At 43.2% G+C, this 72,089-nt stretch overlaps 1 protein-coding gene across 1 annotated transcript; it reads left to right on the forward strand.

Moving 5' to 3' along the window:
- Positions 1-13,195: 13,195 nt before the first annotated feature.
- Positions 13,196-41,369, forward strand: LOC309793377 (RAD52 motif-containing protein 1-like; the record flags this gene model as incomplete). Its single annotated transcript, XM_082603847.1, has 6 exons — positions 13,196-13,201; positions 36,167-36,289; positions 36,666-36,834; positions 37,785-37,883; positions 39,534-39,619; positions 41,081-41,369. The coding sequence occupies 6 exons, from the start codon at positions 13,196-13,198 to the stop codon at positions 41,180-41,182; spliced, it is 585 nt and encodes a 194-aa protein (XP_082459973.1). The 3' UTR covers positions 41,183-41,369.
- Between the last annotated feature and the right edge of the window lie 30,720 nt (positions 41,370-72,089).

A 72,089-nucleotide genomic window follows, 5' to 3' on the forward strand; every position in this document is an offset into this window, starting at 1 on the left:
TCCCCGGGCTCCCTCTTTGTGGGAGCTCCGTGAGGGGAGTGGCATCCGTGTGGGGAGGGAAACAGCGTGGAGAGGGAGACCAAGTGCCTGAGAAGCTGTCCTGATGGCCAAGCCAGCCTGAGGCACCTCAGTCATAGGATGGAACTTTGAACTTACAGCTGAGCGTGGTGAGGTCTGTTGATTCCACGGGAACTACCACAGTGGATGCTCCTGTCATTAACCTGACATTAACCCGACAGATGCTTCCAGAGAGTTCCCCAGCTCTTTACTACCAGTGTGACGCTAACAGCAGAACCCGAGAAACATTTTACCAAGAGAGCAGATGCACTTTCCTTCTACCGTAAGAGCCCTTGAGACCTCGGGGTGAGGCTACGATGCGACCCTCAACTCCCTCTCCTGGCAGCCGCCACTGTCATTCGGTTTCATGTCTGGCCTGAACGGTGAAGCCAGTTTAATCTGAGAATGGCTGGCTCTCGAGATCACCATAAAGAAGCCCAGGCATTGTTTTCCTTCCAGGTCTCGCTCCCCTGCCGCAATCCCAGAGTGGAATAAACATCCACCAGCAGGTTGGCCCGAAGGAGTTAGGGAGAGGAGGAAGCACAAGGCCTGGGGTCAGTTTCCACCAGCATGGGTGGCTGAAACATTTCCCAGGAGCTCTCTCTGCCAAACACGGGGGTTGGTGGGGAGCCACTGCGGGGAGGCAGGAGCCTAGATTCCTCTCTTGAAACCCAGTGAGCGGCTGGCCGGCACAGCTGCCACAGACTCAGGGCGGAGTGAGGGCAGAGATGGCATCTTCCCCAACTAGTGACCAAAACAAATCCTGCCTGTAACCTTTGCCACAGAAGCATCCCCGCTTTTGTGGAACAGGGATTAATCTAGTCTCACAAATATTTATTTTTCCTGGAAAATTTCAGCATATTAAATACAGGCTCTTGCCAGTTAGGAACGGAAGCCTCAGCGAGGGCCCCCCGGATGTGCACGCGCCAAGCAAGCTTGGGGTTGGGTGTGGGTGAACATGAACTTTCACACGAAGTCTGGATAACCTAAATGAGTTTCAAAATAAACAAACCGGACAGACAGACGTACATTTGGCAAAAAGACATGAGAAACAAATGGACAGACAGAAGCCAGGTAAAGAGTAGGAAGGCAGGAAGTGAAGTGTACCCTGGACCTCAGCCACTCTGGCCCAGGCCTGGCTGGGTCAACGCTAAGTGGGAAGGGACCGGAGAGCCCCTGGGAAGGCTGTGGGAGGCGTCTCTGGGGATTACGGCTTCCTCCACCACAAGCCTGCATGGGGCCAGAGGGGTGAGGACCTGGGTCTTTTGCAAGCTGATGGAGAGTGGCAACCACAGGAGTTTGTGTCCCTCCAGCACCTGTAACCACGTCGCCAAGAGAGTAAAGCACTGGACCCATGACGGGACGTGGCTGTCCTGAAGCTTAAGTATGTCCAGGGCATGTTTAAGAGATTACAAACCACGCAACCTGAAGGCAGTCTCTGCTGTGAACCCAGGAGGGGCAATTTCGACCTAGTCCACCGGGCAAGATGTGGCTTTAGAGCCATGGTTGTTGAAGCCCTTGGTGAGCACGGAGCAGAGAGACATCAGTGCGCAGAGTGTGACTGACAGGTGGGCTCCTCCTGAGAACTCATCCCGGATTCAGTTTAGTGTCATGAGAAGGAATAAGGGGCACGTTGATGGCCCTGATTGAATTTATAGACTTAGGGCTCCAGGGAGAAGAGTCACCCTCGACCCCTGATCGTTCCTTTGGGATCCAAATCTAGGGAGCACAAGGCAACTGGTGGTAGCCCAGGGCTCACTGGGTCACAGAGCTAGTCTATAAAATGCAGGCTTTGAAATTCCTCTCTGATCCTAACTAAACACTCTCCTCTGAGGGGCTACAGGTTCCCTTTTCAAGGGCTCAGGCTCTCTTTCCAAGACCTTATCACAGAGGCCGCGTCTGCCTTAAACTGCCTGTTGATGGAAACAAGACCAGGCCCCCTGCCATGGGATCTGCAAGATCATGATGGAGGGGGCACGGTCAGGCCAAATCGGAAGGCTTTGGAGGTATTTTTGCGCCTTTCTCCATGCCCAAATAGATTCATTTAGAGCAGAGTCGCAGAGCTCTCTCGCTGCACCCGGGCAGTGAGGACACCAGCGGCCTGGCCTTGCCCTCACCAAATAGGGTTTAGATGGAAGGTTTTCCAAGGTTTGGCTGCTTTATATTTTAGAACTCCAAACTCAACCTCAGGGATGAGGGATTTGCTTTTCCCTGTCATAATGTTAAAGAAACACTTATGACAGCAGGACTGGGAGTGAGATACCTGCTTCTCCCCCAGCTCAGCCGCTAGACCGCCCTCTCATTGCAAGGGAGCGAGTCTCACTTCCTCTCAAGCTGGGGCCTATTTTGTCTGCCGCTTAGGTATTAAAGTGCTGCTCCCTAGTCCATCCGGGAGGACTCGGCTGACGGGGAAGGACCTGCAGTTGTTCCCACCCACCATCATGTACCTTCTGTGGAGGAAATTGTGGAGGAGAGAGGCGTCCCCGTGCAGGACGACTGGTCAATAGCTCCTTTCGGTGACAAGGTCAGGTTCTCACTTTCTGGGGTGATGCCACATTCCTGGGTGGGAAAGAAGTAAGCGCCAGTCAAATATGTTAGAGGGGAGGAGTCAGGGCAGGGCACCCGTGCGAGGAGGAGGAAAGGGGATCTGGGAAGGGCGGCAGGAGGCGACATGCAGAGGGAGGGCTGGTCTCTCCTCTCATCACTTCTGTGCACCCCTGACCCGGAGTGGCTGTCTCCCGGGGGGTGATGCAAGCACATCCTGCCCGAGGCCCAGCAGCTGCTGGAGCCACACAAAGACCGCAGCTCAGGTGACACTGGTCACCCAGTAGCTGTGACACGGGAACACCCCAGGTTTCCCCAGGATTACTAACAGCTCTCCTTTTTTTTTTTTTTTTTTTTTTCTTGTGGTACGCGGACAAATAGCTCTTCTTCTGAAGGGAGAGAACACAGAACCAGCGGAGGCCCCGGTACCTGCTGGGTTTCTCCTCTTGGATGGAGGGTTAGTTCCAGCTTGATGGATCTAATACAAACACCGCCTGTCCTTCAGCCCACGCCCGGCACCCCCATCAGTCACCTGGGCTCGCAACCTCGGTGCACCCCAGGGCAGATGCAAAAGCCTACTGATTCTCTTTCTACAGCCACAACTAAAAGTTCACATGCCACAACTAAGGAGCCAGTGAGCCATAACTAAGGAGCCTGCTGGCAGAAACTAAGACCCAGTGCAACCAAATAAATAAATAAAGATTAAAAAAGTAAAATAAAGAAATGAATCCAGACTCTACATTATATATAGGAACTTGCTTTTTTTTTTGGTAAACGATGTGGTCCTAGATATATTTGCACCTCAGTGGATACAGCTCTACTTTAGTTTTGCCTGAATACCAGTTCATAGTATAGATACATTATAATTTATTTAACAATTCCTGCCTGATGTGCGGAAAACCCACACACATCTAGTGTCAAAAGTGAATCAGGAGGGACTTCCCTGGTGGCCCAGTGGTTAAAAATCTGCCTGCCAATGCAGGGGACATGGGTTCCTGCCCCGGTCCGGGAAGATCCCACATACCGCAGAGTGGCTGGGCCCGTGAGCCATGGCCGCTGAGCCTGCACGTACAGAGCCTGTGCTCCGTGACGGGAGAGGCCACAACAGTGAGAGGCCCGCGTACCACAAAAAATAAATAAATAAATAAATAAAAATAAAATAAATAAAAAACTGCCTGCCACTGTAGGGGACACAGGTTTGAGTCCGGGTCTGGGAGGATCCCACATGCCATGGAGCAACTAAGCCAGTGCACCACAACTACTGTGCTCGCGTGCCTCAATTACTGAGGCCTGCGCACCTAGAGCCCATGCTCCACAGCAAGAGAAGCCACTGCAAGGAGAAGTCTGTGCACCACAATGAAGAGTAACCCCTGCTCACCACAACTAGAGAAAGCCGGCGCATAGCTAACGAAGACCCAACGCAGCCAAAAATAAAATAAATAAAAATTAATTAATTAATTAATTAATTTTAAAAATGTGAATCAGCATTGTAGGAGAATACTGAGAGCAGAGGAAACACACAGGCGTATGTTTTTCCTTTACATGGACACTCAGAGAAGTGAAATAGCTGGGCCACAGCTGAAAATTTACTAAATATTGCCAAACTGAATGCCCAAAACAAAAACAGTTGTACTACAGTTATAAAGGAAGGAAGAAGGAAAGAAGATAGCAGACAAAAGGCAAAAAATCCAGTCTAATACACACACACACACACACACACACTCGGTAAAGAGGCCCATTCCTTCCATGGACTTTACATTGTGCTATGGACTCATGTCCCCCTCCCCCATTCATACCTTGAAGCCCAACTTCCAATGTGACTATATTTGGAGATGGGGCTTTTGAGAGGTAATTAGGGTTAGAAAAGGTCATAAGGGTGGGCCCCTCCAGATGGAATTAGTGGCTTTATAAGAACAGAGAGAGAGATATCAGTCTCTCTCTCTTTTGTTTCTTTTTGGCCACACCGTGAGGCTTGCAGGATCTCAGTTCCCCAACCAGGGACTGAACCCGGGCCACGGTAGTAAAATCCGGGAATCCTAACCACTAGGCAACCAGGGAACTCCCAGTCTCTTTCTGTCATGTGAGGACACAGTAAGAAGGCAGTCATTGCAAGCCAGGAAGAGGGCCTTCACCAGCAACCCAGTCTGCCGGCACCTTGATCTTGGAGTTCTCAGCCTCCAGAACTGTGAGAAGTGAGTATGTGTTGTTTAAGCCACCCAGCCTGTGGTATTTTGTTACGGCAGCCTGGGCAGATGAATACAGGCTCCAAGGCAGTAGATACTGGGGTACTTGTGACCAACCGGTCTGGTTACACTGGGGCCTGGGCACAAACCAACCTGCAGACAAAACCCGTGCAGAGGATCCCATTTAAGTGGTAGCTGCCCCCAGGGACTGCTCCTCCGTGTCCTCTGCCTTAACTTCTCCCCTTCCCTCAACTCACACTGCCCACAACTTTTGAATCTGCACCATCCTTATTTTTTAATGCTGCTATCCTAGTTCAGGTAGTTTTCATTCTTAACTAAAACTATGACCTCTTAACTGGTCTCCTTAATCTCCTCCCTTTCTGATTCACTCTACACTGTGAGTTGATTTAAAGAGCTAACTTTCTAAAATGGAAATCAAATTACAATAGTTGTCATTATTTGAATTCTGAAAATATTCCAGCAAGATGGATATTTTTTTTACTTTTTTTAAAATTTTTAATTATTTGGCCGCACCGTGTGGCTTGTGGGATCTTAGTTCCCTGACCAGGGATTGAACCCAGGCCTGCAGCAGTGGGAGCATGGAGTCCTAACCACTGGAGCACCGGGAAATTCCCAAGATGGTTTTTTGTTTTTTTCCGGTACGAGGGCCTCTCACTGTTGTGGCCTCTCCTGTTGTGGAGCACAGGCTCTGGACGCGCAGGCTCAGCGGCCATGGCTCACGGGCCTACCGATCTGCGGCATGTGGGATCTTCCTGGACCGGGGCATGAACCTGCGTCCCCTGCATCGTCAGGCAGACTCTCAACCACTGCGCCACCAGGGAAGCCCTAATTGGGAGTTGTTATTGCAAGATCTGTAATCAATCTTCCCTTCTTTTGGTATTTTTTTAAAAATTGAGGTCACAGTAAAATAAATTAGATATCCTGCCTAAAAGTGGAAAATACTAATCTTCACCTATTTACTTTTGGACCAATGGAGTTATATCCTTGATTATTGTAGAAAATGGAATTGTACTTAAAAATAACTTCATACAAAATTAAAATATGGGAAAAAATTAAAAAGAAATAAAAAGAAAAGGAAATAAAAAGAAAAATTAAAATATGGAAAAACTGGCTATGGAAATCCTATTACATTTTCATATATTTGAAAAATCTTCATCTACATGGCATTTCAATAACATACTTTAAGCTTAAGGTCACAAAAATAAAAGGAAAGTAACAAAATTGTATTTAAGCACCTCTAACTGTTCAAGTCAATTCTAATGCTACAGTGCTGCTTTTGTTATTCATGTTTTTACCTATTTAAAAAAATTATACGGACTTCCCTGGTGGCGCAATGGTTAAGAATCCACCTGCCAATGCAGGGGACACGTGTTCGAGCTCTTGACCGGGAAGATCCCGCATGCCGCGGAGCAACTAGGCCCATGCGCCACAACTACTGAGCCCACGTGCCACAACGACTGAAGCCTATGTGCCTAGAGTCCGTGCTCCGCAACAAGAGAAGCCACCTCAATGAGAAGTTCACGCACCGCAACGAAGAGTAGCTCCCGCTTGCTGCAACTAGAGAAAGCCCGCGCCCAGCAGCGAAGACACAACAGAGCAAAAAATAAATTAAATAAATAAACAAAATTTAAAAATTATATAAGTAATACATGTCTTTGACAAAAAAAAATACAAAGAAGTACGTAATTTAAAAAGTGATAATCTGGGCTTCCCTGGTGGCGCAGTGGTTGAGAGTCTGCCTGCCAATGTAGCCAATGTAGGGGACACGGGTTCGTGCCCAGGTCTGGGAAGATCCCACGTGCCACGGAGCGGCTGCGCCCGTGAGCCATGGCCGCTGAGCCTGCGCATCTGGAGCCTGTGCTCCGCAACGGGAGAGGCCACAACAGTGAGAGGCCCGCGTACCATGAGAAAAAAAAAAAGTGATAATCCAACACTATGAAAGGTAACTCCATTATTAACAATCAGTTTGCAGCCTTCCAGATTTTCCTATACATATATAAACACATTCAGGTTTTCTGTTTTGCTTTATTTTGATATTTAACCTAATTGGGATATTACTCATATTGATCTGCATGTTGTTTTTTTTCCTAATGTACTGTACTCATCTTTCCATGTCTGTACTTACGGATTGACCTCATTGCCTCGTTGTTTTTTTTTTGGCCCGCTGCGAGCAGCTTGCGGGATCTTAGTTCCCCAAACAGGGGATGAACCCGGGCCTCAGCAGTGAAAGCGCCACAGTTCTAACGACTGGACCGCCAGGGAATTCCCAAACTCATTGTTCTTAATGACTACATAATAACCACCTCTTGGGCTTCCCTGATGGCGCAGTGGTTGAACGTCCGCCTGCCGATGCAGGGGGCAGGGGTTCGTGCCCCGGTCCGGGAAGATCCCACATGCAGCGGAGCAGCTGGGCCCGTGAGTCATGGCCGCTGAGCCTGCGCGTCCGGAGCCTGTGTTCCACAATGGGAGAGGCCCCAACAGTGAGAGGCCCGCATACCGCAAAAAAAAAAAAAAAAAAGAAAGAAAGAAATAATTTTCAAATATGTAGATATTTTCTTAGTTTTTTTCTTGTTTTCTACCTTAATTGCATCACTGTCTGAGAATGTACTCTGTATGATTTAGAGCATTTGAATTTGTTGAGACTTGTTATATGGCCCAGCATTTTCATAAACATTCCATGTAGACTGGAGAAGAATTTGTGATCTGCAGTTGTGGGTGCAGTATTCTCTATACATCTATTAGGTAAGGTCTGCTTATCCAGTTGTTCAGATCTCTTTCTTACTAGCTCTCCATCTGCTCATTTTAAGAGTTACTGATATATGCATCTTCCACTATATTTGTAGATTTGTCTCTACCTTCTTGCAATTCTGTCCATGGGTTTGCTTTCTATATTTTGAGGCTATGTGTATTAGGCACACACAAATTCAGAACTGTTATGTCTTCTTGGTGAATGAAGCATTCCATCATTATGAAGCATCCCTCTTTACTTCCAGTCATGCTTTTTTGCCATAATGCCTACCTTCTTTTGGTAGTTTTTGCATGGTTTGTCTTTTTAAATTTTTGTTCTTCTTTCAAAAATTGTGGTACAATGCACAATTTACTGTCTTAACCATTAAACTTTTTAAAAATTGTGGTAAAAACTCTGTTAACATGAAGTTTACCATTTTAGTCATTTTAAAGTGTACAGTAAAGTACATTTACATTGTTCTGCAATTAATCTCCAGAGGTCTTTTCATCTTACCACACTGAAGACGCTATATGTGTATCCAGTTAACAATTCCCCATCCTTCCTTCCTACCCCCTGCTTGGCAATCACCCTTCCTACTCTCGAAGAATTTGTCTACTCTAGATGCCCTCATACAAATACAATCAGACAGTGATTTGTTTCTTGCTGCTGGTTTATTCCACATAGCACAATGTTGTCAAGGTTCATCCATGTTGTAGCATGTGTAGCATTTCCTCCCTTTTGAAGGCTGAGTAATATTCCATGGTGTGTATATACCACAATAAAAAAAAACTATTCATCTGTTGATGGACGCTTGGGTTCCTCCCACCTTTTTGTGATTGTGAATAATGCTGCTATGAACATGAGTGTTTAATATCTGTTTGAGTCCTTGCTTTCAATTCTTTTGGTTATATACCCAGAAGTGGAAGTGCTGGGTTATATGGTCATTGTTTAATTTTTTGAGAAACTGCCATAATGTTTTCCATAGTGGTCACACCATTTTACATTCCTACCAGCAATGGACAAGTATTTTAATTTCACTACATCTTTGCCAACGCTTGTTATTTTCTGTTTTTTGTTTTGGTTTTGATAACAGTTGTCTAAATGTGTGCGAGGTGATACTTACTCTGGACTTAAGTTGCTGTCAAAAGCAAAGGACCTTAGGGCACAAGGACCCCAAATCTTAGAATCACCTCCCTGTTCTGTCTACCCCTGATAGTTTTCACTCTTATTAACCTACCAGATGTTTCCAAGCAGATGTTTTGAGGAATACATTGTCTATTTTGTTTTAGTAGTCCTTAGTGGGGGGGGGGTTAGTCTGAATTATCTGGACCACCATCACTTCTTTTCTGTATTTCAAGAAGAAATGAAGTGGGCCTTAAAGGTAGAAGGAGAGTAGGAGTCCATGGATTTAATATTTCTTTATTTTTTAACCCATGTTATTTCCCACGTCTATATTTTAAGTAACCTGGAGTAGATATCCTGGCTGAGTACTCGCAGTAGCTCACATTAACAGGCAGTGAATTTTTTTTTTAGATTAAGTGGGAATAAAAAGAGAAGAAAATCCATGGAAGAAAAAGGAGTGGAAGAAGAAAGGGAGAGAGAAGGAGGACCTAGAGGGATAGAGATGGAGAAGGCAGAAAAGCGGGAAAAAGAAAAGAGAAAGATGAAGCGGGGAGAACAGAATTAAAGGAAGCTCCATTTAGTTTTACCAAGACCTGTAGCCAGCGCTTCTGTAGAAATCCAGAGTTACTACCTGCTTAACAAGCAAACAAACAAAAAATTCCTTTCACATTGTCCTTTCCTTGCCAACCATTCACTTATTTTCATGACTGGTCGTGGAAAAAGGAAACTAATTCATTCACTCAACAAACATTTATTAGGTACCCACTATATGCCAAGCTCTGTTCTGGGCACTGAGGAGAAACAAATGAACAAAACCTACACAAGCCCTTGCCCTCACTGAACTTCTGTTCTAGTGGGCCACTGTACCCAAGGTACAGTGATTGAGGTGCTAAATGCTGTAACAAACAGATCACAACTTCTCAGCAGGTTAACATAATAAAGGTCTGTTGTCTGCTCAGCTGAGAGTCCTTGCATGTATTTTTGGTCATGCAGATCTGCCCTGCTCATTCAGAGTGACACTTCTGCTTCACGTCTATTGGCAAGAACTAGTCACATGGCCCCAAAGGCAAGGGCATGGCTGGGAAATGTAGTTCCCAGTAACAAACACAAGTCTTTGGTGATCAGCAAACTGATTCTTCACATGGAAAGATACAGACAAGAAACTGAATAACAAATTATTTATTACTTTCGGAGGTGATAAATGCTATGGGAAAAATGCAGGAAAGAAATAGAGTGTCTGGGAGGGGGGGGAGTATTGAAAATTTAAATAGACTGGTGAGAGACGGACTCACTGGGCTGAGCAAAGCTTGAAGGAAGCAGAGGCGTGAGCCATGTGAATATAGGGGAGACGGTGTGACTGGAAGAGGAAACACTCAAAAAGGAGCCCATTATGGCTGAAACAGAGCCAGCGGAGAGAGGCAGGAGATGAGCTCAAACAAATCAGAGGCAAATCGTGTGGGACTCTAGATTTATCCTCTGAATGAGACGAGAAGAATCAGATGGGTGTGAGCAGAGGAGAGCTAGGATTTGATCTGCACTTTATCGAGACCAGTGTGGTGGCTACGTTGGGAATACACTGAATGGGGGCAAAGGGAAGGAGATAAAAGTGCATGGGACCAGAGTGGCAACAATGGAGGTGATGAGAGATGTAGATTGCTAGATACAATTTGAAGGCAAAGCAGGATTTGTAGATGGATTGAAGATGGAGTTTGAGAGAAAGACAGGAGTGACTGTGGCCTGAGCAATTAAGAGATGGAGCTAGGGAAGACCATGGTGGAGCACGTTTGTGGGGGGAACTCAAGAACTCACCTCTAGACATGTTGAGCTTGCGACGTCCATGAGAGTTTCATGTGGAGACGCTAAGAAGCTGCTGGACTAGGGTCTGAAGCTCAGGAGAAAGCCCTGGGCTTGAGCTACAGGTTTAGAGTCCTTTCTCAGGGTAAAGACGCTACTCAAAGCCTTGAGACCGAAAGAGAAGGGCAGGCAGTGTAGTTGAAAAAGAGAGACCCAAGGACTGAGCCTTAGGTCTGGACAGAATAAGATGTGGCCATTGCTGGGGATGGGGAGAAAAAAAGTGAGGGAAGGAAGCGGGCGTGAGTGGGGAATTATTTGGGGCTGTGGTTCATCAGATCAGAATCAGAATGGAGCACCATTAATGGTGACCAAGGGGTCTGTTTCCCCCCAACTCCACTCCTACCTGCCTGCCTCTAGCTGTGTACAATCCCAGTGGTCTGATGATGGGCAGGGCCGTCAGCTGCTCATTCCATGCTTCTGCACTCTTTCACCACCACCCCTCGCTCTCATAAAGGTTTGGTCATTCATTCAACAAATCTTTGCTGAATGCCTATATATGTGCCAGGCCCTGAGTGAACAAGCTAGACAAGGCCTGTGCCCTTCTGGAGCTTATACTCCATAAGGGGGCTGGGGCAGATAATAAACAAGCAACAAATAGACAAACAAGAACATTCCTAATCCAGGGTAAAAGAATAGAGAATGCCCTGCTTTGGTGCAGGGGATCATGAAAATTCTCTTCCAGGAGGGGACATCCGAGCTGAGACCTGAGCGCTAAAAGGATGATGGCCATCAGATCTGGGGGTCAAGGATCTGGCTGGAGGGAGGCTTGCAGTGCTGCAGGGGAATGTTGAAGGCCAGTGTGCTGATCATGGTGAGGAGCCCCCTCACATGGGACCTTGGAGGCTATGGTTAGGAATTCGGTTTTATTCTAAGTGTGACGAGGACACCTCCCGTGGGTTTAAGCAGAGGACTCACGTGACAACATTTCACAGACCTCACTGGGTTGGTCAGATGGAGAGCAGACAGTAGGGGCCAGAGTGGAGGCAGCGAAAGGAGTTAGGAGGGTTTTCGAGCTGAGGCCACAGGTGGCATCTTGCACTAGGATGGGCCAGGATGCACGTTGTCTTGAACGAACGGGTGGGTCAGGCAGTCATACATATATCAAGCTCTTCTCTGGGTCCAGGCCTATGCAAGGCCAAGAAAAGCACCTCCTAAAGAAACATGAGCGAGGTACAGTCCTTGCCCTAAGCTTACTGAATGCTGAATTACAGGAAACTCAGACCACACATATTAAGGTGCCGGGTAAACACAAAGCAACCAGTAAGTCAGTGCATAGGAGAGGCTGACTAGGTGCAGAAGGGGGACTGGAAACAGTAACTGGCTACCGCGTAAAGGGGAGACTTTGGAGCCTTCTCCAGACGGGCGGGGCGGCTCATTTTCCAGCGGGCAGTGGCAGAGGGTCGCGAGCAGCGCTGCCTCCCCGCCCCCAGCCCACGGCCCCGCGTGGCGGCGGGGCCTGGATTGTCCAAGAACTTGGCTCCGGGCTCCAGTTTCCCAACTCACTCGGAGCTCAGAGAAGCGGTGACAAAGGCGAGGGCCCTCCCGACACGCCGCGTTCTCAGCCGGCCTGCAGTGACTCACCACCTCGCTCCCTCCCTCACCGCTGACCCCGGGCCAATCCCTTAAGGAGTCTACACCCCACTCTTCTCACTTGGCCGGGACAATTGCCTGGTGGAGTTTTTAGCTCCCCGGGGGCAGGGCTTTTGTCAGCAACCGTCCAGGTTCCTCGAGAGAGGCTTCTCCTAGGGGCTGGTGGAGCGTAAAACCTTTGGGTGGACCCGAAGGCCCCAGGCCCTCCCCGTGCACCGAAGGAGGGCTTTAATGCCTGTGCATTCTTCTAATTTCAGAGCCTTTCAACAGCATTTTATACCGAATACAATTTCGCAAGTCTTGGTGTCCTGGAGGAATTTTCCCTTGGACACCTCTTGGTCAAAATTTGCTAGGGGAAAACAAAAAAGCAACCAGAGTAGGCCCCCAAAGTCTGCAAAGCAGAGACCAGTGGCAATGGGAGGTGAGAGTGCGGCGGACTGACCAACGGGCCCCGGGGCAAGGGGACCACCGCGCGAGGGCGCGGGCCGAAGCTCTACTCGCCCGCGCAACCGAAAGCGGGCGGCGAGTATCGCGAGAGCGCTCAGCTCCCCTGCAGCGAGCCCTCGGGCAGGAGCAGAGGCCCAGGCGGCGGGCGTGGGCTGCGGGGACGCTCGCCTGGTTCTCCGGCTGGCATCTCGGCGCCCCTACTTCCAGCGCGCCCCGTCGCAGCCAGGCGACCTGAGCGTCCCCCAACCAGCCTTGGGCCGGAGTGCTGCCCGCAGTCCTCCGCTCGCCCGGCCGCCGGCGCTCGCCGCCCGGCTGGGACCCGGCAGGTGGACTGCGGCGGGCGCACCCTCCTTCCGGCCCCGGCCCCTCCCTCGAGCCCTGGCGCGCCTCTGCTCCCCGGCCAGAGCTCGCCATCTGCGCCCCCGAGTTACCTGCCTCGGGAAGTCCCAGTTCACAAGCAGCCGGGACTGTAAAAGGGTGGATTCGGCAGAGCCCAAAACCACATTTCTAGGGGAGGGGTGGGGTCCCCATCTAGAGGGTCGCAGATCGCATTACCGGCCGAGGGGAGGAGACAGCGGAAGGGAGAGTCAACAGAGGTAAAAGTTGCTTTTCGCTTACTACTCCCCCTCCCCCTCCCTTACGCGCTGCGATGCCGGTAGGCTCGGGGACACAGTGTCCGCCCCGGAACGGTTTGGCAGGACAGAGGTATCTTTCCATACGCGGATGCTGCAGTCAGAGCGCCGCTTGGCCTGCAGGGCTGCCGGGCTCCGGGGCCCCGAGGGCGACCCCCGTCTGCCCGGGGGCGGGAAGCAGAAGCCCGCCTCCGGGCACCGAAGATCTAGAGCAATAACAGACGCATAAATAAACCAGTGAGCGGCTCTTTGCTGCCAGCAGCAGGGAAACCTCGGGCTGATTAAATGCAGACGCGGGGTGTCTTCCAGGACAGGAGGGCGGCGGGGTAGAGGGAACCGGCGTGGAGGCGAAGGGTGGGGGGAAGGGAGGCCGGGGCAGGAGCGACGGGAAAGACCCAAAGCCACGTTTTTGTTTTTGTTTTTTTTTTGCTGTACGCGGGCCTCTCACTGCTGTGGCCTCTCCCGTTGCGGAGCACAGGCTCCGGACGCACAGGCCCAGCGGCCATGGCTCACGGGCCCAGCCGCTCCGCGGCACATGGGATCCTCCCAGACCGGGGCACGAACCCGTATCCCCTGCATCGGCAGGCGGACTCTCAACCACTGCGCCACCAGGGAGGCCCCAAAGCCACGTTTTTAAACATGGCGTGGGGGGGGGGCGGTTTTAAAGGCAACCAGTACGGGGGAGGAGGGGACCGGTCTGCGGGCCTCTGGACCTTTTTTAATACATATTACTTTGAATACATATTACCATGTGAAGTGTTAGTATTCACTTCAAAGTGAAGTTGGTGGTTGGCCACCGAACAGGTTGTCACACGAAGCATTCTAAAATGGGAAATGCCATAGTACTGAAGTTTGTGGTGAAGCGAGGGTCTGTGTCTTTGAACACATCGCTTTTTTAGTCTGCCCTTTTGGCTGGGAAGCTGGGACAATATTTTTAGGTAAGGCGGGAGTTTTGGGGAGTCAGTAAGTGCCTCTCTATCAGCTGGTGTGCTTGATTTTTGCAGTTGTTAGCAAGAAGTTTCATTTCTAATACCATAAGTATTCAATCTACATTGTTTTAAAGTCTGTATACATTTATGGACAGTCCAGTGTTTTACTGGAGCAGGGAGTGATGCCAAAATAACAGGGGAAATCATTTCTACTTGCAAAGGACCTTGTGTAGTTTAAAACTATAGAGCATATTCATGAAAGGCTAAGAATATTGCAGAGGGACCTACAACTAAGTAGACCAGATCTTACACATGCACTTTTGTCCTCTGTTTAAGAAGTAGGCATGGTATTGATATTAAATGCAAATTAGTCTATAATTATCTGTCAGACTCTATTTAAGATTCTAAATACAGGCCCAGCACAAGAAGTAAGGTCCTTTGCCTGTTGTTTTAAATGCTTAACAGTTTGAAATGCCTAGTAGACTTGGGGCCAAGTTTATCAACTTGTCGATAAACAAGAGATGGGGAGGAGCTACTTAAAAATTATAAACAAAGTGTTATGGCTGTTTATTTCCATAAACTTAGATAAGTATACATGCAAATATAATTTGATTTCTAAATAATAGTTTGAATTGTTTTCTAGGAGAGAAGTATGATATGTGTGGAGAGTGTGGCCGCAGCAGCTTGTAGTTCATTTAAATTGCTGGGTGTAGTCAGGATGACTTCGGTAGCACTGGCTAGGAGCCACATAAAACTTAGTGGTCTGTCACTTCACCGGTGGCTGAGATTATACTTTTGAGCTATCCTGAATTTAATAAGGTTAATATTCCTCTTTCAAAAATAAATAGTAGATATAACATGAAGATTTTTAATTTATATGTATATATATGTGTGTACATATATATTTATATATGTATCTATCTTTATTTTAAAAGCTACCAATTGTCTAAAGCAAATTGAACGTTTTTCAGCATACTACTAAAGAGTCATACCAACTTGTTTACTGGTGTAAATTGTACTGGGTCAGTTTCTCCAAGGGCAGGAAGTTGTCTGGTAAAGCCAGAATTTGTTTTTTTTGTTTTGTTTTTTTTGCGGTAGGCAGGCCTCTCACTGCTGTGGCCTCTCCCGTTGTGGAGCACAGGCTCCGGACGCGCAGGCTCAGCGGCCATGGCTCACGGGCCCAGCCGCTCCGCGGCATGTGGGATCTTCCCGGACCGGGGTACGAACCCGTGTCCCCTGCATCAGCAGGCGGACTCTCAACCACTGCGCCACCAGAGAAGCCCCTAAAGCCAGAATTTGTGTGTTCAACTTGTTTTGACCCCCAGAAACCCTGATTCATCATTAGGTTCTTCAAAGAATGCAGGCACATTTTTTTGAGTAAACCATTGTGACGTGTGAATGTTTGTGATTTTTGTTATTTCTGTGCCATATTTTAGGTGTTCTCGGAACATCTGAATTTGCCTTTTTGCTTTCTTCTGTCGATATTCTCCTAGTGGTGAAAATAATCCTGTGAGGCGAGCTTCCTTTCAGTAGGCAATATGTGTAACTAATATAGTTTAAAAACTTATTTATTTTTATGTAAAACTGATGCATGCTATGGTCAACAAATCCAAGCAGTGCTAAGTGTATATAGGAAAAAAGATAAAAAGCCTCTGCTCTCCTTCCTCCATCGTTAGCCATGTCCCCCTAATCTGACCGTAGAAAGCAGTTGGTGTTACTTGGTGTTTGGAAGACCTCTCTTGACTCGGTGCGCGGGCAGTAGTGAAAGCAGAGGGAGAAGTCATGGAAGGCATGGCCACGGAACCCGTTTAGATGTTAGGCAGGTATTCCACCCTTATTTCCTGTGATGTTAATTAATATTGATCATCTTAAACTTCCATTAGTTTAAGATAACTGTAATTGAATTGTTAGTGAAACACTCAAACAGTTAATTGCATTGTCAGGTTGGTAAAGTTTTGATTTGTTGATCTTGTAAGGAAATAAATATTTGGAAATTGAATTCACGTAACCTTAGGGCTGGGAGTAATGTTGGTAATTATCATCTGTGGAATTTTATGATGAGATGCACAGTATACTTACTCTAGGCTTTTTATAACTCATTATGTTTCCTTTAGTTTTCAGAACAACTCCAAGATAGCTGTTATTTCTGCTTTGCAGAGGAGATTTAGGTTAAATGTGAATTAACGAACATAACGTCGCAAGACCAGTAAGTGGTGGTGCTGGCGCTGTGCCTTGGAAAGGGCGTTCTCTTTCCACTGCAGTATGCTCTGCTGCTTCTATCTAGTCTGTCTTATTTTCCAGATGAGGAAATTGAGGCCTGGAGAAGTCAAGTGACTTTCCCAAGGTCATACAGCTGATTAGTAGTAACATTAAACCAAACTTTTATCTCAGGACTCTTGGTCCTGGCTGGTTATGCTACATTTTACTGAAGTACTGTGGACCAAAGGACCATATGCTGTGACCACTGGATACAAATGCTTCAGAACTGATACATCAGCAGTGGTGTTTTCTAGTATGTATTCAAAGGTTCCTTCTCTCTCTTTCAGAAATTATAAAGAGCTCTGATGGGCTCTTTGGGTGATACCCAGTGCAGTGAACTGCAGGTGAGTAAGGTCTGGGAGAGCCTTATTTACAAAGCAAGGACTTGGTAATGCCTGAGGAAAAGACCAAAGGGACTTAATCTAGAGGAGGGTGTCTGGTCAGCAAGATGAGCTGGGACAAGGTGGAGGAAGTAGGGCCCTGGTGCAGCAGCGGTGACCTGACTCAATTGGCTACTTCTGGGGCCGACTGGATGATGGTGAACCTACTCCAAACAGACTGCCTGATGCTTTGTCAGTTTGTTTGAAGAGAAGTGAGGGTAGGTTAATCTTCCACTTCTGTTTTGCATGAGTAACTGCACAGGGATTCAACCTATCTGCATATGATTGGCTCTTCAGAGGTCCTTCAGTTTTTGTGTCAACATTCTTGAGTGTTGACCGCCCAGTGCTCTGATGAACAGGTTAAGTGTTACATTGTCTGTTTTTCCTGTTATCTACTATGTGTGTATTGTCATGAATGACTATATATCTGCATTTCTGAGGATCTGGATACCAGGAACATACCAATGGAAACAGAAGGTTAAACTTTTTCCCTAATGGTTGTATTAGTCCTTCAAATTATTTGTTTATTGCTGAAATGCCCTAAGAATGACATTTTAGTCTTGAGTATTTATTATTTCACAGTAATTAATCTTCTTGGTCCATTATAGTATCTTGGCCATTCAGTATTAAACTAAGAAAATGGTAATACTACAGAAAAACAATTAGAAGACTGTTCTAATATTGTCCTTGTGGGGCATCAGTGCTAAAATTATTTTTTGATGTATTTTTAATGCTAGTCCCAGAGACTTTAATGAGACAATGCTATATACTTTTAGGGTTTATAATTAAACTTAGGCTTGGCTACTTATTGATTGCTAAAGTAAAACATTGTTGTAGGGGTTCTTTGTTTCTTGAGTTAGGGTAGTTTGCACGATTCATCCCCCACAGGTTCATGGGGATGATCAGAAGGCTAGCTGAGCTGGTTTCTTGGTCCTTGGAAAGCTGGGGTCTGGGTTGTCATAGGTCATTGTGATCAGAAGTACATGAGCGTTCTCAGTTAAGGCCAAAGTGAGCAATAAAAGAGAGGTGTGGACCTCTTCCTGAGACTATATCGAGTTTGCATCCTGGGACCCCTAAGTTTGCTCAGTATGGTAGAACTTCCTCTCTTAAATTATAAAATAATTTAAGAATTGTTATTAAGTAAATTGTTAAATATTTGGGTTACTACCCCTAAAACAGTTGATTTTATTTTTGGCATTCTGTTAAAAATATATATAGAGAGATATATATCTCTCTATATCTATCTATATATACATACACACACACATAGATTATTGTACTCCTTTTTAATTATAATGTATATAATTTGAATTTTTCCTACTTATTAGATTATGAAACATTTCCATGTTATAGTTGTCACAATTTTAATTGACATGATTACACTTTGAGAGGCTGCAAAATATTTCATCAAGTCATGCCGTCAATAATTTACTTAACTCTTTTTATGTTAGTTATTTATGTTGCTGGCTCGTTTTCAGTTAATACTTTAATGTACATTATTGTAGATATTATTGTACTTTTCTTCGGGCTCATTAGATCTCTAGGATAAATTTTTGAATGCATTATTGTGTTAAATGGTATGAATGTTTTTATGGTTTTTGATATATATATCGCCATCCTGTTTTTCAAGAATGTTATACCAGTTTGTACTACTAAGAGATATACAGATGTACCTGTTTCGCCATAACTGGATATAAATACATTTTTTCCTTAAAAGTTTTTGCTTATTTAATAGTGTAAATTGGCCTTTGTACTTCTTTGTTCTATAATGTTGAATTTTTCTCTTTGAGTCTCTTCATGGTGAATTGTTTGTTCATATCCTTTGCTATTTTAATCAGTAAACTATCGATGTGGGCTTTGGATGGTAAGGCAAGTATAACCAGCTAATAAACAGGTGATTATTAAAAAGATGATCAGAACCTGTTCGGGGAGAATGTTCAGAGAGAGTCTAGTCTGGATGGTAAGTTTTCTTGAGAACATAGTGGTTGAAGGGGAACGGGTGAGTTATTCCAAGGTTCAGCTCAGCACATGTTTAGTGCGCATCCATTGTGTACCACGTGTTGCATCCTCTTAGTGCTTCTCAAGTCATCGTGGCGTATACTTGGCTGAAGGAGGAGGCTGCTTGAGGCTGCTTGAGGCTTGACTTGTGGGACTTTGGCTGCTGAAGTCTCTTTGTGGAGGGCTGAGGGGATGACTGACTAGAACCTCTTTAGCTCATTCAGGGCATACCACAGTGCCACGGCACAGTCTTTGAGAAGCTCTGTTCTGAAGGATACAAAGACGAATAAAGCATCATTTCCTCTGACAAGGAGCGAATCATCTAGTAGAGAGAGTAGGGGCACCAAAACAAGAAAGGACTAATAGGAATTTGAAGGGTGCTGTAAGAGGGGTTCAGACAAGGTGCTTAGGGGTTCAGTGGAGGGAGTGATACTGCCCCCTTGCGGATGTAAGGGAACACTTCAACTGAGGAGGTGGCATTTAAATTGCACCATTAAATTGCACCACTTGCCCCAGGGCAAGAAAAGGGCATTCTGGAGGGAAGGGTAGCTCGAGCAAAGGCTGAGGGGTGGTGTTGGAAATGAGGTGGATGTCCGGAAACTGAGTATCCAAATTACCCGGACCCTGGGTTACATGAAAGAACATAGTGGACAGTGAGGCTGTTGAGAGGTCATGACTGGGTTTTGGAGAATGCATATGATGGATTGTGAGTGAGGAGAAACTAGAGACAGGGTTTTCAGTCGAGTTCATGGCACTACTCCAGGTGAGGGATGATGAGTGCCTGAGTTAGTGTGCTTGGGAATGAAAGGAGGTGGTGGAGTCAAGAGGTACTTTGGAGGTTGAACAGAGAGATGTGGTGACTGATTAGGTAGGAGGGGAAGGAACAGTCAGTTCTGTGTCTTAAGTCAGAGATGATGCTGAGGTATTTGTGGTTGGATGGCTGGCAGAATGGGACAGCAGGAATACAGAGGTCAGGAGGAAGAGCAGGTCTTAGGGGTTTAGAATAGAGAAAAGATGATTTTGGTTTTGTGTGTTGAGTTTAAGGAACTAGTAGAAAGGTGAAATCAGAATCTTAACCCTGGAAGGAACAGATGAGGAAGTTCAGGGCCCAGAGGAGCTAGAGGGACCAGTGAGGTCTCACAGTTAGATAAAGCAGAGTGAAGACTGAAGCTTCCTGATTCCCAGTGCAGCACTCTCTTCAGTGCCTCAGACTGAGAAACTTCTCTGCTGTGGTGTTTTCCTCGCACCCAGGTGTGCTCAATAGGAAGTTGGAAGTGGCAGAGCTTATGTTGGGAGTGAAGAGTTTATTTTTTAATTACATTTTTTTATTATGGAAAATTTCAGATGTATAGAAGTGGAAAGGGTATAATCAATCCCACTGTACCCATTGTTCAACTTTAATAGTTAGTGATGTTGTTTCCTCTGTTTCCTCCCTCTCCATCAATTCTATTGAAGCAAATCGGATAAAGTGTTTTGGTGAACTTGAACTCTGCGTATCTGTAGTTAAGGAGAATTGAACAGTTCAGTAGGGTATGTTCTGAGCTTTCTGGGTGGGGGTCTAGAGTGAACAGAAGTAGCATTAATTGCCAGGATTCCTGGGCAAGTCACTTACGTCTTCTGAGCCTTCGTTTGTCTGTGAGACGGAGGTAATAATGGCAGCGTCACAGAATCACCTGAGATAAGGTGTAGAAAACCCTCTGTGAACTGTGAGCCTGAAGTGTTATGCAGATTTTAGTTGTTGGTAATAACAGAAAGGTAGTGCTATTCCTTTGGGCTTCTGTGTTGCTGGCATTCAATACATTTTTATTATTCAACAAAGAATGATGTGAGGTACCTGAGGCTTCAACAGGGAACAAAACAGACAAAATCTCAGCTCTCCTGGAACTCATGTTCTAGGTCTGGAGTATAATAGGAAGCTACTACCTTCATAGTGATTAGTGTGGGCCAGACACTGTTCTAAGTGCTTTCATATTTTACCCTATTTAATTCTTGCAGTAATGCCTTGAAGTGTAGCCCTGTTACTATTCCCATTTTGCAGATTTGGAAATCAAAGCAGATTTTTAAGCAGATTGCCTCAGGTCACAATGCCGGGATTCAGATTCAGGCAGAGCTGGCTTCAAGCCTGTACTCTTACCCCTGTGCCATTAAAACGCTTTAGCTCATTCATGGCGTACTAGTGTTTGGTACAAATACAAAAGGTAGGCCCTGATTGAAATTATTCCTAAACAAGTAAGTGTTCTCTTCTTGAGGGAGAAAAAAAGACAAAACCAAATGAAAAAAATGGCAGTACACAGTTCTCTGTGGATGGGGGTATATTAGTATTCTTACACAGAAAAGAATGTTTCTTCCTAACTTTTTATAGGCTTCAGCAACTTTCTTGGATTCTTTAGATACAAATGGCCACCTCAGTGGAACGAAGTCATTTTCCTGCTGGTACTTGGGAAGAGTCTCTTCTTGAATGAATCTCCTTCTTGCTTACAATTCTTCTTTTTTCTCCTACTCCTCTCTTTCCTTACCTTGGGGCAGTTCCCTTCTCTGATTTCCCCTGTTGTCTGATCCTCCTTTTCCTCACAGCTGTGGTGTCCCTTCCCAGTGTCATCAGCTGCCCATGTTCTCAGGGATTTCCTTCCTTCTGCTTTTGCCTTCTCTTCCCTAGCCTGCCTCTGTCCGTCTTCTTGGGCCTTACCCTCTGTTGTGGCTCTTCTGAGTTTCTTCAGCGGGACTAACGTCAGGACCAATTTCCCGCCTCTGGCTCTGGCTCTGCCTTGCCAGCTCGTGGTTCTTCTTCCTGGGCAGGGAAGATGGGGAAATGGGCAGTGAGCATTCCTTAAGTTTGCATCAGGATTAGGACATGGGCCTCACTCCTTTTAAGGAGGGTTAGGAGGGTATTATGGCTTGCATACCTGTGGGGTTTTTTTTGAATATTGTTAAAATATACATAACATAAAATTTACCATTTTAATCATTTTAGCATACAATTCAGTGTCATTAAGTGCATTCACATTGTTGTACAACCATCACCACCATCCATCTCCAGAACTTCATCTTCCCAAATTGAAGTCTGTACTCATTAAACACTAACCCTCCATCCCCCTCTCCCTCAAGCACCTGGCAAACATCATTCTACTTTCTGTTTCTCAGAATTTGAATAGGGTCCATTCATACCATAGGTACCTCATGTAAGTGCACTGATACAATATTTGTCTTTTTGTGACTGGCTAATTTCACTTAGCCTGTCTTCAAGGTTCATCCATATTGTAGCACGTGGCAGCATTTTCTTCCTTTTTAAGGCTAAATACTATGCCATTGTATGTAAATACCACATTTTTAAAAATCCATACAGTTTTTGATAGACACTCAGGTTGCTTCCACCTTTTGGCTGTTGTGAATAATGTTGCTGTGAACTTGGGTGTATACATATCTGTTCAGGTCCCTACTTTCAGTTCTTTCAGGAAATACCCAGAAGAATTGTTAGATCATATGGTAATTCTGTGTTTAATTTTTTGAGGAATCCCCATATTGTATTCCATAGCAGTAGCACCGTTTGATGTCCACCAGAAATGTAAAAGGGTTCCAATTTCTCCACATCCTCGCAAACAGTTATTTTCTATTTTTTGGATAGTAGCCATCCTAATGGGTGTGAAATGATAATATATACTTGTTTTTAAAGGTGTTTTATGTAGAATAATAGAATTTCAGGACTGGAAATGGTATTAAAGATTTCTGGTTCAATTAGCTGTAGACAGCAACAAATGTTCTCATATGTCTTAGCATTTTCACTTCTTTCTCAGTTGGAGAAAGGCATTTTGGGCAGATGGGTCTCTACTGGATCTTCGGCTCAAGATGAACTATGTCTGACCCAGGCAGGGTACATGGAATGCAGCTTTGCCAGAGATCTGCTCTTCTCTTCTGCCAGTGACTCTCTTTCTTATACTTCTTTACAGTTTCCAACTGTGTCTTCTGGGTTATTTAATCTTCTTTCCAGCTTCATTAAGGGATAAGGTAATTGTATTCAAATAAACATTTTTATTTAAAAAAACTAGGTAAGTTAGCAATTAATGAGCCCAAGATCAGTATAAACTGCTCAGATGATTAAAAAGACTCTATTCAATATCAATTTGAAGGAAACCTAAATATTACTCCTGGATGTTAGCTATAATTCCTTACTATGGAAAATAAGTCACCCCTTTTCAATTTTTTTTTTTTTAATTTGGAGGAGATGAGTTAAGCAGCATAAAATAAAATATATTTTATATTTACGAGAAGATTATAACTTCTGGATTAGTTTGGGTTTTGAATCATTTTTAAGTTAAAGAAAACTGTTAGTTTAATTTATATTATGAAAATCTTTACGCCTACAGCAAAGTTGTAAGAATAGTATAATCAATACCCAATTGTTAGCGTTATGTCATAATTTGCCTTGTCTCCCTTTCTCTGTCAAATAGATAGAATTTTTTTTTTCCTGAGCCAGCTGAAAGTAAGTGGCAGACATCTTACATGGCATTTCATTCATACTTCATCATGTGTCTCCTAAGAATGAGGACATATTTCTTCATAAACATAATACCATTATCACACCTAAGAAGATAATTCAGTAATACTAATAGTTATACTATCAGATATCAAGTCCATGTATAATTTTTCCTATTTCTTCCCAAAATATATTTTATTTCTTTAGTTTGTTTTTGACTCTTTAGTTTCTTTTTTTTAAATTAATTTATTTAATGTATTTATTTTTGGCTGCGTTGGGTCTTCGTTCCTGTGTGTGGGCTTTCTCTAGTTGCGGCGAGCAGGGGCTACTCTTCATTGCGGTGCACGCGCTTCTCACTGTGGTGGCTTCCCTTGTTGTGGAGCACGGGCTCTAGGCGTGTGGGCTTCAGCAGTTGTGGCGCACGGGCTTACTTGCTCTGCAGCATGTGGGATCTTCCCGGACCAGGGCTCAAACCCGTGTCCCCTGCACTGGCAGGCGGATTCTTTACCACTGCCCCACCAGTTCTTCTTTTATCAAAAAATTATGTCCTCATTTGTTTTTATGTGATGATGCCTTTATTTATTTATTTTTATTATTGTTTATTTTTGGCTGTGTTGGGTCTTTGTTGCTGCGCGCGGGCTTTCTCTAGTTGTGGCAAGTGGGGGCTACTCTTTATTGTGGTGCACGGAATTCTCATTGTGGTGGCTTCTCTTGTTGCGGAGCACGGGCTCTAAGTGCGCGGGCTTCAGTAATTGCAGCACCCAGGCTCAGTAGTTGCGGCACACAGGCCCTAGAGTGTGTGGGCTTCAGTAGTTGCGGCGTGTGGCCTCAGTAGTTGTGGCTCGCAGGCTCTAGAGCACAGGCTCAGTAGTTGTGACATACGGGCTTAGTTGCTCTGCGGCATGTGGGATCTTCTCGGACCAGGGCTGGAACCCGTGTCTCCTGCATTGGGAGATGGATTCGTAACCACTGCACCACCAGGAAAGTCCCAGACGTTCCTTTTTTTAATGACAATTTTGAAGAGTCCTGGTTCATGTATTTCATAGACTGTCCCTCAACTTGGGTTTGTGTGATGTCCTCCTCATGACTGGAATGGAGTTAGGGTTTTGGGGAAGGAGATGTTTACTTTTAATATTTTGTTTCATCTCTCTCTCTTGGCTTTTTATATAAGATATTCAGTGCATATAGATATATATTTTAAAAAGCATGCTTGTAGACTATTATTTTATAATCTGCTTGCTATTTTGTAATCTGGTTGGGATGATGGTGGTATGCTTTTTTTTTTTTTTCCAGTACGCGGCCTTTCAATGTTGTGGCCTCTCCCGTTGCGGAGCACAGGCTCCGGACGTGCAGGTTTAGTGGCCATGGGTCACGGGCCTGGCCGCTCCGCGGCACGTGGGTTCTTCCCGGACCGGGGCACGAACCCGTGTCCCCTGCATCGGCAGGCGGACTCTCAACCACTGCGCCACCAGGGATGCCCATTTTTTATTTTTTTGCGGTACGCGGGCCTCTCACTGTTGTGGCCTCTCCTGTTGTGGAGCACAGGCGCCGGACGCACAGGCTCAACGGCCATGGCTCACAGGCCCAGCCGCTCCACGGCATGTGGGATCTTCCCGGACTGGGGCACGAACCCGTGTCCCCTGCATCGGCAGGCAGACTCTCAACCACTGCGCCACCAGGGAAGCCCGGTACACTTTTGTTTTAATTATGCAGTTGGCTCTCTTGCGTTGATTTACATTTTATTTATAAAGCTCCACTGCTTTGGATTATGATGTGTTTACAAGGCTACACAGATAATCTGGAAGGGAAAATGAAGAAATACAAATGACAGAAAATATTTTATAATAATAAAATTTTCTTGGCAAGCAGCAACCTTTTCTCAAAGTCAGTCTTTTAATATAATTGGCTTGCTTCATAAATATGGATTTTTTGTTTTTTCATATCTTTATTGATTAGTAAGCATATTAAATGACTTGGGAGGAATCTCACTCTCTTCAAGAAATAATTTGGAATTATTGATCCAGAATGCTGACAGTTCTCAAAAATGGGTCAGGAAAATCAAAGTAATAGATGGAAAAACAATCTCAATTTTAGCTCTTGATATAACTTTTCTAAAATTTAAGGTTCTTTTTTATAATTTAAGTTACTAAAACAGATGGTGGAAGGTCCATCAAGATATTTATTTTATGTATTTAAAGCATTTTACTTTGCTGTATTGAATTCCATTCATTCTGGAATTTAGGAGAATTTACCTCTTTATGAAAGAGATGATTCAAAGTAGAAAATGATTGATGACCTTCGCTTCCAGTTTTCTTCTCAATAGACTTAGTCTCTCTTCTAATGCTTCTTGCATACTCAGTAATTGTATAAGTTTTAGAGAAAAATGCAAGTCTGGCTGAATATTAAGCACAGTACACTAAATAAAGCTTTTTTCCTTTGCAGAATATTTTACATGTGTGTCCCATAGATTCATCAGAGATTCTAGTTTTGGATAAAGGCAAGTACATTTCAAGACAATACAACATCCCTATCTAGGACATTGGCATTCAAATGAGAAGTGAATTTGGTTCAGGACAGTTCTTGAAATGCTTAGCATTTAGGTTATTTTAGGTCAACTCTTTGGGAAATTCAATTAGAGTATTTATTGAATGGTTTTAGTGAGCTGATTGGTTGTCATGTCATGTCATAGATGATATAAAACATGACTCCTATTTATAAAATAGTTGTGTTGGTCAGATAAGGCATCTTACATGGTGTATTTAATCCAAGATAATGGATGAGTAAGAGGCAGATCATTGTCTAGGAAGTAATTTTGGTTTTGAGAGAGGCATTCTTAGGGAAATAGGCCTTGAAGTGTTCATTTAGAGCTGGGCAGGATTGAGGTCCGGAGAGAGGAGGGAAAGGATATTTGGGTAGAGGGAAGGGCACTGGCAGAGCCTCAGAGGCCTGACGGTTCCTGGGGCCTGTGTGGGAATGGTGGGAAAGTTGGGTTGCAGTCAGCCTGTGGGTGGCCTGGACGTTGGGTAATGAGCGTGGCCGTGAGTTTATGGGCGCCCTCTCTAGAGTGGTGTGTAACTTGCTTCCTCCCTGAAGAAGTGTGACACGCTTGTGCTAGCTGCAGTGTCTTCCCCACAGCTGTGCTGTCCATTGAGGAGAAAGGGGCCTGCTCTGCCATGGCTTCCTTACTCCTCAGGGTATGGCGTGTGAGTTATTTTAATAATGTATCAATCTGCCTTTTTTTTCTTTTGTCACAATGCATTTACTTTCTAACGTGGTCTTGTTTTCAGGGTAATAATTGGGTTTCCACAGGGAAAATAATAATGTGTGAGGCAAATTATTGACTTAAAAAATGAATCTCTAATATTTTTCTAGTAGTTCTTCTTTTGTTTAAATTTTTGTTTCGTTAGTTATGTAAAGAAACTTATGGATAGTAATTTCTGCTCAGGTGGATAGTGGTACTGTTTAGCACAGCTCATTGGTCTTCTGAAACCTTTACAAATGCAGTCTGATTCATTCCAGCCAAGTTAATTATGAGGTACATCATTTTTTTCCCTTAATGGAGACAAATGTAAAAGACAGAGATACAGAAATCATCTTCCGTTTAGATTGAAGAAATTTTAGTTACTACTCTTTGTTCCTGCTATTTGATCACAGTTTATTTTTATTTTTTGAAGTCTGTCTCTAATCAAATAAGATTTAATGTTTTAGAAGTAATAGAGGACCATGACTAAACTAATAAGAAAAGTTAATTTAAGGACAAGAATGGATTTTTAAAAACATAAAAGTACATTTCATGACTTGATTTCAAGATGATCTGGTGGTATCCTTATACTGTCACAGAAGGAAGTCCACAGTGGGACGAGAATGATGCTTACAAATCTGCACCCTTATTATCTATTACTGAACATGTCTTAGTCCAGGCCAGTCTGCCTACCACCTCTGTGGAACACTGTTGATTTCATTTTTCTTCCAGTATTTACTTTTGGTTCTGGACCAATTATCTAGCTGTGACGGGATTCTTCAAAAGTATCCTACATTTTGTACTTAGTGAACTAGTGATTGTTCTGTTTGCAGACATTCTTTCTGAGGCTCTACTCTTGCCTCGAAAACCTACATTTGCAGAAAGGGAAATGTATAGGTTTTCCTTTTCAATGTATTTATTTTTATTTATTTTTTATTTATTTTTGTCTGTGTTGGGTCTTCGTTTCTGTGCAAGGGCCTTCTCTAGTTGCGGCGAGCGGGGGCCACTCCTCATCATGGTGCGTGGGCCTCTCACTGCCGTGGCCCCTCTTGTTGTGGAGCACAGGCTCTAGATGCGCATGCTCAGTAGTTGTGGCTCACGGGCCCAGTTGCCCCGTGGCATGTGGGATCCTCCCATTCCAGGTCTCGAACCCGTGTCCCCCCCATCGGCAGGCAGACTCTCAACCACTGCGCCACCAGGGAAGCCCAGGTTTTCCTTTTATTAACAAACTTATCCTTCTTTATTTCTTTCCAGTTTTTAAAAACCGTGTCCATTGTGACATTGAGATTCATATTTAAAAATAATTTTAAAATTTTATTCTTAAAATTATCGTACAGTAAAACTAACCTTTTTCTTTTATCCTGTTAATTTAACACGTGTAGTTTGTGCAACCAGCACTACAATCAGTATACAGAATAATAATATCACCCCCCAGAATTCCCTGATGCTATCCTTTTACAGTTAACTGTCCCCATCCTATAACCTCTGCAACCACTGACCTTTTCTCCATCCCTATAGTTTTGTCTTTTTGAGAATGTCCTAAACATGGAATCATACATGTAAGCTTTTGAGACTGGGTTCTTTTACTCTGTCTTTGAGATTCATCTAAGTTATTGCATGTATTGAAAGTTTATTCCTTTTTATTACTGAGTAGTTTTCCATTGTCACTCATTAAAGGACATTTGCGTTGTTTCCAATTTTTAACATTTAGGAATAGAGCTGCTGTAAACATTTGTGTACAGACTTTTGTGCAAACATAGTTTTCATTTCTCTATCTCTAGGGTAGCTGTCTCTGGGGAGAGGGGATTGCTGGATGGTATAGTGAGTATATTTTTAACTTTATAAGAAACTGTCAACCCTTTTTCCAGAGTGTCTGTACCATTTTATATTCTCCCACTAGCAATGTACGAGAATTCCACCTATTCCACATCACTGACACTATCAGTGGTTTTAATTTAGCCATTCTAATAGGTACGTGGTAATATCTTATCATTGTTTTAATTTGCATTTCTCTGATGACTAATGCCATTGGACATCTTTTCATGTGCTTATTTGCCATCATTAGATCCTCTTGGTGGAGTGCCATTGAAATCTTTTGCCTAGCTTTTAATTGGGTTGTTTTCTTACTGTTGAGTTTTGAGAATTCTTTATATATTTTGATACAAATCCTTTTTCAGGTATGTGATTTGCCATTGGTTTTTTCTCAGTCTTTAGCTTGGCTTCGTATCCTTCTAACATAATAGTTTCTTTCAAAGAGGAAAAAGGTTTAATTTTGAGAAAGTCCATTTCATAATTTTTTTTCTTTTTTATATTATACTAAGATGGGTAGATTTTAAAATAAGTTTCTGTTCTATAAAAGTGGTGAAAAGTAACTTAGTGATGGGAATGTCCTCATAAAGTTGACTTTGTGGAAGGTGCAAATGTTATTTTCTGGAAAGGTAGTACTAATTAATATACCTCTTAGTCTTGGGAACATCTAGGACTTTTGTTTAACCAAAGGATGCAATTGGTTGAGGTTTGTGAGGGTTTTCACACTTTTTAAAAAAATGATGATCACTAATGTGGTTAAATATGTATACTTTCATAATGCAGAACTATGTAGGAATTAGTCCTTAAGACTCTTCCAGGGTTAAAAGAGTGGTATATTACATTCCCATTTGATGCTTTGGGGAGTGCCTGAGTTTGAGTTTCTGCTTCACTGGAACAGCATTAGAACTCTGAGTGTAGGTTCAGATTCAGTGGCATGGCTAAAAGCACGAGCTGCATCAGAATGTCTGCATTTGAATCCTGCCTTTTATTTACAGTGTAACTGTGGGTGAGTAACTTAACTTGTCTGTGCTTCAGTTTCCTTATCTGTTAGTGGGAATGATAATAATAACATCCACCTTGTAAGGTCATTATGAGGACTCAAGCAGATTACATAATATAGTCATTTCAACGGCCTCTGGCCCACAGGAAGCATTCAGCAAATGGCTCTTGTTATTATTCTTATTATTATTGCTGAAATAGCTTTATGATAAAATTGTTTAAACAAATGTTTTGGAATATTTTCAAGAGTCAGAATAACCACATATCACACTAAGTCATTTCTCTCCCATGCCCACTTTTTTCTCTTTGCACTTGTTATTATTAATCAATACCTGTGACCAGTGTTTTTAATAATCATGTATATATACACTGTTTTACAAGCCAGCTATCAGTTCATTCCATTTTTCACATCCTGTGAGGTACTAATCAGATATACACATATACATCAGTTCGCCTCAGCTGCCTGAAATATCAACCTAAATTGGCTTAAGCTGGAAAGAAATTTGAGTTAGGCTCACCTAACTGCAAAGTCAGGCACAGCTAGCTGGATTCAGGGCTCAAGTAAAGTCATCAGGACTCAGGTTCTCCCCACGAGTCAACTCTGCCTTTTCCTGTATGGACTTCAGTTGTCGGAACTGTATGTTAGAAACTTGGCTGTAGCATATTCACCCCCTGTAGCCTGTCAGCGTTTAGATTCAGCCGGAAAGAGCGCCTGTCTCTTTCCCAGAAGCCTCAGCAAAAGTCTCATGATGTCTCATTGGCTCTTATGGGGTCACATGTCTGACCTGGAGCCAATCGCTGTTTGAGGCTGTGAGACTGGGATTGGCCAGTTCTGGTCACGTGTCACCCGTGGCTCTTTGGCGGAGTCGAGCCCACCGGAGCCACGCTGACTGAGAGGCGGGGAGAGGTACCTACTCTGAGGGACTTTGTGGGCTTTTATTACCAGAAAAAGGGCTGGACGCTGGCTGGTCAAACGACTAATGTGCTGTTAGGCTCTTTTTGTAGATCGGCAACGGATCACAGGGGTTAATGGATTTGAATTAGACCGGATTTGAATTAGAACCTTGGTTACTGATTCCAGCTTTTTTGTCTCAGGAATGCCGTTCCCCACAGGGTCAGGAGTTTGCAGAAAGTTAGTGTTGTGTATTCTTTTGGTGAAAGTCGGATAATGTTTAACAGGAAGAGAAAGAGTCAAGGCAAATAGGGGTGGCCTTCTCAATGGGTGGACGTGGTGCTTCTTCCCACACTGGTGGGTTTAAGCGACTCAGCGCCCTTCTCCGGGCCTTTCTGTCCCCGTGGCAGAGGCTGTACAAGACCCAGCTTGGTCAGTGTCTGTCCGCTACATGGCAGGGTTGCATGCTGTAGACACGGGTGTATCCGTGTATCCTGGCCAAGAGTGTTGGCTACATGGTGAGGTGTGTCTGGTGCTGGCGTCGTTTAGAGGTAGTTTCTAGATCTCTGTATTTTTTATAGTCCATTTTAGTGTGGCTTGAGACATTGTCTCACTTTGACTTCGGCTGGCAGTTTCTATTTTATGTTTTTCCAGAAGACGCTTGAACTTCTTCAGGAGTATGTGTAGCCAGGTCATGCTGTTTTCTGAAGAACCAGAGAAGGCAGTTACCAGAGACCTGCCTTGTATGGAGAGCTACGCTACAGAAGTACCCGCAGTGAGGTTCAGGGAGACCGCAGTTAGAAATGAACTGTTGGGACCTGATTAATTGTGGTAGGCATCTTCATATCCAGAGCTGAGGTGGGCACCTGAGCCTACATATCAGAGACATTAACTCTTGAAATTAAGTCACTTCCCCCCATAGCTCCCGGAGTTAGTAATTCTGTCCCTAATCTCTACTTCTGTGTTACTTTTATTGAGATATCCCTGGCTAATATGTTTGGTGATTAATGTTGATGGTAGGCTTTGTGATCTCCCCTCAGAGCCAGTTTTAGGGGTTAGCTTGTGTTTGTCAGTGATGTACAAGTACACTTGTTTCTCCAATGGCTATTGGAGAGCATAATCATTCTTATGATTGCATAATCATAACCATTATTATTTTACCGAGATGGTGAAAATGGGTGAAAATAATTCCTCTGTCAAGTAGATAAAGTAGTTACATAGCATGATATTTTATTTTCTAAAACTAGAGTGTTGTATGTTGAAATCTGTAAAGTGATTTCCACTTTGTATAAATTGAAAATATGGAATTTTAGTGAAATAACAATAGCTAACACTTACTGAGCACTCACTGTATGCCAGGCATTCTTTTAAGCACTTTACACGTATTATTTCGCTTAATTCTTAAGTGAAAATAAATAACCATAGGAGGTAGGTATTAGTTGTCTCCTTGCCATTTTAGAGGTGAGCAAGTTGAGATACTTGAGGCTAAGTCATTTGCTCCAGGTCACACAGCTGGTGAGTGACACAGTTGGTGAGTGACAGCTGGTGAGTTCTGAATGTAAGTCCTCTGGCTCCAAGCCTGTGCTTTGGATCACTATGCTGTGTTCTGTCCCTAGTAAAGATTTTAGCTCATGTGTTGTTAGTTTTTCTTTTCATTTTGCTTCTTTTTGTAATATTTTCTAGATGTGGGCTAGGAGTTTTATAGAGAAGATTTGCTAATTCTAGGACCTTTGGAATCCATGGATTTATCCATCTTCTGTTGCTGTTATTTGGCAAGCAAACACTCTATGCTTGTTTAGATCAGTAGGTGTCAACCAGGAATGATTTTGCCCCCCAGGGGACATTTGCTGATGTCTGGAGACAGACATCTTTAGTTGTCGTAAGTCAGGAGACGTGCTCCTGGCACCTAGTGGTCAGAGGCCAGGATGCTGCTGAAACATTTATGAAGCACAGGACAGCCTTCCGCAACAAAGAATTGTTCAGCCCAAAATGTCAATAGCATCAACTCTGGCCTATAGAATGAGTGACTGATGATCTTGTAATGCCATTCTGATCTCTAACGGGCAAAGTCACATTAGTAATGTAGAAATGATTACTTTTGATGTTTGTTTGATAATTGATTTCCCCAAATGAATGCATGTTTGTATAAGGGACATAAACAGCAACCATAACTTAAATATTGAAGTTCCCTTAAAGTAAACTGGGAATTATAGCCCACTGAGGGAGAGCTGAGGAAGTTTAAAGGGAGGCCATGTAATGCCTGAGGATACAATACTCTAAATATTTGTTGGATTACCTTGTGAATTACACAATTAGATTTCATTTTTTGTGTTGTATTAACTTGTCAAATGTATAAACATTTTAAATATCCTGTAATTTTTAAAACCGTGTTTTGGTATTTTTTTAATTAAAAATTTCATACTGAGAAAAGTGGAGAATATTACATTGTACCCCATGTATGTACCACCCATATTTAACAAATGCTAACAAATACTGAAGTCCATTTTGAGCTCTTTCTCATCCCATCCCTTAGGTGTTTCTACATTTTTTATTATACCAAGCATCTCAAAAGTTGAAGGGGCCTGGAACTCTTCCGTTGTCTGTCGTCAGGCCTCACTCACTGCTGCTGCCTTTTGTCTGCCTGTCAGCTTCTCCCCTCATCTTTCACTGCAGTATATAGGCGGTAGAGGGCGGAGCCAGGTTGTCTTCTCAAAGCTGGAAAGGCCAGGCCGAGAGTGGATGCGTAGGCTGGAGGGAGGCGGGAGGACAATAAGTATGGGTTTCCCCCAATGACTGAAAGCAGAGCGTTCCCATGAAACCTTTCATAAGCCGAAGTGGCGTAAAGCGAAGAAGCAGTGACCATAGGACACATCTTGCTAACGGATGCACAAAATAAATTGAGCTAAAGTACAGAAGCTCAGTGACAGTTCAAAGCTATGGTGGCTTGATGCTGAGGTGCTGAGTGTGGTTCCCAGGAAGGAGCTGGGTGGTGCCCCTTGCACCCGCTTTTGCAGCGCACAGTGCGAATTGCCTCTGTACGGGCTGCTGCACAACACGTGCCGGGCACTGTTCTCATTTTCCCCCCTTTTTTGTGAAAATAGATACCTCTTTGGATTTCTTTTGGTTGGGAAAACAGGCGCTAACGTGGGTCTTTCTTAAAAGCGAAGTGGCATAAATTGAGCTTTGGAAGGATGGAGGAGACCTGTACCTTGGGGCCGTTTGGTGAGGTAGAAAGTGGGGAGAGTGAGCGAGGGTGGGAAGAGGCAAGAAGAGCAGTCTCGGAACCAACAGAGATGGTGGTGGGAGGTCTGCAAGCGTGGTCCGCCGGAGCAATGTTGTGACTGTCAGGTCAGAGGATCTTAGGTCTTCTTTGCCCAGGATTGCTGCTCCCTGCATTATGAGTGGTATAGCTCAGGAGAGGCTGCGCTTGAATTCTCAATCTCTATTACTTGGACTGCTTAGTGGTTTGTTATTAATGGCAATGCCTGCTTATCACCAGTTGTTCACCGGACTTCTACATGATAGGTTCCTTTTTTTTTTTTTTTTTTTTTTTTTGACCACACCATGCCGCCTGCGGGATCTTAGTTCCCCGACCAGGGATCAAACCCTCTCCCCGCCCCTTTCCGCCGTGGAGGAAGCGCGGAGTCCCAACCACTGCACTGCCCGATAGGTTCCTCCTTTATTTAAACACCTCCCATCATGCTCCATTGCTATGGAATAAAGCCCTCACTTCTTGTGGCATTGGAGGGCATTCTTAGCTCCTTTCCCACTTTCTCTGACACACCTGGAGTGTATCATGTGCTTTTTCTTGTCTTGGTGACTTCTTGTGCATTCTCTCTGATAAACTCCCCTGTGCTCTCCCTATCATCTCTGCACAGTGAACTTGTGTTCTTTTGAGGGCAGCTCATGCCTTTCGGCAGATGGAAGGTATTTCTTGCTATTTTTCATTTGTGCTTTGCCTGTCTTGCTAGAATCTGAGTTTCTTGAAAGCAGTGATGGCATGCTTCCTCTTTGCGTTTAGTGCTGCTAACACAGGGCCTGGCCTCAGGAAATGTTTGCTGAACTGAATTAATAGCCAGTTCGAACTTGCCCTTGAGCCAGTGTTTTGTACTGGTGGGAAAAATCCTACACGGTGTGGACTTTGATTCTCTGAAGTGTCAGTTACAGTATTGTAAGACGGAAGATAGGAGCCTGGGATAGGAAACAGTTTTGCACCTTCTGGTTTTTTTTTTTTTTTTTGCGGTACGCGGGCCTCTCACTGTTGTGGCCTCTCCCGTTGCGCAGCACAGACTCCGGACGCGCAGGCACAGCAGCCATGGCTCATGGGCCCAGCCACTCTGCGGCATGTGGGATCTCCCTGAACCGGGACACAAACCCGTGTCCCCTGCATCGGCAGGCGGACTCTCAAACACCGTGCCACCAGGGAAGCCCTAGATTTCTTTTGTTAATGCAGAGCCTTAGTTTACTACCCACACCCCCGATATTATTACCTCCTTTAATTATGTGTTCTTTGTAAATTTTAATTATTTATTTATTTGGTTGCACCGGGTCTTAGTTGCAGCAGGTTGGCTCCTTAGTTGCGGCTCAAGGGCTCCCCAGTTGCAGCAGGCAGGCTCCTTTAGTTGCGGCTCGCAGGTTCCTTAACTGTGGCATGTGAACTCTTAGTTGCAGCATGCATGTGAGACCTAGTTCCCTGACCAGGGATCGAACCCGGGCTCCCTGCATTGGGAGCACAGAGTCTGAACCACTGCACCAGCAGGGAAGTTCCAATTATGTGTTCCTTTATTCATTGGCATGTATACATAATTCTTATCTTTTTCCCCCTGTATTTTTATAAACACAGAAAAGTGAATAACATCTTAAAATAAAATGAAGGAAAGGCCTAATGTATCTGAGTTTTTCTCAGTAGCACGAAGGGAAATGTTTGCCAGCAAGAACTGTGGCAAGGTTATCCCAGATGTCAACTGTCTCTACTACCAGGGGCTCAGAGCCCTTCTGAAGCTTCCTAATTGTCCAGGACAGCTCCATTATGGCCCACCGTACAGGGCCTAGCCTCTCATGCGACACTCAACATTTAAAAATTAGTCTTCATTTCTCCTTCCCAGCAGGCAGCTTCAGTTGGAGAAAGTAACTTCATTTTCTTATGTACTCGTTCATTCACTCAGTCAACAGACCATCACTCCTCTATTATATGCCAAGATCTATGCTTGCTTCTGGTAACAAGGAAAGAATGGTTCCTTGTTATGGTTCCTTCAAGCACTTAAGGAGCTCATAAACTAGTGACAGAGGAAGATGCACAAACCAATCAATAAAGAATTAACAATGCTTTGACTTCCTTTGTATTATTTGAATTTTTATGACTATATTTATATACTACACCCTGTTCAAAGTGGAAATAGATATTTAAGAAAGAACTAGTGATGTAAAAAATCCACAGTAATATGTAAGTTATTTAGAGAGTTAAGACTGGCGATATTTGCACTCTCCAAGAAGCTTGTTCATGCAGATGAACCCCTACTTCTTTTGGTTGCTTTATTTACATTTATAGAGGTATAGGTATTCCCTCTTCTAACAGGGGTTAGTAACTTGGGGAGGGGGTGCTACAGATTAAGGTCCTGATTCAGTGGCAGGTCCATCTTACCTCCTCTTCAGGTCATATTGTCAAGCAGGAGCTACAGGATGAGACGAGTAAAACAGTTCACTTCCTTTGCTTACCCCCAGCCCCATGATAGGCTTCTGCTGGGCTTCCTTGGTTGCTTTCATCATCACTTTCACCACCAGAGGTCAGGGAACCTTCCGGTTAATCAGGGGCCCTGGAAATGATGCAGAAAAGTACTGACTTAAAAATAATAAATAACATTTATTTAGGGCTGACTGTGAGCTCATTGCTTAAAATGTCCTACTTAATCTTCACAACCACTCTAGGAAATTGGTATTGATAAATCTCAGGTATATCCAAAACAAGTCTCTATGTAGGATTGTGATATTTTTAGGACTTTTATGTCTTTAGGTTCGTCTTGGCACCAGACATAAGGCGGTTCAACATAATACGCTGGCCCTAAACAGCTCCAGATGCCAAGAATTGGCAAATCACTACTTTGGTTTCAATGGGTGGTCAAAAAGGATCATCAAAGTGAAGTCTGTAGATTTTCTTTGACTAACCAGACTCCTTTCAACATTGAACTCCTAGACTTTAGAGAGAAGAATAGAACAGGGCTATGGGGAGGAGATGTGAGAGCCTTCCACATGGAAGTATGTGAGCATTGGCCTGCCACCTAGAATTAGTGATAATCTCAATGACTTGGATGGCGGTGTCCATAATTTTCGCCAGTATTTGTATGGTATATGATAAAAAATAGTTGTCCATATCTAGTCATTCATTTGCAAGTCCCAACTTGATTTTGAAGCTATTGCATACCTAAACTATTACCTGGGATTGCTGGAGTTTCGTTTTTATTTCTAACAACAGGATATTTTGAAGCCTAGCCTTTAATTCATAATCCTAACAGCTTCAGGATCTTTCTAACCTTGAAGAAAGGGAAAATGAAGCTATTGTGACACGAATTCAGAAGCAAAGCCTGAAGTTCTTCTGTGCTTTAGAGGTGGTGTTGCCCTCCCATGAGTGCAGGAGTCCCGGAGTTGTCATGGCTGAGGAACCTTTGCATAAGTTGGAGGAAGGTCTGTTTTCCAGTATGTTTGTGTGTGGGGAGGTGAGGGAGTGGGATTTCTCTTTTTTCCTTTCTTTCTGAAACTCACCTTTTCAGACACATCATCGCTTTTCTAAGCCACTAAAGCCCTGGGCAGATTTTTTCTGCCTGACAATATAGGTTTTTATCTTAGGCAATACCTGACAGCACCTTAAACTTTAGAATTTGAGAACTGACCGCCTGCCAAGAAGCTTAGGAGGAAGGAAAATTAGTTAGTTTTTGTTGTGGTTGTTGTTAATAATTTGTTATGTGCTAAAATATTCCTTCAAATACAGATGTCTTCTGGCCTTCAGTTATCCCAAGAAAATCATTGTCTAAAGATTGAAATAAACCCTTGTGTAAATATTCAGTCCTTTGCCTCCTATAGAAGGGCCTGAGCAGAAAAAGTTAATGTAGATCCCTAGAAAGGGGATTCCAATTGGTACTGAGTTTTTTCCTAGAATCCATGGCACTTGGGCTTAGGGTTTTAACTCAGAGGCAGAGCTGTTAGTGAATGGAGTGGAGGAGGCTCCACCATCCACCTGAGTGGGTGATGGTTGAGGAGAGGCCAGATCATCTGCACTACCGCCAAATCTATGTCACTGTATGAATCCAGCCCTTTACGCACAGGAGAGCAGGGTCTGTAGCAGTGCAGCCTCAGCTTGTCCATTTGAAATCTGTGAGTAGTATGAGATTTGTGCACGTTCTTGGTTTGCATTTCCCATCGAGTGTTTTAGGAACTTCCAGAATAGCAGTCAAAATGTGCCATGCCAGGGTATACCTACAACAGAGACATTCACCCGTACCCCAGTGTTGTGCCTGCCCTTAATCACTAAGATAATGATCTAAGAATCACAGATGCATTTTTAGTTTTACACACATAACCTAGAAATCAGTTATGCAGACAGGCATTTTACATTCATCTGTTTTGGTTGGATTTAGGGTCATTATCATTCCTTATGGAAAGGAAGGTAACCCAGAAGCTTGCTATTCAGAAGGCTATGACAGATGCATTCCAGAAACTGCTGATTGTGGCTTTAGGTAAGACCTTTTTGATTGTCCTTGAAGTACTTCAGTTTCAGTGAGCAAGTAAAGTTACTTGAAAAGTTAATTGGATGAAAATAATGGTTAGCGAAAACATTACATATTCTTTCATTCACCAGGTGCTTTCACAGCAGCAGTCTTAAATTTGTTCTTTGTGGCATTTATGAGAAAAATGACAGCAAATATTATTGTCCCCAGTGTTTAGATGTAGAGTGACTTGCCACAGTTCCTACAGAAAGCGTTTGATCCCGTTCTTCCCCAATTGCTTGCTTATCTTCCAGAATAGTGCAGTGATGATAAGCCTTGGGCACCTGCGTTTGAGTCCTAACTTCGTCTCTTAGATTTTGTTGTTGTCGTTGTTGTTGCAATTTTAGGCTTTTCTAGCCAGAGGCATTGGAAGGTATTTAATATCTCTAAGCTGCAATTTCTTTATCTGCAAATAGGACTAGTAATACAGCTTATCACCTAATGGAGGCTATTGTAAGAGTAAATGAGATGATGAATGTAAAAAGCTTAGAACTATGCCTGAAACATAGTAAGCAGAGAAAATATATTGACTATTATTATTATCGTTTTTTTCTTGTTGAAGAGTTTATTAGATGATGTTTTTGAAATCAGTTTAATTTCAGTTTTCATTTCTGATATATTGGGTGAATATGATTCTTATATAATAATTGGCTACGTTTTTGTGAGCCTTGAAAGTGGTCATGCTATTGAATAGTGTTGATTGTGTTCCCTATCGAGTTATACAGTGGTGAGAATGTCACAGGCTGTGCCCAAAGGAAACTTTATGATGAGTAGATTCCCGGAACAGAATTGCTCCCCTGCTTCACAGCCCTGCAGGCTTAGAGAAAATCCGAGCAAAGTTGTCAGAGACCTTATTTGCTTGTAAGAGTTGACCCTGGATTGGTCTTGGCCTTCCAGCCTGGGCAGTCCTTCCAGTGAAGTTTGACTTCCCTGGTCATCAGGCAGAATCTCCATCAGCTGTCAACTCTGGGTAACAACCTTTAAGAACGAAACTAAATGTCTGGGTTGTTTGTCCCTAATATGCCAAGGTATTCCTTATATGTACTCCAAACTCCTTAGACCAAAAAGCCTGGTGGCTCTAGCTTGCCTTGAGGAAAGCTGTATTGTCCAAAAGGTACATGGGCTAGTTTCTGCCAGTAGAGTGTTCAAATGCTGTCTCTCTCTGTCTCTGTCTCCAAAGCTTTGTTCATTGTATCTGGTAGAAGTTTGGTCCCAAGGAGTAGGCCCTGGCCTTGCTTCTAATATGAAGTATCTATTATAGTCCAGTGGTATCTCTCCAGGTTTGAACTCATTTTGACCCCCACCTAATGCCTTCCTATTTCATTGTATTGTGATTGAACATTTTTGTTTCCACAGCTTTTAATTTCTATGTCATTATTCCTTAGTTCTTATTTCTAAGATCATAAAGGTTTTTGAACCAAAGTTGATACTTCTTATATATTTTTTCACAACTAATTATGATAAAAACTGGAGTGTCAGATGAGGGAACTTCTAGGAAAATGCTCTTATTTTCTGCTTTTAGAAATCAAAAGAATGTCTAATTATTGGGTGCTACCATTGTATACAGGAAGTTTTAGAGCAAGAAAACTTCTGCATTGATCCTTGTTAACTTTATCTCAGAAATTGGTAAAACAGCCGTGGCATATAGACTCTGTGAAGAGGTCACAGATGCTAGAACCAAAGAGGAACTACAGGATTTAATTCAAGTATGTGTATGTGGAGATACAAACTCAAGGGGTACACAGCCAGTGTAGCCATAATTCAAAACAAGCAGCAGGATTTGGAAGACTTTGGCATGTCTACTCAGCTCTGTCTTCCTTAGGAAAATGTGAAACTCTGAAACTGCTTTTGAGGCAGGGAATTTCTAGGACTTTCCCAAGTCCCGAGCCTTGTCTCTGGCCCGTTATTTGAAGTTTGGAGAGCAGGATTGAGGGCCATCAGTGTACGTCTACAGTTGTGGACACAGGAGAAGACACAGGCCCTTTAGAACTCCCCTCAAATAGAATTGCAGGGATTTGGGAACAAAGTAACTATGGCCTTAAGTGTGATTATGCTACAGTGTTTTAAAACTATTCATGCCTTTCAAGTAAGGTATATTACCCAGATCTCAGCATCTCATATATATCTTGTGTTAAATATTTTGCCGAAGCACCTTTCTGTAAACCAATTATATGGATGCCTCGAATTAGGGATTAAGTTGTCAACGTAACTTCTAAAAGAAAACATTAATGTACTGTATATAGGATTTTTATTAAAAAGGAGCAAAAAATGTGTTTCATGTCATTGAGAGCTTATTTTGGGGCTAGTTTTCTGATGATTTAACTCACCCCAACGTTGCAAAGTTTGTTTTGAAGGGAAGAAAGTAGAGAAAGAAAAGGTGGTTATGTTCTGAAAAATGTAGAAATTTTGAAAGTTTTTCCTGTACAAAATAATTATTTTAATTCAATTGAAATCAGTCAAGGAAACTTCAAACGTATCCATGTTTGGACATTAAGAAGTCTAGCTTCCTGTGAAATGTGAGAGGAAAGGACTCCATATTGATAGTAAAGATTTCGGAAAACTGATTGTAACAACAGATCCATTCCTAAATGAGGCCAATCTTGGAATCAGTTCCATTGAGAAACCATTATGTGCCAGGCACTGGAAATAAGATGAAGCTCCTTCTCTCTTGGAGTTTAGGTGTTACAGGTGTACCAGACAATTAAAAAGGACTAAAATTAAATAGATTATGAAAAGGACTGTGAAGAAAGTAAACTGGGTGCTAGTTAGAGTATTTGGAGAAAACTACTTCACATGCTGACTTTAACATTCTAAGTGTCTTCTCCATGTCTGCACACAGGGTAGACCTCTGAAAAGTGACACAGTAGTTTTTTCTAGATTAATGGTTCTGTTGAGACAAGGTGGGATGGGGGAAGTTTTCCCATGCTAATATAAAGGGCCATTCGCTTGGTTTTAGACACTCTTTCCCAGAATGAATTGCTCACCTGCCCCAAACCCCTCCTACAGAAGTTCTGGAGTCATCACTGATTCAGTGGTAACCTCTGATGACAGAGTGGTGAATTAATAATGAGACGTGAATACTGAGAGTTTGGAGGAAATGGCAACAATTTAGAATAATTGTAAGGTGTGTTCCCCTCCCGCCACCCTGACTGGTGCTCATTTTGCAGGTCAGCTACTTTTCTTGTCAGCCCTGTAGCCAAAGGGAGGAAGAATGTCTCTCAGACTTCAGCTTCGAGGAGGAAGAGTTCAGATTGTCAGAACTGGACTAGCACTTTTGAATTTCCCAGAATGCCACATCCTGTGGTTTCCTCGGGAAGCTCTGCATCCTTCCCAACCCCCCTCCACCCCTGGGCTGCTGGAGTTTGGGGCCACTGGGGTCTGCAGCCCAAATCCCGCCTCATTGTTTGGGGCCTGGGAGGGCAGGGCGGGGTTGGGAAGGGGGCCCGGCAGGAGGTAATTGTCTCCTTTGCAAGGGGAAGGGTGGCTTGTGCCCTGGGGACTCTGGGAAAAAGGCTCACTCTGGTGGTGTGCATTGGATCTCCGCGGGAGCCTAATAAAGGTGGAGTAACTACAGATGTCATAAATAACGGGTGGGACGTTAGGTGGGGGAGGGGCGTGCGGTTGCTAACGGTTGCTAACGGTGAACCCTCACGTCGCAGCGCTGGCATAACGGTTCAGTTCGGCTCTGAAGGAGGATGTGGCTCTGGCTTCTCGCTGGCCTGGGTCGCTGTGCCTGGGAGCCGCCACATGTTATGTCCTGGCTGTGCCTCTGTGTCGCTGCTGCGCCCCACGGCTCCTCCTCACATGGCAACGACTGTGGCTTCTAGTCCAGGCAGTTCAGCCTCCAGAGTGGGCCCTGAGCCGCGTCCAGGTGACCCCCTAACCCCCGCGCCTGACCGAGACTTGGTCTTCATACACCTCAGACAGCCCTCCCAAATTGCCCCTTGCCCTTACACCCCTGGAAGAAGCCGGGGGCTTTAATTACTTGACGTCCTCGTCTCCAGTCCAGATGTTGGCCCTGCCTCATCAGGAGTTGAGTGAGACTGAGGCTCCATACCCGGACACGGATTCCGTTGTAGAGCTGCCTATAGGGCCAGATCAGTTTGCTGTTCCACATCAGTATCTGAATAACGAGCAAATCCAACATCAAAAGCTCCCAGAGGCGGTTCCAGTGCTAGAGTGGGATCAGAATCAGCCCTTGGTTCTGCCTCCTCGACACAAAAGTAAGACTAAACACATAGGTCTAGATCAGGCTGAAGGTCACCAATCATTTGAAATACTTGTTCCACCTCTAGGTAGTAAGAGCTCAAAACCAATGAGCTTTATTGTTTCACCCCCAAACCTGAAGAAAGATCTAGTTCAGCATCGACGGCTTGCCAAAGTTGTTGTTGGAACTATAGGCCAATTTGAAAAAAAACACTCAGTGTCTAGAACAACAGTTGCAGGGTGATTATTTACATCCAAGTATGGAGGCCTTTTATCCTGAGGAGAGCATACCTAGGGATTTTCTGGGGAGCCCAGATGAACCTCCAGAGCCCCATGAGGAAGCTGAAATGTCTGAATCCCAGCAGGAGGCCCAAACTCGTCATCCAGAGCTCACTGAGGAGGCTGAATCTTTACCTCATCAAGAGGCCCCTGCTCAGCATCCACAGACCCCTGAGGACGTTGAATCTTTTTCACCCCAGGCAGAGGCCCAGGCTCAGCATGCAGAGCCCACTGAAGAGGTAGAACCACCTCCACTTCCGCAGGAGGCTCCATCTCAGCCTTCAGAGGCCCCTGAGGAACTAGAAACTTCAAGTCCTCAGGAGGCCCGCGCCCGGCCCTTGGAGACACTTAAGGAGGTTGTAGTTTGACCATGTGTTCATCATGGGGTAAATGAAGCTCAGCAGTCACACTTGTACAATGTCACTGTTAAATCTCTGGCTCTGGCACTTCCCATAAATCCACAGGTCACTAAAGAGGTTGAACCTTCTCCAGTCCAGCAGAAGACCCCATCTCAGCCTCCAGAGCTCCGTAAGGAAGTTGTAGCTCAGTCTCCATTGTATCCCGAGGTGACAGTTCCAGCACAGAGCAGGATCATGCTGAGCATCCAACATCACCCAGTATCAAGAGCAGTGGTTCTCAACCAGGGTGATTTTGCACACAGGTGACATTTGGTAGTGTCTGGAGACAGTTTTGCTTGTCAGAACTGTATATGCTACTGGCATCTAGTGGACAGAGACCAGAGATGCTACTAAACATCCAACAGTGTACAGGAGAGCCTCCCACAGCAAAGAATTATCCAGCCCGAAGTGTCAATAGTGCTGCCTAGCTAGAGAAATAAAGATGACTTAACACAAGTATTTAATGAGCATTTAGTATTTTGTATCTACTGCACCACATATATAATCATGAAAGTATAAATCATAATATCTCCCACAGTGAGATTTCTTTAGTGTATGGAGGGAGTAGTGATGTTATGTTTCATCATATATAAATTAGAATTATTGCCAAAGGATAAATGTTCTGAAAGAGTATCTACTTTTCTAATTCTTTTGCTTGTGTCTTTTTTTGTAGAAATCTTGGTTGCAATTTACTCCCAGAACTGAGCTTTGGAACGTTTCAGGCCTGGCATGGAATGCAGTTTTTACACAAGTTGTAAGTGAAATAGAAGATGAATACATGTAAACAACTGTGTGTAAAAACAATCATGCAGTTATTGGTTAGCTGGGTGTAAGTAAGCCCAGTATGAATTCTGGAAAGTATGTCTTGAGAGCCATTTATTTTTTTTTTCAAATGAGGAAACTAAGGTACAAAGAGGCCAAGAGACTTGTTTAACTCATATATATGAAAGGCTCTGCTTTCCATAGTACTGATCTTTGGCATGGTCAATTAAAGGCCCCGAACCAAAACACTCAGATTAGCATTGTCATGGAATCCCACGGATGCCTCTCCAATATGTGAATGGTCCAGGCACTTCCACTTTTGAATTTCACTTTGATTCCTTTTCATGTGCAAAGTTCCTAACTGCTCAAAATGTATGCAACACAGAGCTGCAGAGAACTAAGTTTAGCAGGGTGTGGTTCAGTGGGTGTGGGTGCTTCCCCAACCATCATTAGCTCTTTTAAATGGTAAAGCAGAAAGAATTCCTGAACACCCACCACGGGGCTCTCCCCAGCCACCCAGAACATTATTTTTCAAAAAAGCATATATTGCTGAAGTGAATTATCTGTGGCCAATAGGAACCTTTGAGGTATGGAAAAAGACGTTGTTTGTGTTCAGCTGTAGTGTGAAAAATATAAAGAAAAGACTTTGCTGTGGCCTAATTCAATATATTTTCTTTGCTGACTACTCTTCAATAAGAAGTGTGGGTTTTACACCCCTTCAGCTCAAAATTTCTCTTATTTCTCATGACACAAGGAAATAATAGTGGGTACGTTCAATGGCCCGAAGGCGATTTTAGACTCAAGGTAAAGAGCTCTTCTACACCTGTCTTTGGAAAAGACTCTCCTACCTGTCTTGTGGTTCAGAAATCCAGTTTCACACAGTTCCCACATTTTGGGTTAATGAAGGTGTTGAGGCTGTGTCTGGAGCTGGATTAACAATTCCTGCAGATGCCTATCTTTAGCGGCCTCCTTCCTTTCCCTTGTTAGTTTGCTGACGCCTACCTTGGGGAGAGAGCACCAAGGGTCGGTTTTTCTTTTGTTAGCACACCGGAGAGCAGGCTCGTGAGGTCCCTTCACCAGGAGGTTTTAGTAGCGTCAGTACAACGTCTGAAACTCACCACTTTTCCTAAACATCCTAGAACACCAAGAGTTCCTTATAAGAATCAGAGTTTCACTAGAGTTATGTAGGCAACACAGGACAATACATTGTGGAAATAAATAAATAAATCACAGTTTAAAAATTAACGAATTCATTCCAAAACATTCACTGAGTGCCATGCCCACTGTCTGTGAACACTGTACTAAGTGCTGGGGATACAAAGACGCATAGGGCAGGGAGTTTGTCCCCAAGAAGCTTTCATACTGGAAGGAGAAATATGGATGTCGATGGGAAAACATATATGAGAGCCATTCTAGCATCTATGCAGCAGGGTAACAAGGTGAGGGAGGGGTGTGATGAAGTAGAAAACGGGTGGTAGGTTAGAAAAGATTTGTAATGGAAGAGGCACCAACATGTTCCTTTGGAATTTGTGCTCCTCTTAAATGACAGAAAAAGGTAGTGAAAGAATCAGAACTATCTGGTGTTGTAAATAAATTAGTACTGTACTCCGAAAACTCATTCACAGTTACTTTCAAAAGATTGTCACAGTATAGTAAGTCTTTGTTTTGGACTAAGTCTTTCTAATAGACAAAGCTAATTTGCTTCAGGATACATTTGCCATGGTGAGATATAAACTTTATTGCATCTCTTACCAAAGGCAAGCCACCAAGGGAAGATGCCACCCTCGAGTTAAATCATTTTACTACCTATAATGACATATTACTGGGGTGTTTATAAGTTGCCTGCATTAAATAAGTTTGGAAAAGGGCCCCAGCTGAGGTGGACTTATCATGAATTCAATGAACCTTAGGCTTCAGGGCTCCTCACTTGCATAGGTCCCTTCCAAGGTCTTGAGAGGGGTCCTAGCGATTTTTCTATTTATAACTTTGCATGTTTTTATTAGATAGGATTTCCCAAAGTAGATGAGGTTCAGGCCGCACAAATCCTTGATTCATCACCGGGTGTCAGGTAATTATAAGTCAGTAGGTTTCTTGAATGAAGCCTCTATGTTACTGAGAAATATCAGGTGAAGTAGTTAGCAGTGTGGTAGTCTATTTTAAATCCGAAATCTACCTCAAAGATGAGCCAAGAGCTTATTAATAAAGTACCACTTTTTGAATGGTGGTAGTAATCATATCTCTTTCAGATAAAATCAGGAATGAAATATACTATGGAAAACCGGCAGTGGTTGATAATCCTAAATGTTAAGTATGCTTTTTTTCTCTGACTGTAAAGTGTTTCTCCTTCATTCACCTATGCAGGTCCAGACGGATGGCTTATTTTTAAAAATTCTTTTAGTCACTTCATTGGATCTAACAATACAAGCTCCATGATTTTAGAAACTGAAGGACTCTACAATGTAGAAAGGCTATATAACTTAAGCAGACAGAGCACATTCACATGCTGGCTTGTCCGTGGTACATCAATATTGTACCAAGAACATAAGCACGAAGAGAGAATAAGAGGAAAATCAAAGCCTTATCCCTATTGAATTATTTACCCCATTGTTGAGAATATCAGTGCGGGAGGTGTGTCCACACTATGAAGGCAAATTGAGCTGCGGTCACAGAGCCGCCCTAATGCTCCCCCAGTCAGCTAGCATTGGTTTCCTTTACATAGCTATGTACACACAAAAGCTTACACACTTGAGGGTGTTGTCCTCACTTTTTGCTATGTACTAGAATCCTGGCAGCTTCTCAGATTTAGAAAGGCATAAACACTAAAAGCAAAAATAACTTGGGTCTGCCCTTTGGGGTGGTTCAGGGTGGCTGTTTTATTTGTAATAGTTCAAAATTTTGAGATTGTCACACCTAGCAACTACTATACTTTTCTTCTCCCCACTGCATCTTATTCTTCCCACCTGTAGTATTTTCTCCCATTCCATAGGTTTATTCACTTTCTTGATAGTGTCCTTTGAAGCACAAACTTTTTAGTTTTTATAAAATCCAATTCATCTATTTTTCCTTTGGTTGTTTGTGCTTCTGGTATCATATCTAAGAAACTGTTGTCTAAAGCAAGGTCATAAAGATTTACTCCTGTGTTTTCTTCTAAGAGTTTTATAGCCTTAGCTCTGACATTTGGATATTTGATCCATTTGGAGTTAATTTTCATATACGGTGTGAAGTGTAGGAGTCCAGCTTCATTATTTTGTGTGTGGATGTACAGTTGTCCCAGCATCATTTGAAAAGACTGTTCTTTCCACATTGAATTGTTTTGGCACCCTTGTTGAAAATCAATAGACCATAAATATGAGGGTTTATTTCTATATTGTCAATTCTGTTCCATTGATTTACATGTCTGTTCTTATTCCAGTACCACACTGTGATTGCAGTAGCTTTGAACTGAGTTTTGAAACCAGGATGTGTGAGTCCTCCCACTTTGTTCTTTACCAACATTGTTTTGGTTATTCTGTTTCCTTGAATTGCCATAGGAATTTTAGAAACAGCTTGGCAATTTCTGGAAAGATGTCAGCTGGGATTTTGATAGGAATTGCAATGGAACCATAGGTCGATTTGGGAAGTAGTGAAATTTTAATAAGATTATCTTCCAGTCCATGAATCCAGCATGTCTTTATATTTATTTAGATCTTCTTCAATTTCTTTCAACAGTTTTGTACTTTTCAGTGTGAATCTTGCACTTACTTGGTAAAATTTTTCCCTAAGTATTATATTTGTTTTGATGCTGTTCCACATGGAATTGTTTTCTAAATTCCATTTTTTGATTACTCATTGCTGGTGTGTAGAAATAATATTGATCTTATATCCTACAACCTTGCTGAAGTCATTTATTAATGCTAACAGTTATTCTCCTAGATGCCCAGGAATATGTCTTGTGGTCTTCCAGTTTCCCAGGAATACATTGGAATATTGCAAAGTGTCTGTGGACATCTCATTCCTCAGCTTTTCTTTTAAAGCTTTGCGGTTGGGTTGTTTTTTGCCCCAAACTGTTATCCATTGCCTCATGCCACCGCCATGTTAAAATATTTGCTTGAAAATGTTTTCCAGAAATGCCACCTGAGCAGAGGCTTTTCTCACTAGACAGCCCTCAGTCAGGTCAAAGGCAAGCCTTTCAAGTGAGGTCTTCCAGGGGACCACCAGACATGTACAACAATGACAGTTCTTTGGGAATGAGGCTTTGAAGGACCTCCCAGTCCATGCTGCTCGTTCTGGTACCAGGGATGTGGGCTGTTTTTCAAGGCTACCACTGGCATGGAGACCAAAGGTCGAGGGCAAGTTAAAGCAACACAGATCTCGTTGTTCTTACAGAAATTAATTTGTTTTCCTTGAATAACTTGCTCCCCCATTTACTGCCAGCATGTTGGTTAAATTCCCAGAGTTCAGAAGACGTTGATTCTGACCATTTTTGCCAGTTTTGTTGTTGTTTTTGTTGCTTCTATGCGGGGATGAATTTTCAGATGTCCTTCCTCCATCATTTTTACTGATTTTCCTGCAATTTTTTAAAAAAAATCTATAAAGTCTCAATGGCCATAGGCTAATTAAATATTTATCACGAGAGATGATTAAGGAAAAAAAATAAAAAGAGAAATAAATAAATAAATAAATAAAAAGAGAAAATATTATTCTCATAGAGGCTTTCCCAGATGGGTAGATGAAGTTTGAAAAGGTATTTCTATATTTAGTGCTGTCAAAATTAAGGTTAAAGTAACAGATGTTTCAAAAAAAAAAAAACCCTTTTTTTTCATTCAGGTTAAACACAGGCTTTAGAGTCAGAACTGAGTTCAAATTCCAGCTCTGCTTCTTACGAGCTTGATGACTTAAGACAAGTTATGTAACTTCTCTGTGCCTCAGTTTCCTCATTTGTACAATTGTGTAATATATATATCACATAAGGTTACTGTGAGGATGAAATGTTAAATGCTGATCACATATGCATGGCAACCCAAAAGATATTAGTTTTGATAATTATCTTTATAATATTCTGTAAAAGTACACTAATAATTCTTGAGTAGAGCTAACCTAAAGTCAGATATTCTCTTCTTTCTTCCTGTTTCTTTTCTGTTTTTTTTTCCCCCTTATTTGTTTTAAAGAACTAAGGGGGAAAAAAAGAAAGAAAGAAAGAACTATGAAGAAAATCTATTCCAACATTTTGGAATAAAATTTTGTTCCCCAAAATTAATTTGTTTATTTTATTGATATATAAACAAAATGTTATTTATTTATTCAGCAAACATTTATTAAATGCCTAGTAACTATTAGGCACTATGTCAGGCACAGGAATAATAATGACAATAAAGTGTGGTCCCTGCTCTCAAGTTGCTGACAGTCTAGGAGAGTGACAAGTAAACAGTTGATTACATACACAGTAACAAAGGCTATGGCACCAGAATACACACAGGACTATGTGATGGGAGTATGGCTTTCACCAGTTCCTCTTGGATTTCTCTCTTCTTTGGCTCCAGAACCAAGGAATTAGCCTTATTTTTGTCTTTAGCTGGGTAGTTTAAATCATGAAATTTTTCAAACTTTGTAGAGATGAAAGAAAAACACCTTGAATTATGGAGGACACTAGAAATAGTACTTTTTTACAGAGCAAGGGCTTCCTACCAGCATAGTCACTTCGAGGGTTTTTAACGTGAAAAGTACTTTGGCATATTTTTTCTTTGCTAGCCACTTTTTTTCTATTTTATTGTTTGTTTGTTTGTTTCTCTTCTCCACTTTATCATCTAGAGACCTGGGTAGTTCCCAGTGAAAGAGTGTTTTACAGATTCTAAGGGAGATTTATAGGTAAAGACAGAAAATGATTTTTTTTAACCTTCAAGTTCCATACGCAAAAAAAATGACTATAAACTTTCATGGAAGTAATTGAAAATGCAGATAATTTTAATTCCATTCCATTTTTCAGAATTCTCAATCGTAATCCTTTGCCAACAGTGGAAGATTCTTGTCTTTTTAAAGTGCCAGCATTAAACTCTTTGTAAGTATTGTAACAGTTTCATGGCTCATGAGATAATTTCTGCTCCTTTTGACTTTCGTCAAAAATTGAGTACTTTGGCTAAACAGTCATAATTTAGATTTTAACTGGGTTATTGAAAATAAGAGTTATTGGCAAAGAAAAGGATTAAGAAAGAATATATATGGGTAAGAGAGCCAGCAGAGGATGAGAACAGTGTTGAAGAACACATATAGGTATGGAACATGAAGATGCATATAGGAATAGTATTTATCCAAGAAAGCAAAAAGGAATAAGGGGTACATTATTTTTTTAAAAAAGAGTGATCAAAAGAGGTAGACGCAATTGAAAATGAGAAGTGAGGCTAATAGAAAATGATTGTACTGTTCAGCACCAAGGTCATTAATTTGATGATGCAAATTTAAATTTCTTCCAAAAGAGCTCTTTGGAATTATCATCTATGGCAAGTAAGAAGCCAAAGTGGAAGTAATCCCATGTTACGTATCTTTTTCAGTTTAGAAATTTTGTCTTTGGGTTTTATATCATGCATGTTTGGGCTTCTCCTTCAGAGACATGGGAACAGCACAAGTGTCACTTACAGCAATTGAAAGCATCCTCATGATGACCCTTGAATTGGAAACACTGTAAGTTGATTTTTCTTACATTGATTTTCACTCAATTGTATTTTTAGGTTTGTTTGATTATCTTCTTAAGTCAGGTTTATTTATGTATAATTTTCATTTAACAAACTTCACTCTTTTTAAATATACAGTGTGATGTGTTTTGACAAACGTATAGTTCTGTAGCCACCACCACATTTGAGGTAAAGAAAACTTCTGCACTCCCAAAAGACCCCCCATGTCCCTCTGTAGTCAATCCATCCTCCTGTCACTACCAGCCCCTGGCAACCACCAATCTGATTTTTGTCCGTATAATGTTGCCTTTTCCAGAATATTTGATAAATGAAATCATGTGGTATGTAGCTTTTTGTTTTTGGCTTCTTTCACTTAGCCAGTCTCTTTGGAGATTCATCTGTTTTGTTGCACCTGTCAGTAGCTCATTCCTTTTGAGCACTGAGTTGTATTCTAGTTGTGTGGATACACAGTTTGGTTACGCATTCATCGTTTGATGAACATTTGAGTTTCTTCTAGTTTTTTGGCTATTATGAACAAAGCCTCTGAAAACACTCACATGTGTGTGTGAACATATGTCTTGTGTGAGCATATGTTTTCATTTCTTTGGGGTAAAATACCTCAGGGTGGGATTGCTTCATCATATGCTAAGTGCCCATTGAACTCTTTTAGAAACTGCTGAACTGTTTTCTAAAGTGCCTGTGCCATGTTGCTTTCCCACAAGCAGTCTATGAGAGTTGCAGATGCTCTACATCTTCACCTGATCCTTATATTTGTTTTTTAAAAACATTTTAGCCTTTCTAGTAGGTGTGTAGTTGAATCTCGTGGTTTTTGCCACATTTTGCATTTCTGTAATAGGTGATGATGTTGAGTGTCTATTCATGTGCAAATATCTTTTTAAATGAAGTGTCTGTTCAAATCCGTTTTTTAATTGGATATTTGCATTGAGATTTAAGAGTGTTTTATATAAAAAGCAATGGAAAAAGTCCTTGCTCTCAGATATGTGTTTCGTAAATATCTTCTCCCAGATTGTGACTTATCTTCATTATATTAAAGTGTCTCTGAAAACTAGAAGTGTTAAATTTTTGATGAACTCTAATTTAGCAATTTTTCATAAATTTTCATATTTAATTTATTTATTTGGTTGTGCTGGGTCTTAGTTGCGGCAGATGGGCCCCTTAGTTGCGGCTCATGGGCTTCTTAGATCTGGCATGCGAACTCATAGTTGAGGCATGCATGTGGGACCTAGTTCCCTGACCAGGGATCGAACCCGGGCCCCCAGCATTGGGAACTCGGAGTCTTAACCACCAGGGAAGTCCCTTAGCAATTTTTCTTAGATGGTTTCTGCTTTTTTGCGTCTTAATCTAAGAAATCTTTCTCTGAGACCCCACTGTCTAACCCAAAATCACAAAGATTTTCTCCTACGTTTTCTTCCAGACGTTGTATAGCTACATTTAGGTCTATGATTCATTTTGAGTTAATTTTCATATATGTTGTGAGGGAAGGGTCAAGTTTTATTTTTTAGCAGTTTAAAAAACTATTTCTGTAGGACCCTATTGTGACAGTTTATTACACAACCTACTGCACCTTAAATTGTGCCATCCCCCCTCCCATATGGCAAGCTAATAGAAACTTTCTGTTACGCCAAGGCTAGTTGAGGGGATTGCGTGAGATTAGTATGCGGAAACGGCCCTGCATTTAGCAGTCTGTTCCAACCGTCTTTGTCAGGTCACCTGACAAATGACTGTCTTCACCGTGCCGTCACGCATTGGTCACTGCTCTAGCCTCATCTTCCTCAGTGTCCCACGGCATCTGCCACAATTGTGATCCCTCTTGTCAGCTAGATGCCCTCCTCTCTGTATATTAAAAAATTATTTCCCTGTGTAACGACGATACTGTTAATACACAGTATTGAAGAAATTAAATTCCTACACAATAATATTACCTAATAAAGTGTTGCTATTCAAATTTCCCCCATTGTCTCTCTTATATAATATCATTTCTTTTAACAGCTTTTTGAGGTATAACTGACATGCAATAATCTGTGTTCACACACACACATACATACACACCATGAAGACATCACGAAAATCAAAATGTCCATCACCTCAGAAAGTTTCTTAATGTCTCTTTGTAATTCTTCCTTCCCATCGTTCCTTGCACTTCCCAATCGCCATGCAACCATTGATCTGCTTTGTGTTTGCATTTTCTAGAATTTTATGTAAATGGAATCTTACAGTGTATACTTTTTTCTAACTGGCTTCTAACCCAGCATGATTATTTTAATCTTCATCCATATTGTTGTATATATCAGTAATTCATTTCTGTTTATTGCTGAATAGCATTCCTTTATATGGATGTACCACCATTTATGTATTGACCATTGATGGACATTTGAGTTGTTTCAGTCTTTGTCTATTACAGATAAAGTTGCTATGAATATTTGTGTACAAGTCTTGTATGGATGTTTACTTCCATTTCTCCTGGGTAAATGCCTGCCTGTAGAATGGCTGCATCATTGGTAAGTGTATGTTTAAGTTTTTAAAAAATACCTATTTTCCATAGTGGTTTGATCATTTTACATCTCTACCAGCAGTGTATGCGAGCTGCATTTTCTTCACGTTGTGGCCAACATTTGCTATGCTCAGTATTTTTAATTTTAGATAGTTTAATAGGTGTGTAGTTGTATCTCACTGTAGCATCCCTAATGATTAATCATGTCAAACATCTTTTCATATGCTTATTTTCCATCTGTATATCTTTGAATCTTTTATCTATATTTTTCTGGAGTTTTGAGAGTTCTTTATATATTCTGGAAATTAGTCCTTTATCCAATAGGTAAGTTGCTAGGTATTTTCTCCCATTCTGTGACTCATCTTTTCGTTCTCTCAGGAGTGTCTTTTGCAGGGCAGAAATTCTTGATTTCGATGGTGTCTAATTTATCTATTTTTTTCTTTTATGCATTATGCTTTTGGTGTTGTATCTAAGAAATCTTGCCGAACTCAAGGTCATAAAATTTTTCACCTGTTTTGTTCTAGACGTTTTATACTTTTATGTTTTACATTTAGATCTTTGAACCAATTTGAGTTCATTTCTGTATATGGTTTAGATGGAAGTTCCTTTTTTTTTTCCTTTTTGCACCTGGATATTCAGTTGTTCCAGCATCATTTGTTGAAAAGACTATCATTTCTCCACTGAAATGCCTTTGAACCTGAAAGTCAGTTCTCCCCCTCTCTCTACTTCAGAACTTTGTATTCTGTTCCTTTGGTCTTTTTGTCTCTCTTTACACTACTATCACAATGTCTTGAAGGTGTAGCTTCATAATCCTTGAAATCAGTTACTGTTAGTTCTTCAACTTTGTTCTTTCTCAAAGTTGTTTTAGTGATTCTAAATTTTATTTCCATATGAATTTTAGAATTAGCTTGTCAATGTCTATAGAAAAGCCTACTGGGGTTTTGATGTATAAATCGATTTGGGGAGAATTGATGTCTCAACAATATTGAATCTTCTGATCCATGAATACTTTATATCTCTCCATTTATTTAGGTCTTTCTTAGTTTCCCCCGGCAATATTTTACAGTTTTCAGTGTGCAAGTCTTTTGTCAGATTTATTCTAAGTATTTTATATGTTGGATTCTTTTATAAGTAGCATTTTAAAACTTTGATCTCTGATTGTTTGTTGAGACAAATTCATCTTTTTGTATGTTGATCTTGTACCCTGCAAACTTGATAGACTCATTTATTAGTTCCAGTAGCATTTTTGTAGCTTCTATCAGGTTTTCTACATAATCATGTTATCTGCAAGTAAAGATAGTTTTACTTCTTCCTTTCCATTCTGAATATGTCTTTTCTTTTTGTTGCCCTATTGCACTGGCTAGAACCTTCAGTGCAATGTCAAATAGAAGCAATGAGAGCAGATATCCTTGCCTTGTTCCTGATCCTGGTGAGAAAGTACTTTGTCCTTCACCATTAAGTATGATGTTAGGTTTTTTGTAGAAGTCATTTATCAAGTTGAGGAAGTCTCCTTCCATTCCTAGTCTACTGAGGGCTGTTTTTTTTTTCTTTAATCAGGAATGTATGTTAGATGTTTTCATTCTTTTCCTGCATCTATTGCAATGATTATATGATTTTTCCCTTCTTTTCTTAATTTGTTTATTTATTTTTGGTTGAATTGGGTCTTCTTTGTTGTATGTATCCAGTATTCTTAATCTTTTATGTAGATCCATATTCCAATCTGGTGTCATTTTCCTTCTGCTTAAAAATACTTCTTTTAACATTTCTTATTGTGAAAGTCTACTAGTAATGAATTCTTTCAGCTTCTGTATGTCTGAGATAGTCTTTATTTTGCTTTTGTTTTGACAGATCTGGGTATAAAACTCTAGCTTGATAGAACTCAATTCACTACTTTAAAGATGTTATTCCACTGAGTTCTCGTTTACGATTTTTCAAGCAAGAATTCTGCTGTCATTGTTATCTTTGTTCCTCTGTATGTAGTGTATAATTTTTTCCTCTGGCTCCTTTTAAATTCTTCTCTTTATTGCTGGTTTTGAGCAATTCGATTATTTTTTGTGCCTTGGTGTAGTTTTGTCCATGTTTCTTCTGCTTAAAGTTCATTGATCTTCTTGACTTCGTGGGTTTATAGTGTTTACCAATTTGGAAAAAATTTGGCTGTTATTTCTTCAAATTTTTATATTTCTCCTCTCCTTCATGGACTCTAAGTACACATGTATTAGGCCACTTGAAGTTGTTGCACAAGTCACTGAGGCTCTATTCATTTTGTTATTGTTTTGTTACTCCTTTTGTTTCATTTTGGATAGTTTCTGTTGCTATGCCTTAATGTTCACTGACCTTCTGCCGTGTCTAATTAGCCTTTAACCTCCTGCAATATCTTTTTCATTTAGACATTGTTTTTAATCTCTAGACGCTCAATTTAGGTCTGTTTTACATTTTCCATGCCTGTACTTAACATTTTCAGAGTTTAGTCTGGGTTTTTTAACATATGAAATACAGTTATAATAACTTTTCTTCATGTATAATAACTTTTTAAAAGTTCTTTTCTGCCCATTCTAACATCTGTATCGATTATGGGTTATTGTTGATTGATTGCCTTTTCTCCTCAGTATGGGTCATATTTTCCTACTTCTTTGCATGCTTGGCAATTTTTCATATGATCCCAGATATTGTGAGTTTTAGTTTATTGTGTGTTATGTATATTTTTATTCCTGTAAAATGCCTGGGCTTTGTTTTGGGTGAAATTAGGTTACTCAAAACAATTGTATTCTTTTAGGTCTAGCTTTTAAGGTTCGTTGGGTAGGAGTCCAAGTAGCCTTTAGTCTGGAGCTCATTATTTGCAACTACTGAGACAAGTCCTTTCTGCGTATCATGAGGTTTTCCAGTCTGACTTGTAGGAACAGGTACTATTCCTACAACCCTGTGTGATATCCAGTTGTTCTTCTTATTAATCCTTTCATGTGGTTCTTTTCCTGGCATCAAGTTATTCCTCACACAAATGTACTGACCAATACTTTGTTGAATTCTCAAGAGCTCCCTCTGCATATCTCCAGAGTTCTTTGTCTGTGCACTTCTTTTCTCTCTGATACTCTGCTTTGTGAACTCTAGTTACCTTGGTTTTCCCAGACTCTTCTCTCCATTTCGTCTGTCAGGGAGCCCACTAGTCTCTGTCTGGACTTCTCTTCCCTGTACCATGACGTGGATACTCTCTCAGAGAAGTAAGGGCAATTATAGGGATCACTTCATGTATTTCCCATCTCCTCGGGAATCACTGAAATGTATTGCCTGAGGTTCCGTTTCTTGAAGACTGTTGTTTCATAGGTTCCATCTGATTTTTTCCTTGTTTCAGCTGGGAGGTTAAGTTGGCCCTTGTACTTCATCTTGGCCAGAAGCCAATAACATTCTTTAAGTCTGTTTTGTTTTGATACAGGGTCCAATTAAAGATGAGGCATTGCATGTCATGTCTGTGTTTCGGTTAACCTAGAATTTTTCCCTACTATCTTTTTTTGGTCTTTTATGACATTGGCTTTTTTGAAGAGTCTAAGCCAGTTGTCTTGTAAATTGCCCCACAATCTGTATTTGTCTGTTTCCTCATTAGATTCAAAGTAAACATTTTGGGGAAGAATACTATATAAGTGATGTATTCTTCATACTTCATCCCTTGAGGTGGCCCAGTGCTAAGTTTGATCACTTGATTAAGGTGGTCTATTCCATATCTCTCCATTGTAAAGTTATTTTTCCCCTTGGTAATTGATAAATAATATGTGGGGTGATCCTTGGGATCAGTGAAGATCCTACTTTCAAACAACTCTTCACCCAACTGTGCATCAATGATAATCCTTGTCTGAATCGGTTATTACATTGATAGTTGCAAAATAACACTTTCCTAATTCTATCCTTCCTTTTGCATTTATTAGCTGACATTATTCTATAAAGAAGAGCTCCCCCACTTTTCACTTGGAGTATCATTATGAACTCATGTGCTTTTTTTTCAATTAACTGTGTTATACGTTATTATAATGATAATGTTATTCTTTGGAATGTTCCTTTTGTCCAGATTTGGTCAATGCGATCTCTGTTATTGTTTAGCCACATGATGCTTTTTTATTACTAGAATAATTTCTAATATATTACTCCTCACAAATAGGAACTGAGAAAGTGACTCCAGAATGTGCGGTCTTATTCATACTCTTCTTAGAAGTCTGCCTTCTTCGGGTGTACTCTCAACCCAAAGTGAGGCTTTCGGGTTGGAAGGAGATACTTCTGAATTAAACTGCAGTTCAATGTCACCCAATTCTAATCCCTATTCCCTTTTTTCTAGGCATATCATACCTACTGCCATCCTAATCCTTCTGTTGGGCACCTCTCTCCTCCTCGATATTTATTTCCAACAGTCAAGGGCAGCAATTGGCCAACCGGCCCCTATCCAGTTCTATAGTCCATATGCCCCAAGAACTCCTTTTTGCACTGGTCTGTGGTGGCCTTGGCCTACCTCTTCTACCTACTCAGGTAACTCTTTTACCACGAATTTAATGACCTGTGTTTCCATTTATAGGATCTTACCCAGCCGGAGGGCCTGCTGCCTCTGCCAATTTAAAAATACTATTGAGGTCGTCTGTGAGACAGTCAAGCTGCGTTGTGACAGTGAACGCCTGAGGGACGTCACACGTTGTGGTGAGTCTCAATTGCGGGATAATACATTTTTAATTTTTAATTTAATTTTTTATTTTTAATCAAGGATGATACATTTTAAAACTAATGATGTAATTACATTATTTTAATACATTCATTCAGAGTTCCAGCTCCCTAAATTTCTAAGAATTACCCCCTTGCTAAAAATCAGATTCTTGGTTACATTATTAAGCTAAGAATAGCCCAGTTACATTATTAGCTTCATAATGTAACTGATCTGCATATGTAAAGGAACCAGAGAAAGGAATGGAAGGGGGAAGGGAATTCACATTAATGGCCACATATCCTATGCTGCCCTCTGTGCAAATGAGAACTTATTCACATAGTACATCACAGTTTGTAAACTGATTTTATATACATTAGGTCTCAAGTACCCTTTGTCTTATAAGACAGGTGTAAATATATTTTTGTTTATTTGGTTTGTTTCTGCAATTTTATAAAGAGTACAAGTGATGCTGTTTTAGGTCCTATCTGGAGCCTGAGAGTTTCTGCTTCCATAAGCAGAAGCTGCTACCAAGCCCTTCTAATGCATGGGAGAGCTAGTTATTTCTTTGACTGTCCAGCTCTGAACTTGCTCTGAATCGCAAGTTTTTCCATCCAGAAAACACTCAGGGGCTTTCAACTATTTTTCTATATATTAGATTTATGGGCACTAACTTGATGACTTCCAAAATGTGCTTTCATGCCCAGGTAGCTTGAATACAGGTCTCTTTCAGTGATCTAGAGCACATCATAAATAATAACACTTTGCCACTTATATAAAGACAATATTGCTGATTTTTCAACACAGTTTTTTTTTTTTCTTTGGCCACCAAGCTGGTGGGATCTTAGTTCCCCCACCAGGGATTGAACCCGGGCCACAGCAGGGAAAGAGCCGGGTCCTAACCACTAGACCACCTGTGAACTCCCCCAAACATTTTTTTTTACTAATTATATTACTCCCTTCTCCCCCAGAAGTGGGCAGAAAAGGCATTTTTACTCTCCTTTTACAGGTGAGGAAAAACAAGATCAGAGGTGTTAAGTGCTATGACCCTAGGGCCCCGATCTCCTGTCCCCAGTTTGGGGCTCTCTGCTAGCCTCTGCTCCTCCTTTCTCATGACCCTTCCCTCCTCCTTTGACCCTCACCAAAAATACTTTTAATCCTTTTGGGAGACAAGCCCAGCTACACAATGGTACACATTACCTTCACACAGTCAGAAGATTTGGATGGTTCCCCAAGTAGAGCTGGAAACATTAGAAGTAAAATGAATTGAAAGCAAAGTAGCCATCCGACAGAAGTTGCTTTTTCCCGTCTACATTTTAGGGCCTCAAGTATTATTCCATTGATTTGTTGAACATTCCACATGGGCATACAATCTGGCAAATCTCTTAACTTATACCCGAGATCCCTGCCCAAATTTTAGCAAAGAGCCAGGGCGGACATAGTGTTTTTTTCTGTATAGAGCCTTCTGTTATGGGGACTGGGATATATAGAAGCAGGGACTAAGCAAAGGACTCAGTGGGTAGTTGGAGAAGGACATGTCCAGATGACGACCTGTTAGCGGCGGTGGTTGTCGTGGAGATCTGTGATAGCAGCAAGAACACAAGCACACTGAAGAGGTGGAGAGAGGAAGCCTCACACTCCTGTGCCTCTGAGGCAGGACAGGATGGGGTATATGAATGTGAGGAGTCACAGTAGATCTGCAGAGAGTCCAGCTGATTAGGGGAATATTTGTCTTCCAGCCTTGGCTTTTCTTGAGTACTGGCCCCTGGGAACCAGTGGAGTAATCCTGAATATAGTTCCTATATTTCACGCTACAGAATTTTCTGAGTAGATAGCCCCTTTTTCAAGAGAGCCTTTTTCACATTTTGTTGTTGCCAGTCATAGGCTTAAGTGTGGGTTTCTTTTTCTCCTAAGTGGCACTCAAACTTTGACTGATTCCTCATTTCTTTGGCTGTGGACTGACAAAAGGCTGTCCCATCAGTCTTCAGTGATGAAAAACAGTCCCTTCTTTTTTTGACAGATGAAGAAACATCTATAGAGAATGCAGGAGGATCGTTGATGAAGTTGTTCCAAGCCCAGAAGAAGAACAACAGCATCGAGCTGACTATTGAGTCAGAGAGGATGTCCTCACCTAACAGTGCTGTCAGCTTGTCAGGCTTCATGAATGAGCAGCTGGACTTTAATAATAAAAGTGGTATTATCAGTACACTAAATTACATACTGCCTTATATCTCAGAGGGAAATCTAGGAGATGTGGAATCAACATTATTACCATTCATTCAACTTCTTTTTTCAAATACACAAGATGGAGATATGCCACTGGGCCTTTTGAAAAACAATACAAGGAGCCCTTCTGTTAAACCTGTACCCAACAATTCAACTAATAAAAACAAATTGAGGGAACTCCATTTTGTGGAAAATTTGTTAGATGCAGAAACTCAAAAAAAAAATTGATGAGGTTAAAAAGGAAGAAAAACCTGCCATGCGTATGCATTCCAACCTTTTAAGTGCCATGTTTACACGCTACATCTTTCAAAAGAAATTAGAAACTGCCCAACCACAGAAAGACAGCCTAGCAAAGATTGAGAGTACAGAGGAAAAGCTGCTGAGAGTGAACAAGGTCCTCAAGGGGCATACAGAAAATGCACCTCAAAGCAGTGGGAGATGAGAGAGTCAGGAGGAAACAGGATGCCCAGCCATCTGTGACGAACACTGCCAAAGAATGAAAGCTCAGGAGGCCATCCCCAAGAAAGCTGAAACAGCTTCTCATGGTGCAGAGGCCCAGGAAGCTGGTGGGAAAGTCCTCCAATGCAGAGTCTTCATTCCTAAAGGAACACAAGGCCGCAGGCTCCTCTTTCCTGAAACCGTACTTCAAAGGCAGGCCTTGTTCCTCCATCCCGCCAAAATCCCCATCTGAGGCTAAAAGCAAATCAAAAGGCTTATCCAACGCTATTCATGTTTTCGAAGATGCAAAGGCAAGAGTTAGAAATATTAAGGACTTTGAATTAATCTCACATTCTGGAAAAAAAATAACATCTTCCATAAAATTAGGTCTCATCGGGTCCACAGAAAACCCAAAGTTAAAAGGAGTCGAGGGGCTTCCCTGGTGGCACAGTGGTTGGGAGTCTGCCTGCCGATGCAGGAGACACGGGTTCGTGTCCTGGTCCGGGAAGATCCCACATGCCGTGGAGCAGCTGGGCCCGTGAGCCATGGCCGTTGAGCCTGCGCGTCCGGAGCCTGTGCTCCGCAACGGGAGAGGCCACAATTGTGAGAGGCCTGTGTATCGCAAAAAAAAAAAAAAAAAAAAAAAAGGGAGTCGAAAGTTCAGAAAGAAAAGTTCACTTGATAGAATGATGCTTGCAAGCCCTCCGTTCTCTGTCGTGAGGAGTCTCATAAATTCCCCTCCACGAGAGGCTGTTTCGTCTTCAAGAGAAGTGACTTCTCAGGAAAATCCTTTTCCAGAATTATTTTCTCTTTCAGACCCTTCTGCAAAAAACACTACTTCAGAAAACAATACTGCACAAAATGTTTCTGAAGCAATTATTTCTACAGGAAACGCTACTCTGCCAGGAGGAACCGGCCCTGGAAACACTAGCCATAGGAACGTCTCCACTGCACATTCTACTGTTGCTGCAGACAGCAGTATGCCAGCTGTTCAACACACCAACAAAACACAATGGGAGCACCACAACACGGTCACTGAATTATCTTCTAAGCCCACAGGCTTCACTTTCCCAGGGCTCGCATCCCCGGGTGATCAAGTTGAAACTCAGGTAAACCAGCAGCTCTGGTCCCTCATCCCCAACACTGACGTGCAAAGGCTCATTTCTCATGTTATCCAGACTTTGAAAATAGACTGCTCGGACACCCACGTGCAGCTGGCCTGTGCCAACCTCATCTCTAGAACAGGCCTCCTGATGAAGCTTCTCAGCAAGCAGCAAGAAGTAAATGTGTCCAAAGCGGAATGGGATATGGACCAGTGGAAAGCTGACAACTATATCAGTGAGAGCACAGAAGCCCAGAGTGAGCAGAAAGAGCAGGAGTCAAGTGAGGTGAGGATAACCCCTGACACATGGGACTTGGACTTTTACTCAGTTTAGGACATGCCATTAACGTGCCCAAGCGGGAATACCACGGGCTCCTAGTCAGTATCTTATCTTCAGCCATGAAACGGGCTAAGACAGTGATCTCCAACTTTGCTCATTGAGAGAGTGTGTCACTATTCCTAGGGTAGACGCGAAAAGGACATAACACAAGATAAATAAATTGTAGATAAATTGTAGAAGAAAATGCTAATGATAAGACTAATAACATTCAATTTGACTTGTTCTTATAGAAGCTACTCGCCTGGAAGGATTGGGTTTCATAGTAGTTTAAGAAGAGTTAGCTATCGTTTAGAATAGGATTAAGAATCGTAAGTTTTCATCCCTTCTATCGCCTTGTTTTTAAAAATTGTTATATATTTTTTTAGCTCACAAAAGAAGTTCCAGGTTATGACTATAACAACAAACTCATCTTGGCAGTATCTGTACCTGTAGTAGTGACGATTTGTGTTAGAATTCTCTGTCTCATTGAGGTAAGGACAATAATTAATTCAGATTCAGAACCCAGAAACTGAGAATCAAATCCACCTTTCCACCTGCTACTACTTGATTCTTCCCTTTAGCCATGAGGACTGACATACACTTTGTTCTTTTAATGAAAATTATATTCCCAGGATGTTTTTGTGTGTGTGTGTGTGTGTTTTTTTTTTTTTTTTTTTTTTGGCTGCCTTGGGTCTTCATTGCAGTGCATGGGCTTCTTACTGAAGTGGCATCTCTTGTTGTGGAGTACGGGCTGTAGATGCACGGGCTCAGGAGTTGTGGCACACTGACTTAGTTGCTCCGCAGCATGTGGGACCTCCCCAGACCAGGGATCGAACCTGTGTGCCCTGTGCTGGCAGGCGGATCCTTAACCATTGCACCACCAGGGAAGTCCCCACAGGATTTTTAAAAGGAACTTCACTCCCAGGAGATCCCTATGGAATTGGATCCCTGATAACAAGCTATTGGACTATTTTGACACGTGAAGTTTATAAGAAGGCCAGAGTTGACATGATAGTAAATTTTCTTCAGCTCAAGAAAGTATGCTGACTTGATGTACTCACCAGTCACTCTCATTCTACTGTTGATTTCTTTCCTTCTTGGCTGAAGTGATGAGAGATATAGGATCTCCATACTCAAGGAGCTATCAGTCACCCTGGGAGGGCTAAAAGGACATGCCTAAAAGACAAAAGTGTGATCTCGTCAATTCCTCAGGTTTACTTAGCAGCTTTCTTCTCCGGTGTATTAGGAATTGTGTAGATAGGTTCCATTAAAACACTGCAAGTAAACTCTTGCAGCAGGCTACACTCAAATATTTATAGTAGCCTATTCCTGGAGCTAGCCTGTTTACCTTTTGTTCAGTTACATAGTGGTTGATTACTTTTCCCAGCAGGCAGTTGCTAACATTAAAAGAGTGATTTTAATAGGCTGACAGTCTTGATTCTACACTACCACTCCACATTACTTTAGTTATCTTTTCTCCTGTAATGGCAGCCCTCCATTCCAGCCAAAGCAGCTCCTCACTATACGCTAGTTACACCATAGCCATTCCTACTTTTGTCTGTGCCTTTGTCCATCGAAAATTCCTTTATTTTGCTTTGCCTGTGGAACTCCTATGAATCTCTGAAAAGCCAACTCAAGTTCAGATATCTTTCTCTGTAAAGCCTTCCCTGAATACTCCAGCCCTCCTGATCCTAGTCCTGTGAGGTTTGTCACCATTTCTTAGGGGCCATAGCAAAGCAGTCCCCTCCCCTCAGAACTCACAAAAGTGGTAAGCAGTTTTTTGAAAGGCAGCCCCCCAAGAGAGAACCACCAAGGTTAGCACATCATGGAGCTGAGCAGAGATGTGTAAGGACCAATGGCTTCCTGGCCTATCACAGTTGAATCAAACCTGACATGATGTACTAACTTCTAAAGAGAAATGTGTCTATCTGCAGGAGGGTTGGTCACTAGTGAAAGCATAGAAAAGGTGAGGAGAGGCCAACATGGGCAGTGCCCATCCTCACATTGCCCAAGAGTAGAGATGGCACCTTAGGCAGCATAACTGAGGAGTCAGGCCCACTAGCCAGGCTGCCTGTTGAGGAGATGGATGGATCCAGTTACCTCAGGCCTTCCCATTAAGTTCTGGATTCAGCTGATTCCTTTTCTAATTCTGTTCTCACCAAGTAGCCTTCGATTCTGTGATTGTGCTTTAGTGTGCCACGGAGGCCTGTCCCCACAGAAGGTAATTCTCTGATTGTGTAGACACAGATGCCCCGTGTGTAGAACAGATGTATTTCTCATTGTCAGGTAATAATTTGGCATTCTGATGTTTGATCAATCCTGTGATATTGCTAAAGTGAGACTGCCACAACAGGAAGACGTGAGTTCTCGCTTGGTGAGGAAGAGTATGATTTCTGAGCCTAGGAGGCTGGGGACTAGCTTGCTAGTCATTGGCCATTGCCCAGACTGTACCCTCTACATCTCAGGTGGCATATGGCCTTTGGCATTTTTAGAATTTCTGTAAAGTCCCCTTTTTATTGTTTTTAACTTCTTGCATTTGTTTTGTTTTGTTTTGTTTTGTTTGGGCCTGTGTGATCTTAGTTCCCCAAGTAGGGATTGGACCTGTACCCTCGGCAGTGAAACCGAGGAGTCCTAACCGTTATTTCCTCTCCCCACACATACCATAAGCTTTTGGAGGACAGGGGCCATGCAGTGTTCTTCCTATGGTAGACAATAATGGTGTTCAACGGAAGAGAGATGAGGCGTTATGTCAATTCCACAGTGAGGAATAATGCAACCGAATATTTATTTGAAGTAGGATAGAGTCCAGCAATAGACCCCTGTGTTCTTAAGACTTTTGAAATGTCATGTTTTAATATTGCAATCAGCGGAAGAAAATGAATAAATGGTGATAGAATAGCTGCCTAACTATTTGGGGGGTAAATAGCAGATCCCCATGTTTCATGTTAAATAAACATATATCCATAAATGTGAAAAAAGACCACATAAAGGTATTAGAAGAAAATAAAAGCAATATTTCTATAATCTTCTGGTGGGAAAGAGCCTTCAGAGCCTGATGCCACAAGCAGAGCCTTTGATATATTCCACCATCTTGTCTGTGACACCAGCTTAGCACTGATTCATGCCGAGCGTAAGATGAAGAGTTTTCCATATATTGTCTGATTTAAAGCCCACAGTCCTGTGAGGATGATATTACTATCCCTCCCTCATAGATGAAGGAGATCAGTGTAAGGCCCCAGCGGCCAAACCGAAAGCAGAAGGCAGTTTCACCCGACTGCAAAGCTGGTGCTCCCTCCTCCACTCTTTTGTCTTGTCTCCTTAGAGACAAAAACACTGGAAATATTCGAAACACTGAAATTCAATGAAAGCCAGTATTTCTTTACCATAAAGAGTTTTTGTTTGTTTGTTTCGAAGTGGTGGGGTTTGGCCATGCTGTGCAGCTTGCAGGATCTTAGTCCCTTGACAAGGGATTGAACCTCGGGCCACAGCAGTGAAAGAGCCACGCCCTAACCAGTGGACCACCAGGGAACTCCCAAGAGTTTTATAAGTCAACAAGAAGACAAACAGTCCAGGGGAAAAGGGGGCGAGGGCTGTGAAGATTAGGTGTGTTGACAGTCTGCCACCATATCTGCCTGTCGTCTCCTCATGGCTCATGTGGGGTGGGTTTTGTTAGCCAGGCCTTTGTCACCTCGTGATGTAAACATCACCTCTAATATTTTCTTCAAGTACTTTTATAATCTGTCCAGAATTTGTTGTATTTGTTTGTTCGTGTGGTTGAGGTAGGGGATCTAACATTTTCCCCGTACATGAAGATCTGATTCTTTTCAAATCTTTCACTGAATGGTTTATTCTTTCTTCCCTGGTCTAATATGCTATCTTCATCTGGATGCTGTTCTATGATCCAGTTATCTTGTCCTGTACCAGTACTAATATCACACTGCTTAATTCCAGTTGCTCTACAACATATTTTATATCTGGTAGGGAAATGTCCTGCTCTTTGACCTTCATTTGCATACATTTCGTAACTATTCTTACATATATTCTCTACCAAATGTCAGCTGGCCAGGTTTTATTTAGAAATTATTTTGGCTATAAAATGGATTGCATTGAATTTTTAGTTTCATTTGAAGAGAATTGACCTCTTCACAACATTCTAGGAGGATGGTATCTCATGCCATGTAAGTACTTCTTAATGTCCTTCAAAAAAGTTTTAATATTTTCATCACATAGGTCTTACAAATTTGTGGCTAAATTTATTCCTAGGTGCTTTATGCATTTTTATTGATATAGTAAATGGGATGTTTCTTCTGTTTTTTAGTTAGTTAGTTGTGTTATATGGGAAAGCTATTGAGGCTAATATGTTGATCTCTTGATATTGTATGGAGCCATCTTACTCATGTTACTTCCAATAAAATTTCAGTTGATTCTTTTGGTCTTTTTGGGTCCCTTGTTTCATATGCAGATATGTTTGTCTCTTCTTTCCAATACTTCGTTTTTCTTATCGTACTGATTAAGACCTCCTCCACAATGCTCAATAGTAGCAGTAATGATTGGGCATCCTACTCTTGTTCTTGACTTTAAAACAATGCTTAGGTTTCTGCCAGATAATTTTATTTTCTTTTCCTACTTCTAAGAGTTTTTATTAGGAATTATCTGTTGAACGTTATCTAAAACAGTCAATAAAATATATCGCCAGCTGCATGCAAGACCCTAAGTTAGGTACTGTGGAAGAGTCAAAGGATTCTTAAACAGGGTAGAATTCCTTTCCTTGAAAGAGTTATCATCTTACTGGATAGATCAGATTTAAAGTAAAAAGGAATGAATAAGGATTTGGAAATAGTTGTAATGGATAATCATGATCCTGTTTTCTTTCAAAACAGATTTCTTCTCATAGAATTGCAAAAGAGGAAGATAGAAAAAGAAGCAGAAGGTAAATATTGGTCTTTGAAAGCAGAATTTTACAACTAGAGGAGAACTTAGAACTCATCTATTTCAATTTCCTCGCCAAAGGCAGGAGGAATGTTTAATTACCCTAAAGGTTTACCCTAATTTATTTATCAGCAGAATTAGCTCCCCAGCCCAAGCTGAGTTAGAACAGGACTGGCACACATTCATCTGCTTTCACTAGTCCTTTAAGGAAAGAGGGTGGACGGGGAGAGGTTTTGGTTGTACCTGTTCCTGCTGGGCTGATGCCTGGCTCCCAGGCATCAGGCCAGGCCAGAGGCCTTCTAGGAGGCTCTGGGGTAGGGAGGGCCACATGGTTGGGGATTTAGGGGCTGGCCTCACTCAAAGCTGATGAAAGGTAGAACATATGAGTCCCTCCTGGAAAGTGGCAAGAAAACTTCCCTTCTCATCCTACTGTTTTTCAGGCCCCTACTCTCTCTTCCCTTTATCCAAACCTCATAGAATTTTAACCGGGAGAAACTTTAGACACTAGTTTGTCTCTTCCTTTTGTAATAAGGAACTGGAGAAAGAGAAAGGGAAACTATCTTGCCCCATGGTCATGCTGCTAGTGATTACCAAGAAGAAGATGGTCCCTTTCCACTGAGGACTTCTCCACTGATCACACACTGTGCTTGGGCTGTGAGCTACGTTTTATGTCACAGTCGAGTAGACACATACTATATGGACATAAGTAGTTTCTGAAACAAACTTATTGTGCACTGTGATTTTTTTTCTCTTCTATTTGTATTCGAAAAGAGTATTTTGTGCTGATCATGGCCTTTAAACGGATTCCACAATTCACTGACACCTGAGTGACAGCCTGCAGAGTGAAAGTCAGAGAGCTATAGATGACTTTGCTCGTTGGGTTCAGGTGTTTACTTGGTGTGATTCAACTTATAGGATAGAGCAGCCAGGAAAATAAAATCACCTTCTCCCCACACCCACACCCCCAGCAAATGCTGCATGTGCGACTAAGTCCGAAGCGGACTGGTGTGAAGCGCGTCTAAGGGAGTAACAAGTTTCTGCCCAGTGCCGTTGTGCAGTGTTTTCACTGCACGAGGGCAGTTGGCCAAGGGCAAAGAAAGGTGAACGGGGCTGAAAATCCTGCCTATGCTCCATGCTAAGCCACATACAAATGTCTCTCCAGAGACACTTGGGGTCCATTTTGGACAGACACAGAGAACTCCTGGAAGGCCAGCATGCATGCAATGATTTTCATGATCCTGGGTCTGTGGTGATTTTGCTCATTGTGATTATGGACTGAGGTCCCCATTTAGTCCTAATGAAAGCAGAGATAACACATTGTGAGAGAGATGAAAAGTGACATGTAACACTAACTGTGTGTGTTTTCCTCCAAGGGGCCTTTTTTTGATTTCTGCTGCATAAGAGAAGCTCAGGGGAAAGTGAGAGTCAGGTAGATGTGAGGAGGGTAATGTACTGTGGCCAGAGAAAGCAGGGGAGATGCAGAATTAATATTTCCCTTTCTGTGTTCTAGGAGGGCTTTTTCCGGAGAAGGCGGCCACTTTGGCTTAGGGATATGTATAGGCCTCTCAGCGCCACACGCAAGGAACACATGGCCCAAAAGCTACACGACAGGGAGTCTTCTGATGAGGATGAGATATTTCTGCATCCCAGCAGGAGGCCCAAACTCGTCATCCAGAGCTCACTGAGGAGGCTGAATCTTTACCCAGCAGGAGGGCCCTGCTCAGCATCCACAGACCCCTGAGGACGTTGAATCTTTTTCACCCCAGGCAGAGGCCCAGGCTCAGCATGCAGAGCCCGCTGAAGAGGTAGAACCACCTCCACTTCCGCAGGAGGCTCCATCTCAGCCTTCAGAGGCCCCTGAGGAGCTAGAAACTTCAAGTCCTCAGGAGGCCCTCGCCCGGCCTTTGGAGACACTTAAGGAGGTTGTAGTTCGACTAGAAGCACATCATGGGGTAAATGAAGCTCAGCAGTCACACTTGTACAATGTCACTGTTAAATCTCTGGCTCTGGCACTTCCCATAAATCCACAGGTCACTAAAGAGGTTGAACCTCCTCCAGTCCAGGAGGAGACCCCTTGTCAGCCTCCAGAGCGCCCTGAGGAAATTGATCCTTCTCTACTCCATCAAGAGGCCCCAAGTGAGTCTCCAGCTTTCCCTACTGAGTATGTACTTAAAATTCCAGTGACTGATGAGGTAGCATCTCTACCTGGCGTTCAGCATCACGCTCCTTCAAACTTGCCCAGTGTTCCACTTCAACCTCTGGATTTGGAATTCACCATCAATCCAGAGGCCACTACGGAAGCTGAGTTTCTGCAGCTCAGCAGGAGGCCCTGGCTCCACCTCTTGAGCATCCTGAGGAGACAGAATCTTCTACAACCCAACAAGAGACCACAGCTAGGCCTCCAGAGCCTCCTGGAGAGGATGAGACTTCAAGGGAGCAGTAGCAGCCAGCTCAGCCTTCTGAGCCTCCTGGGGAAGTTGAACCTTCTCCAACCCAGCAGGAGCGCACAGGTCAGCCTCCAGAGCCTCTTGTGGAAGCTGAGCCTTCTCCAAGTGAACAGGAACAACTGACTCAGCCTTCTGAACCTACAGAGCCTCCTGAGGAGGTGAAAGCAGCAACCCAGCAGGAGACCCCAGCTCAGCTTTCAGAGTCTTTTGGAGAAGCTGAAACTTCTGCAACCCAGGAGGAAGCCTCAGCTCCGTCTCTAGAGCCTCCTAATGAGGCAGAATCTTCTCCAACCCAGCAGGAGATCCCAGCTGTGTCTCCTCCGGAGATAGGACCTTCTGCAACCCTGCAGGAGCAACCAGCTCAGCCTCCAGAGCCTTCTTCAGGGGAGGTGGAACCTTCTCCAACTCAACAGGAACAGCCAGCTCAACCTCCAGAGCATCATGAAATGACAGTTTCACTTCCAAGTCACTCTCATGCTCAGCATTCAAAGTTATCCAGTGTCGCTGTCAAACCTGCAGATGTGGAGCTTACCATCACAGAAGAACCCACTCCAGAGGTGGGACCTTCTCCAAATCAGCACAAGCCTTCAGCTCAGCCCTCAGTGCCCCTTACTAATGCAGAATTTTCTACAACCCAGCATGAGGCCCGCACGCTGCCTTCACAGCCATCTGAGGAGGTTGAACCTTTGCCAGTTCAACAGGAGGCTCCAGCCCAATCTCCAGAAGCCGGTACACATAATAAACCTTCAGTAAAAGAGGAGACCCCAGCTCAGTATCCAGAGAATCCTGGAGAAGAAGTTATACCTGCCACAAGCCAGCAGGAGACCCCAGCTCAGCTTTCAGAGTCCTTTGGAGAAGCTGAAACTTCTGCAACCATGGAGGAAGCCTCAGGTGGAGCAAGACACGCCCCCGCAGGAGTGCAAGCAAGGACACGGGGCCATCCCCCCTTCCTGGTCCCAGTGGTTCTAGCAAGCACTGCGTCCCTCCCAGTTAAGCCTCAGCTGTAGCTACACTCACTACATTAGTCTGTCTGTCCCCTTTCCCTCTGCAGCTTGGCTGCCCCAGGCCCTAACCCCCAGATCCCCAACTCCCCGCTACACTCAGCCTCCAGTTGGGCTCAAAGATTAGGGACACATACCCTCTGCCCCACCTCTAGGGATGAAGCCAGAAGATCCCAGAGGCCTTAGAAAATCTCCTGGCTCCACCCGGCACCCCGGCCTCCTTTCTGTCTCCTCTCTCTTCCCCCCTAGCTCCGCCTCACAGACTGCTGGCCACAGCCCCAGGGAAGCTCTGCTGGGAGAGGCCTCTAGGGTGTTAATTTGCAGTCACCTACTCAGCATTTGTTGTACCTGGGAACTTGCTCTGGATAGAGACCTCAGGAGGAGAACTGGAGAGAGAGAAGTTTCGAAGCTAAGATGTTCTGGGGCAGGCGCTGTACTGATGTTTCCACCTTGGCCAGGGCCCCTCCAAGCCGCAGCTCTCATAGTGCAGGGCCCTTAGCGTGTCTCTGGGGCAGGGAAGAAGTGGATCAATGAAACACTGTGTGTGTTTTCGGGGCTGTGGAGCAGAGGCAGCAATTTTGGTCCTGGGCCCCAATTCTCAGCCTGCTGGACTAGAATCTGAGGATGGCCAGGGCTGGGGGCCGTGTGGCCTGGTGGGGTGAGCTGGCCCAGCCCCTGCCTGGGCAGTAGGGTGTCCATGGGCCTGCACTGGCGGGGAGGGGGGCAGTCTGGGCCAAGATTTCGGTGCTGTCTGGAGGTGGGGCAGGGCCTGGCTTCTTACAAGAAGGCGCCCAGGCTGGCCCAGTCATGCAGGTCAGAGGCCAGTGTGGCATCCCCGGCCTCAAAGAGGAGCTCGGGGGGCAGGGAGCTACAGGTGCTCTCGTCCCAGGGGTGCTCCAGGAAGGATGTGGCCAGGAAGGTCTCATCAAAGTCCAGGCTGTCGGCAGCCTGCTCCACTAGAGGCCCCCAGGTAACAGGGCAGTCGATGTGGTGGCCATGGATGGTGAGGTCCACGTCCCCGTGTGAGGCAGGGCTCAGCGGCGGGATCAGCTCCGAGGTCTCCAGCGTGCCCAGCTCCCCGTCCACCGTGCCAGCGTCCAAGATAGCCTCCCAGTCAAAGTTGCCCTTGAGGGGTTCCAGCTCACCCTGCTCCTCGTGAGTCTGCAGCAGGGAGCTGGAGGACCGCGGCACTTTGGCCACCTGCTTGGGCAGCGGCTATTTATGCTTACAGCCCAGCCTGCCCTCGCCTGCACCCCAGCCCGCCTCCCCAGTGGCCTCCTTGAACTCCCGCAGTAGCTGCTGGGCCTCGGTGTTCACGGTCAGTGGCCCGGCCCATGGGGCGGCGCTGGGCACCGGCGCAGCCTGGCGGGCAAAGGCCGTGTGGATGTGGACTGGGAGCAGCCGCCGCTTCTTCAGGGCCCCACTCAGCAGCCGCTCGGCATACTGGGGGTCAGTGCGACAGAAGCCCCCCTTGCCTGGCTTGTCCTTATCCCGAGGCACCTTGATGAAGCCCTTCTTCAGGGACAGGTTTTGGTGGATGGAGTTCTGGACACAGGGAGATAGGAGAGAAGGAAGACAGCTGGGTGAGTGGGTGCGGTCAGTGATGGGGGGCTCCTAGCGCCATTGCCAGTCCCACCACTACCTTCTCTCTAATGGGGGCAGGGACACAGAGACGCTGCTGTGACTGCGAGGCTCTGGGACACCAGCCATGTGGCACCAGGAGCTTGGAGTGGTGTCGGGGGCTTTTGTTCCCTTTTGCCAGGATATCTGCCTGCTCGGTCATCCGAGCCCTGAGCCGCAGGGTGGCTCTCAGTGCCAGCCTGTCCTGCCATCCCTCCCTTACCCCGCCGCTTGCGGCCTCTGGTCAAAGGCCTTGGCTCCCGCAGGTCCTGGACGGCCATCTCCCTCTGCCTGGGCCTGACTGGCCTTCTCTGTTTGTGAAATGAGTGAGTGGGTGTGAGGGAGTGTGTGTGGGGGGTGTACGTAGTGTGGGAGGATCTGATGACTTTCCTTGTTTGTAGAGCCGGCTGCTGGCCTGGGCCCTCACCCACCATATCCCCCTCCTCCCACCCCAGGCTCTGAGGCCTCAGTTGATTATTACCCAGCCAAGAGCATAGCGCTCATTCCTGGGGCCTCTCGGGCTTGGGGTAGGGTGGGGAGTGGTGGAGGGTCTCTGCTTTCTCACCAAGATTACAAATGGTACCTGCCCCAGCATCAGGGCCCAAGCAAACGTGGAATAGC

The sequence above is a fragment of the Mesoplodon mirus genome (genome assembly GCF_964341445.2).
Source record: "Mesoplodon mirus genome assembly, chromosome: 18".
NCBI classification, from domain to species: domain Eukaryota; kingdom Metazoa; phylum Chordata; class Mammalia; order Artiodactyla; family Ziphiidae; genus Mesoplodon; species Mesoplodon mirus.